At 53.9% G+C, this 69,787-nt stretch overlaps 2 protein-coding genes and 1 long non-coding RNA gene across 3 annotated transcripts in view; 1 reads left to right on the top strand and 2 right to left on the bottom strand.

Moving 5' to 3' along the window:
- The window catches only part of CCDC197 (coiled-coil domain containing 197), a 9,381-nt gene extending 6,011 nt beyond the window's left edge, over window positions 1-3,370 (bottom strand). The window contains 5 exon segments of the mRNA XM_059915830.1: window positions 72-104; window positions 107-238; window positions 562-570; window positions 1,844-1,934; window positions 3,220-3,370. Coding sequence (XP_059771813.1) covers window positions 72-104; window positions 107-238; window positions 562-570; window positions 1,844-1,934; window positions 3,220-3,326 — 372 coding nt within the window. The 5' untranslated portion in view covers window positions 3,327-3,370.
- A 10,621-nt stretch (window positions 3,371-13,991) lies between these two features.
- LOC132359947 (uncharacterized) lies at window positions 13,992-24,435 on the bottom strand. Its single transcript, XR_009500988.1, has 3 exons — window positions 24,258-24,435; window positions 15,517-15,753; window positions 13,992-14,971 (listed from the first exon to the last, which is right to left on the bottom strand). It is a non-coding gene; the product is annotated as an uncharacterized LOC132359947 (long non-coding RNA).
- Window positions 24,405-67,308, top strand: ASB2 (ankyrin repeat and SOCS box containing 2). The gene is made up of 10 exons (XM_059914880.1): window positions 24,405-24,689; window positions 37,939-38,215; window positions 45,199-45,297; window positions 48,403-48,569; window positions 49,400-49,555; window positions 51,598-51,843; window positions 54,888-55,059; window positions 62,185-62,749; window positions 63,743-63,896; window positions 66,602-67,308. Exons 2-10 carry the CDS (start codon window positions 38,010-38,012, stop codon window positions 66,736-66,738), a joined length of 1,902 nt encoding a protein of 633 aa, XP_059770863.1. The 5' UTR covers window positions 24,405-24,689; window positions 37,939-38,009; the 3' UTR covers window positions 66,739-67,308.
- Window positions 67,309-69,787: the final 2,479 nt, after the last annotated feature.

Raw genomic sequence — 69,787 nt, 5'->3', positions numbered from 1 at the left:
GAGGGAAGGGGGTCCCTACATCCCAGTTCTCTGGGCCAAGGGGGATGGGCCAGGCTTCAGGCAGCTGTTACCAGGATAAGAGCCCTATGGCCTCCCTCTAAGAGACTCCCTCCAGGCTTTGGTGGACGGCCTGGCTCATCTTGAAGAAGGCCTCCAGACGCTTCTGGTTGTCCTGCTTGACTGTGAAGAGCTTCCCATAGTGCTCCACCATGGCCTCCACCATGGCCTCCACCGTGGCCTCCACCGTGCCCTCCACCGGGGCCTCCACTATGGCCTCCACCGGGGCCTCCACCGGGGCCTCCACTATGGCCTCCACCGGGGCCTCCACCATGGCCTCCACCGGGGCCTCCACTATGGCCTCCACCGGGGCCTCCACCATGGCCTCCACCGGGGCCGCCTCCGGCTCCTCCCCTTGGTTGTAGCCTACAGAGACAGTGCATGGCAGGATGGGTGGGCACAGAATGCCCAGCCCTCACCTGCCCCCTGCAGTGATGCTAGTAAGGTAGGTGGGACTTCTGCTGTCCACTGGAGCCCCAAAGTTGAGAGCACCCCATCACTGACCTCCCACCTCTTCAAGAGAAGAATCAGCATTTGAAAGGCCACCGCGGGCTGAGAACAAGGATTCTGGATTAAGGCTGCCCAGTGAGGCAGAAGAACCCCCCCACCGCCACCCCAGGAGAAACTGCCGACTGGGGGAGCCTGCAGGAAGAGGACAGGGATTGTTGCTGTCCCGAGTGACGGGATCCCCAGCTTTGTTGGTTGCTCATTCTGGATGGGTTGAACAGGGTTGAATTGCTGAATTAGGAAGGTCCCAAACTAGGAGGCTTCTAGAAGCAGCACTGGGTGCTGGGTCTGCTTCAAACCCCGTGCCTGACCGGGAGGCCTGCGCCCCTCCTTGACTTGGTGCTCAAGGCTCTTTGGTGCTGTTCAACCTTCCAGTCACATCTCCCAGCGACCCCTGCCGGATCCCGGCGCTCCAGCACACTGGAACTCAACCCCAAACCCACTGCACAGGGCCGTGGCTCCAGCCTACATCTGTGCTGTTCTTCTGCCTGCGGCGCTGTTCCCCTTTGCTGAACACATTTGAGCCCCATGAATGGCCCCTCCTCCATGAAGCCTTCCCTGACCTCCAGGGCAGAGTCCTTGGGGCTCCTGCAGCTCCAGAGCACTTAGCACAGTGACTCTGAAATCAGATAGACCACAGTCTGAGACCCAGCCCCACCACTTCCTGTCTGGGCGACTTGGGCAAGTCCCTTGACCTCCCTGAGCCTGGGTAACACAGTTCTCAGAAGCTCCTAAAGCGGGTAAAAGGATTTAGTAAAGAGCTTAGCACAGAGTGAATATTTCATAAACAGTAATAGTTACTTTTATTATTGGTGATGTAAAGACAATGACGATAATAAAATTATGTATGTTTGGCTCCCCTCCTCTTTCCTATCAAGTTTTCAGCACTGATAACAGTGGATTCTGGTGCAAATCATGATAAAACAGAACACAAAACTCATTTCAGATGCCTGTGTAATTTTAGTTCCTAAGAGCAAAATCAAAGACAAATGAGATAATAATAACAGCTGACACTTACTGGGTGCTAGCTAAACCTCGGGCACCGGGCTACGTGCTCGGAAAGGATGAGCCAGTCCACAGAACCGTTGTTGTTCCCGCCAGAGACGTTGAGGACTTGCTGCAGGCCACATGGCTGGCGCCCTGGCTGGCTCGACCACGGTGGCACCGGCCTGTGGATCCCCGTTCTGCAGGCGAGCTCAAGGCTCAGCGAGCTCACACACGCCCAGCTTCCCAGGCTGGGAGGTGGCTGCAGAGAGGACAGGCCTGCTGAGGAAGCTACATACGTACCCTTGGGGATTTTCTCAAGGACCTTGATCAGATAGTCTTCAAAAACCTTATGCTTCTCCACCTCTCTCTTCAGCTTCCTCTGTCTGTAGAGACATTTCAGTGCCGGCGAGAGAGCCAGATGTGAGAACACGGTTTGGAGACTTCCAGGTCGTGACCCCTGGCAAAGGCCAGCCTCTGTGGATCTGCACGGATTCGGGCTGGGCTGGTCACTGACCCCATCAGTGGGCCACTGACTCGAGTCTCTCTACCCCCATTTCACTGCTGAGTAAACTGAGCCACAAACAGGTCAAATAGATGCCTGTGGTCAGGCCATGAGGAAGGGGCCTGGGGGCCAGCGAGGCCGGACCTTTGTGGCGTGGGGTCTACGGAGCCCCTCCTGCAGGCTGAGCTGGTGGCAGATGGCCTGAGCCCCCAGTAGCCGGTGATCCGGCCACAGGCTTTGCCTCTCTGTACCTGGCTGGCCCGTCCGTAACAGGGGTAAGCAGACCCCGCCCTCACAGGCCGGTGGGGACCGGGTCTGGGGCTCCCAGCACATCATAAGCACTCAGTCTGTGGTCGGGGCCCCGGCAGCCCCCACAGGGGCGACAGCCACGTGCTGCTGCCCAGCCGTCAGGGGGCATCACCAAGCAAGATGCGTCTCCAACAGGTTGCCCACCCTGGGCGCCTTCAAGGTCAGTGGTCAAGGGCAGAGGGCAGAGCAGGAAAGGGCTGTGGTGGGTATCTCTGAGTGACTGCAGATTTCCCCAGGGCAAGCCACTCTGCCTCTCAGGCCCCATTTTCTCATCCATACAGTCCTGGAAAATGCAGGAAAAATTGTCTTCTCCCGGCAAATACCACGTGGGGCCCTGTGAGCCACGGTGGGGAGGTTGGGAAGCCCTATGAGAATCCAATGGACCGGTTGGGACTTTTCTCCATAAAATCGCTCACAGATATCAATACATCCTTTTGCATCTAACTCAGGCTTTCGTGGGCAGCCTGAAATTGAAGAGTCACCCAGGGGCAAGGATTCAGGGCGTCTGCTTGGAGACACGGCAGCAACCCTGCAGGGTGATTTTAGAGGGGCCAAGCTGACAGATGTGTAGGGATGGTCACCCACAGCCCTGCCTTCGTGGAGGGAGACTCAGCTTGCACAGCGCCTGGGACTGGCCCAAGGTCTGAGGTCAAAGGGCGGGAGCCAAGCCCCCCACCTCCTCACCACTTGCAAATCAGCTGCCCCTCCTGACTTACTCCTGGGCCTCAGTCCCCTCCCGGTTCATTTCCTGGCCTGGACTCCTCAGGCATTTTTTGCTCAGTTCCAGCTGTTTAGCCCACTGCAGGTGGCCCTGGGGCTGAGGCAGGGGGCACGGCGGGGCTTGGGACAGCTCGTACTTTGCCTGGAGTTGGCAGAGTTCCTGGAACAGCACCTGCAGGTCCCTGTCCTTGTCACCGGTATTGCTCAGGCCAGCCTCCTGGCCTGTGTCCACGGCCGCCGGCATTGCCCCTCACCACCTCAGGCTACGCTGGAGGATGAGAGCCACGTGGGCCAGGCAGGAAGAAGATGGATGGCCACAGCAACAGTCAAGGCAGCAGCTTTCTCTTCTGATTCTCCTGACGGTCCTCAGAAGCCAGTTTACTTCCCACATCATAGAAAAGGAAACCGAGGTTCAGAGAGGCCCCTGTGACCAGCTTGAGGATGTACAACAGGGCTGGATTTCGACTCCGGTTTCACTAAGTTCAAAGTCTGAGTTCTTTGAGCTGTGCCCCCCAGCTCTGGAGGAGCCAAATGTGTCATTCTGCAGTGGCATTATTGCCTTTGTCACCCCATAACTGGGACAGCTCCATCACAATCAAGTTCCACGGGTGCCAAGATGCCTGGGACTTCCAACAGGTGCTAGCTTCCAAGAGCATTCAGGAAAGACTCCGAGGGTCAGAGCTGGGGATGGGTGAGAGAGTAGCCCACATAGGAAGGAGATACCTTTGTCATCTATCTCTACCCACCCGTCCCTCCAGCCATTTATGCATTTAACTGACATCATATACTCTGAGCTTTTACAGAGCTAGAATGGAGACCGGGATAGACACTTTGAATGAGCTCACGGTCAAGCTGGGAAGGTGGCCTAGTTGACAGATAGTTTCAACACAGCCTTGCAAAGAGTTCCTGGGCCGCTCACCTAAGTCTGGTTGCTAGTTATGGCCAAAAGAAGACAGTCTCCCTAAGCGTGCTGTTCATTGGCCATCTGCTGGGCCAGCCCCGGCACATGGGAGGAGCAGGGAGAGAAGGGGTGGGGCTACACGTCAACCTGTCCAGCCTTGAGCATCGGACACCGGTACACGAGCACCGGAAGGAGGAAGGGGCCCAGTTGACTCACTCGACAGCTCCAGGAGCACAAAGCCGCAGCTGAGCTGTGACATCGCAGCGCTGGCTTCTGTCCTCATGATGTGTCCATTGCAGGATCCACCTGTGGGTGGAGTGGAGGGCCTGATTCCCCGAGGTCCTGTGGCCCTCCCCACTCCTGCCGCCCTGGTTCAGTTCCCAAGGAGAAGGGGTGGAGAGACGGTGACCTCAGGGGAGACTTGGGCTGTTTTTGCTTTTCTTTCAAGGATGGTCATCTGTGGTGGTCTTTACTGATGCCCCAACCTTGCAAGCTTCCCCAATCCTACTGGCTTGTCCTGGGACTCCCCCTTTTGCCTCCTTTTACCTGATTTTGGGTAGCTATAGCTCGGGCACTTCCCCAGCTGGGGCACTCAGCAACCATGGAGGGTTCAGCCCTGTCCATGGCTCAGGACTAAGTCTGGCCCAGGGCAGGGGAGGCGGGGAACAGAAGGAACCTTCAGGACCTAAACCTGGTCCTGCCCCTGCCCCTGCCTAAGGCTCGGCTCTGTTACCTACTGTTGGAGCTGCAGGTCTTGTGCCACTGAGGGGAGTTGGGCGCAGCACCTACCTCTGGTATACCTGCTCCATTCACCGCCCAATTAACTGGCCAGTCCTTCCCCACCAAAAGCCCCATTCGATCAGAGGCAGGGCCTCTACAGAGGGCAGCCTGGGTGGGTCTCACTGGGAAGAATGCTGGGGGTCTGCAGTGAGGGCAGAGGTGGAGGGAAGGGCCTGTGCAGGGGCAGAGACAGGCCTGGGGCCGAGGGTGGGGTGTGAGGTCAGGTCTGTGGCTTGAGCTGGGGCAGGGGCTGGGGCTATGACAAAGGCTGGCACAGGCTCTGGATCAAAGGCTGGGGCTGGAGCAATGGCCAACCCGGAGGAGTTGGGCTCATTGTTATTCTGGGACAATTCCCCATCTCCCACTCCTCAGCAATTCCCCTCATGACCCCTCATCAGCAGGCAATGGATTTGGTCCTAGTTGCCTGAGGAATCCCTGAGCAGGTCCCAAGGGAGCTGCCTGTATGACCCCCCCATGGTTCTGGAGCCCCAAAAGCATTTGTTGTGGCCAACCGAGAAATGGAGGTGGGCGGGCCTGGATCTGGCCTTGGGTTCAGACGAGGGAATGCCGGTGCTGAGGGAGAGAAGCCCAGGGCCTAGGGCTGCCCAGAGGGTCAGAGCCAGCCTGGAGGCGGGGGTGTGGTACAGAGGAGGATTGGAGGAAGTCCCCCCAGAGCTGACAATGTCTGAGATGGTTCTTGGGATAAGAATGAATGAGGAGAATAAGGTGGGAAAGGCATTCCCGGCAGAAGAAACAGCAGGGACAAAGGTTCAGAGGCACGAAGTAGCATGCACGAACTGTGAGAAACGCAGGCAGATACTTGAAAGCAGAAGGTGAAGGTCAAAGTTGGGGTGTGTCTGGAGCCAGAGTGTATCCACCAGCATCTCTGGATGCCTGCAACAGAAACTGACAGGGCTACTCTGGACAAAGCATCAGTGGAAGGCTGTGAGAGATCGCACAGAATCGGAAGAAAGGCTAAAAACCCAGGCTCAGAGAGGACCGGGGCCCAGGGCAGCCCTGGAGATCCAGGCAGCAGGAACTCAGGGAGATAACCTCCCAAATGAACCCTCCCAACCCCTTTCCATAAGCTTCTCCATCCTTAAGAATCACAGTCCTGGGACTTCCCTGGTGACACAGTGGTTAAGAATCCGCCTGCCAATGCAGGGGACACAGGTTTGAGCCCTGGTCCAGGAAAATCCCACATGCCATGGAGCAACTAAGCCCATGCGCCACAACTACTGAAGCCCACACGCCTAGAGCCCGTGCTCCGAAACAAGAGAAGCCACAGCAATGAGAAGCCCGCGCACCGCAACGATGACCCAACGCAGCCAAAAATAAATAAATAAATAAATTTATTAAAAAAATAATAATAATAATCAAAGTCCTTACAGAAGGTGCCCAGCTGGCTGAGCCTGGGTCATGTGCCCGCCCCTTGGCTTGACTGACAGTCACATCATAGGCTCTGCCTTGGGGGCTGGAGGTTTCCCAGAGCAAATCCTGAGGCTGTGGACTCTAGAAGGGGAAATGGCCCCTGAACAGGGGCTCACCGCATGGAGGCTCAGAGAAGCCAGAACAAGGAGTTTGGTCTTTATCCTGAAGGCAACGAGTGGCTGCAGGAGAGGTGTGGTCAGACTGGCATTTCGGAGCTTGCTGTCGGGCTCGGCGCAGAGGGGAATCAGGCAGGCCAGCCGTTGCAGTGGCTAACGTTTGTCTGCACACTTGTAAGCACTTTTCATGCGGGGGTTGACTTAATACGACACGTCCACGAGGTCAAACCTGTCAGTGTTTCGCAGATGGGGAAACTGAGGCCTAGAGAGGTTGAGTAACTTGCCCAAGGTCTCACCGTTGGGAAATTGCTGAGCTATGAATCCAGGAAGTCGGGACTCTAGAAACATCTGGGAGGCTGAGGTGCTGGGACAACACCTTGGGGGTCCTACAAGCCAAGATATAGAGTGACGGAGGCGGCCCTTGGGGAGATGCCATCAGCGCCTCTGGGTGTCAGGCCTTCATTTGTGAAGGTCACGTAACTGACCCTCTCCCGGCTGAAAGCAGGTGCTGGAGCAGCCTCACCAGACCCTCATCTCTCCGCAGGCTCAAACCCCACAGCACCTGATCTCCCAGGAACTTAGGGCCCTAAACCACTTGACCCAGTATAGCCACAGGCAGGGGTTGCTGTGGGCATGGTGGCACCACTCGCTTCCCAGTGAGGATTTTATTTTTGGCCTGAAACGTGCCCCCCGCCCGTGGACAAGGCTGGGAGACAGACTGTGGCTCCGGAGATATTTCTCCCTGTCAGGCCCTACAGAGCCCTACAGAAAGATGGCCACAATAACCAGGGCTTGACGCTGGTTATGGACTTACTTCTGCCTGGCTCTTTACCAGGCATCTCTCTGTGAATTCTCAGAACAATCCTCCCAGCGGGTGTAAGCATCGCTCCGTTTTGCAGATAAGAAAACTCAGGATCGATGAGGTGAAATCACTTGCCAAGGGCACACGGCTCATAAGCGGTAGCAGGGCTGGCTGAGCAATTTGTGGGACCCAACGTAACAGGAAAACGCTGGGCTCCTTACTCAGAAAGTTAAGAATTTCAAGACAGCAATGACAGAATGTAAAACCAAGTAGGGAATCTTTTGAGCCTGGGCCTTGTACAACCGCATAGGTCCTGCCCTGGGATTTGGACCCAGGTCTAGGGATTCCAGAACCTGTTCTTAAACTCCCACTCCCTTCCAAACCCACTAAGCTGCCCCAGAGCCCTCCTCTCTGTTCTGGTTCGTCCTCTTCCTCCCCCTCCTCTCTCCGGCAAGCTGCAGTGACTAGGGGTGGAGTCATGGGCTTACCTTGGGGCTGAAAGGAACTTTGAAGAGAGGAGACCAAGGCGAGAGAGGCAGGAACTGCCGAGGTTCCACAGCTGGTGAGTGGCCCAGGTCGCAGACCTCCCAGTGCAGCCTCTATCCCCTGGGCTTTGGGAGAGAGAAATCCAAGGCCAAGCTGTCTGTTACAGACAGCTGGGAGTCTGCTTCAAGGGCAGAGCCACAATTAAATGGCAATAGAATCTCCTTTTAAAAAGCATTAACAAGGACTCAGTGGGGCTGGAATTTGACCCCAGGGCTTGAGTCTCACAGCACAGCAGAAGGGAAGGCCGGATCAGGCCTCTGCCCAGAATCCCAGCCCCACCTGCTCTGCAGCCCCAAATGCCTCCCAGCAGGAACAAGGCTGGCCTTCTGCACCCATAGCTGATGCCCAGGATGCAGAGAGTGAGGCTGTGGGGCCAGGCAGTTCTACCAGCTGTGTGACCTTAGGAAAAGTACATAACCTCTCTGAGCGTCAGTTTCCTGAAATGCAAAGTAGAGATAATAACAAGCTAGGATTAAATGAAATAATCCACATAGAACACGTAACATTATCTCATTATTTTAAAAAAATAGCCTGTGTGTGTGTGTGTACAAAGAAGAAAGTCTAGAAGGATAAGAATAAACTTTTTAGAGCCTTGTTTTAGGGACAGAGTATGAGGGGAAATCTTTCTGTAATTTTAACTCTTCGAGGAAAGCAAGCAGCTCTGCCTGACACCTGGTAGGTATTCGATTAGTTTTGTTTCCTGTTCCTCCCTTCTCGCTTCCTGCAGAAGGTCACAGTGACAGTCATCCCGCAGCACAGGACCCTTTTCTGAGAGTGAGTTTTGACAGAGGGAGGGGCTGGAGCAGATGAGCCCTGTTGCTGGGATTGGTGCCAACGGCGGCTTCAGGGAAGGGAATGGGAGCTTGTGAAGCCTGTGCGGGGCGAGGGGGTGGGGAGCAGGTGTGGGCAGACAAGCAGGGCCTAGTGATTCTGCCCGCATCTCGCTAAGACCTGGCGCTGCTTAGATCCCCCGCTCCCACTGAGCTAGACTCTCAGATCTATCCCCATCCCCTCCCTCCCACCCCAGCAAAAACCAGAGCAGCCCCGGGCCCGGGAAGCTGTGCTGTGGCAGCCCCTCCTCTGAGGTCCTAGACTGGTTCCAGCCCTGGTCCTTGCCCTGCCCCAGGGGAGGTCCCGCATCCCAGAGCTGGGAATCGCCCAAGCAGGTCGTGGGACCCTCCGAGGCCATCTCTGGGGCAGCCCTCCTGGGGCCGGGGCAGCCCTCCTGGGGCTGGGCCCTCCTGGGAGGGAGGACAGATGCCATGGTCCCAGCGTCCACCAGTGGGAGCTGGGCCTCCCAGTGTCTATGATGGTGACATCTTGGCTCCCTTCACGCCCCACCCCCAACCGCAGCTCAGAGGACCCGCCCTCCTGAGAAGAGGTGTGGGAAAGGGGTGCTCTGACCACAGGGAGCCAGGGCTGGGGGGCAGCCAGGGACATCATTAATGATTTCCTCTTCATCCTAGACCATAACCTTCCCCAGGAAGAATCTTCATGGCAACTTAGGGAAACACTCAAGTATAGGGAACAGAAAGGCTTTAGGGGCCTGGCAGGCCTGGGCTCGATCGTACCTCTTCCATATTCCAGCCGTGTAACGTTGGGCAGGTCACCTCCCTGCTCTGAGCTCCCGTAATGGGGTCGCCTCAGCAAGGCCCCCTGGTTCTGCCTTCAGAATCACTCAGATCCATCCACTGGCCCATCCTGGTCCAAACCCCCATCTCTCCAACATGGACCAAGGCAATGGCCTTCCCTGCGGGGGGGGCATCCTGCTTCTCTGTCCCCTGCAGGCCATTCTCCCCCCTGCAGCCAGAGGGCGCTCCTTCAGGCGCAGATCCACTCTCCCCACTTCCCTGTCTAAAACCAGTGTGAGGCAGATAAATGTTTACCCACCTGCTGCCCATCTCCATGGTGTAAATACTCCCACCATGGCTGATTTCAAGCTACAAATAGTTTAACAATGCGCAACAATCCTGAAGATTTAACAAGTGGTTCTCATGTGCAGACATGAGTTGGTTGCAGCACACCACTGCTTAAAAACCCTCCAATAACTACTAATGAAGTTTAAACCCTGGATGACCAGGCCCCCGGTGATCTGGCCCCCACCTTGGCCATTCTTCCCACATTGTTCTTCCCCTGCCCCACTCAGAGCCTTTGCACCCGTGGTTGCCTCTGCCTAGAGCACCGTTCTCCCAGTTCTTCATAATACTTTTTCTTCTTTCCTTTCCGATCTCAGCTCAGATGCACCACTCAGAGTGGCCTCCCCTGACCGTCTTGAACCCCCTTGACTCCTGCTTACCTTTGGTCTCACCTCATTCTCGTTGAGGTCTATTTTGGCTTCATTCCTCTGGGTTGTCTCTCTCCCTACTGGAATCTGATCTCCATCAGGGCAAGGATTGGGACTAAATTGTCCCTGCTGGGTCTTAGTGTCTAGAAGAATAGTACCAGACACACAGCAGGCGTTTGATACTTGTGTGGGTACAAGCACAGCTTTGGAGATACACAGCTTTGGGTTTGAGTCACGGCTCCCCCACCAACCATCTACATAACCATCACTGAGTCACTTAATCTCGTTGGGCTTCAGTTTCCTCCTCTGTAAATCGGCGACAGCAGTGCCTATGTGATGGAGCAGTGAGAACCTAAAGATGACATGTGTAGGATGTTCAGTACAGTATCTGTTGTTACCAGGGCCTCAGAAAATGGAAACAGCCTCTTCACTTGCATATATCCAGCAACAGGGACCTCATTCCCTCCCAAGGTAGCCGTGTCCACCTCTGGGCCACTCTGGCCGCCAGAACATCTGCCCTTCCTTACACTGAGTCCAAATATGTCTCCTCATAGTGTCCCTCGTTAAGTCCTAGTTCAACTGCTTCCCCACAGAACGTCTTGTGCCATTATAACCACGTTGTGAATGTTGAGCACAGATTTATGTCACATTTCGGCACGGCAGTGAAGGCAGATGTGACATCCCTCAGCAACTCTTCTCTAGTCATGAGCTGTCCGGTCTTGGCAAGTCTCCTGACCTTGCTGAGCCTCAGTTTCTTTCTCTGGGAAATGGGGGTTAACATAGTACCTACCTCATACGTAGTTGTGGGGATTAAATTAGCTGATATACACATACACTTAGCAGCTGGCACACAGTAAGTGCCCCCAACACAAAAAAAGCTGCTATCATTGCTATTACTCTGCCAGGTGTTAGTCCACTCCCGGATCCAGCATTTGTGCCATTTTCGGGTCCACAGCCATTTCTGGTTAAGGCCAGACCCTCTCTTGAAGCTCTGCAGCCAAGCTGGAAAAAGAGCCAGTTCTGTCTGGGTCACCCACCCCACGTGCACCCCCAGCTGCCAGAGCTGCCCCCTCACGGTGGACCCCTCACAGTGGAGTCTTAGCACTTCCCAAACTCTCCTGGGGGTTACCTGACCCTGGGAGGTCACTCCACCACTGAGCTTGGAGGCAAGGCCCCCAAACCCCAGGCCACGAGCTTCCCCAAGTAGGGGCTGAATCCCCAGCTGGGGTGGCTTCTGCCAGCTCCCTAGGTGCTCTGGGCATCCCGATGTTCCTAAAAACGCTGGTGCTGGTGGGTGAACGGGGCGAAGAAGACCAAGCAGGGGCAGCAGTGAGGAAGGAGGACCAGGGGAGTGTGGAGTTCTGAAGGCCAGGAGGAAGGGGGGCAGAGGTGAACCAAGTTCTAACCTGGTTCCATGGTTCCCCAGTCCCCGGGACGAGCCATCGCACTCATGATTGCATCACCTGTGCAGGTGTGATTAAGGTTCTGCATCAGTGGACTGAGAAGTGGGAGATCGCCAGGTGGGTCTGATGTAATCACAGGAGCCCTGAAAAGGCAGCGCGTCTTCTCCCGCTGGTGGCAGAGGAGCGAGTCTAAGAGATTCCAAGTCCATCTGACACCCTGCCCTCTCTCTCCAAATGTCCTTGTCCTGGATGCCAACCCCCTCGGGGTTCTGCTGTGAGCTCAAAGCTGAGGCTGAGAGTTCGGCCACGTCTCTGCCGATGGCCAGGACCTGCTCTTGGGAACAGGGACTGGGACCGTTTCTGCCCATGGCCCTGGGGGCATTTTAGGGGCTGATGCCACGCAACTGGGGAGATGTCTGGGCCAGTCTCCTCATCTTTAGACTATGCTCCTGCCCCCAGGGAAGCCTCCCACTGCACCAATAGGAGAAAGAAGCAGCCTGTATGCAGCTCCGTCTTGTCAGGGCAGAGTGTAAGAGCTTCAAACCCACCTATTCCTCTAGTCAGGGGTGGGTGAAAATGCCCATGATCTGAGGGATATGTTAGTGTATCAGTCAGGGACCCTGCAGGTGGAATCGCCAGGTTTAGAAAGAAAAATACAGGACACCCAGTTAAATTTGAATTCCAGATAAACAGCAAGGAATTGTTTAGCATAAGTATATCCCACGCAATTTTTGGGACATACTTCGACTGACGGACGATTTATTATGTGTCTGAAAGTCAAGTTTAACTGGATATCTTATATTTTATCTAATACAAGACACAGCAGGCACATGCAAAAGGTTAAATGAAGAGAAGTTGATGAAGTTGATGAGGGGACAGAGGGGTGGGCAGGGTCAAGGGCACCAAGGCAGACGGAGGCACCCGGAGTCCAGGAGCAATGGGAAGCTGTTACCATCCCAGGGAGGAAATGATGTTCTGGAGCCTGGAGAGAAGCCGCCTGAAGAGCTGCAGCCATGCAGGATGGAGTCCCTGGGACCCTAGGCCCGAAGCAGAGGAGGAGCTGGAGAAATAAACACCCCGACTTCTCTCTTGTCCCGCCCACCTGGCCTCCCATTGGCTGGACCCAGTCAAAAGCCAGAGGGCAGGGACCTTGGTGATGCTCTGGTCAGCCTGCCGGGCACAGAAGGGCAGAGCAGGGATCTGACAGCAAACGGGCAGCCAGCACAGTGTGGAAAAGGAAACCAGGGCTTCTTAATTCCCCTTGGGCTCTGTCCCCTTGACGAGACTTACAGAGGACTTTCCCAGAAGGCTGGGCGGGGATGGGGCAGAGTCACAGATGCTACACATAGGCCCCCAGTCCTCCAGGAAGAGGCTCCGAGTGCAGGCCAAGCACATGTGGCCAGATGTCCACAGGGGCCTTTCACCCCTCAAAGCGTGGCTCCAACTGGCTCCAAGCTCATTAGGGTCTCTGGCCCTTTGAGTCCAAAACCTCTCCCAAGACTTCCACCAGTTCCAGGGCTTCTGTTCTCCTGCCCCGCAAGGTCCCTGCTCCAGGCTGGCTATTTCCACCCAGACTGGACCCCTCCCCCCCGGAGGCTCACTGTCTACAGCACCCACCATTCAGGAGCCTGACTGACCTTCCTGGGAAATTCAGGCAGGTGGGAGGGTGCCACCCCTCCCCCCTCCGCCACCACCCCTGGGTGCAGGGCTGGTCCTCCACATCGCCCTCCCCCACTGCCCCCATCCCGGGTCCGCAATCTTCTCTCTCTGCTGTGCGGAGCTTCTCCCCCGCCTCTGAAGGCCCAGAATGAGGTGGGAGTCACATCCACCCCAAACTTATATCCGAGTATTTCTCAGCAAAGACCCTCTCTCTCTCTGTCTCTCTCCTTCCCTCACTCCCTCCATCCCTCCCCCCTTGCTCCTCCCTCCCCCCACTCGTGTACCTTGCACCAGGCTGTAGAAATGAAAGGACCCCCCCACCCCAGGCTGCTCTTTGCCACGTGAGGATACAACGAAAAGACAGCCAGCTACCTACGAGCCAGGGTCTGCCGGCACGTTGATCTTGGTCTTCCCAGCCTCCAGAATTCTGGAACCAGTGGCAACCCTGCCTCAAACATACAGATGATGCCAGGCCTTAAGGGATGTCAGTGCAACGTGAGAATTTGGGTCACCGACTGAGAAGCAAGCTACCCACCCACCTGGAACGCTGACCTTGGGCTGATCCGCGAGAGGAGTAAAGGTCTGCCTTTGGTAGCCCCAAAGGAAACCAGATCACCTCTCCATCATCTCCCCCACAGGCCAGGCCCTCAGTGTGGCCTGCAGAGCTCTCCTGGTCCAGCGCCTGCCGACTCCTCCAGCCCCACGTCTGCCCTTCCCCACACGCTGCGCTCTGCCCAGGCCCACCTCCTGTGGTTGCCCAGCTGGCCACGGGCTCCAAGGCCACGGGCCTTGGCTCATGCTGTGCCCTCTGCCTGCGATGCCCTGCCCCCACCTGTGCACTGAGACAACCTTCACCTGCTGAGACTCAGGGCGGCCTGTTCCTCCTTTGTTGGAAGGTCTCGCGCCCCCCCACCCGCTAACCCCTCCCCCTCCTCCCTTCCCCACCCCCCTCCCCTCCCCTTCCCTCCCCCTACTCCTCTTCCTGGCCCCTGCTCCCTGCCCCCCAGGCTGTGCCTCCCTGGGGCTGGGATGTAGGGTTTCTACATCCCAGCAGCCGACACTGCTTCTGGCTCTTAGTAGAGCTCATGGCATTTAGTTTGTGCCTCGAGGATAAAAATAGTGATAGTTGCAGTTATTGAGCCTCAAGCAGCCACTGCCCTAGACCTTCTCATTTAAACCCTGTATCGGCCCCATGAGGAAGGTGCTGGTTATGGCTCCTGACTTACAGGTGAGAACCTGGGGCCCCGAGAAGGCTGAGTAAGCCGTCCAGCAGCGGGAGAGGGGACATTCAGCAGACCACCCAAGCCGCATCTACTCTAATCCTGCACCAGCCACTGTGCAGAACCTGCCCAAAGGGTGGAGGGAAAGGGCATTGCCGATCCAATAGGGTCCAGTGCAGCCACGTGCAGACGGATGGAGCAAGGCTGGGGGCACTGAGAGAATGAGGCTGCAGAAGGCGGGGATGATCTCTGGGGGGTGACCGCAGAGGCCTCGGAGATCCCACCAAGACCGCCCGGGCAGCATGCGTCAGATGCAGCCTGTTTTGATTCTCTCAGCATCCATGTGCCCCCTGGGGACGCAGCAGCCCTCACCCCGACGGGCACCAGACTGCGTGGGTCAGAAACCAGGCCTCTGGGCACCGCAGCCTGGAGATTATCTTCAGGCCCCAATGGTCCTCATCCCAGGACTTGTGACACAGCAGACACCTGATCCCATTTGGTCAGGCTAAATAGAGACCTAGAGGCCTGGAGAGAAGGACAAGACTGAGGGGCCAGCTGGCCATCTGGGGCCACCCATAGGCCCTGCATCAACAAGAAGAGGAGCCCAGGGGCTGGCAGTCGTCCCCCACAGCACAGCCCTGACTGCTGGCAGAACCGGTGTGCACCCAGGTCACATGCTTCTCGGCGGCCCGGCCAGGAGCGATGACAGTGCAGTTTGGAGGGGATGCTGGCTGGCTTCAGTGGAATCTGGAAAATTGGGAAGTAAGAGAGGAAGGGAAAGAACAGAGAGAGAGAGAGAGAGAATTTTAAATCCAGCCCCTGTATTAACCGAGTGAACTTGGAAACGTATCTTAAAGCCTCCATCTCCTTATCCGTGAAATGGTGACCGCCACATCCGCCCCTCAGGACAGTGTGAGACTGACCACAAGTGCCCATGCTTTTCAAGCTCTCGGCCACCGCATTCCAGTGTCCGCTCACCCCAGGGGTCCCAGGGCCTCCTGGAGGGTCAACCTCGCTGGGGCGTGTACAAGCCCGTGTGTGCGTGGGTGTGGGAGAGAGTGACCTGTGCAAACACATGCATTGACTGAATTCTGCCCAACAGCCAGTTACTTTGCAATTATGTGTAATGGGAGGTTGAATCCCAGGACTCAGAGACTTGTCCAAAACCATTGTTGTCCCACTTTTTATTTCTGGTTTTGAAATATTTACATAGACTTGATTTGAATTCCAGCTGACTTACAATTAGAATTTTTATTCTCAGAGAGCAAAGAGGTGTGGGTACCCCAACTTACAGCTGCTCATTCTGGTTTCAGAGGCGCTCAGAGTCTGGAGGAGCCTGTGTTCTTAACAGCTCTCAGGACCGTGCCTTCCTTCTTTCCTCAGGGCTCCAGAGAGGGGAAAGACTTGCATAGGGTCACACAGAACTTTCCAGAAGGGCCAAGACCAGCACCCTAGAGGCCAGGCCTGAGCTCTCCCCAAGGTGCCAGGTGCCTCTCACCACACACATGCACCAAGAAAGAGAGACAGATCTATATTTTTAGGAAACAAGAGACATCAACAGTTACTTAATATATTTATAAGACTAGTTCATTTGCTAACTGCCCTGCCAACTGGTAGATTAAATTCACCTCTTTTCTTCACTGGAAGAAGGTAAGCTGTGTGTGTAGTGTGTGTGTGATCTAAGCATCAACAGCACGTGTGTGTGTGTGTGTGTGCCTGTGTCTGTTCTGTGTGTCTGTCTGTCTGTCTGAATGCACCAGCTACCAGCAGGGACACCTGGCACTAGCAGGGCTGAGTCCTCCCCCACTTTCCTGCTTAACGGAGAACCCTAAGCTTCATGGTGATCCCTGAAGCTCTTGCTTCTGCTTTGCTTGAACTACGGCTGCATTTCCCTCTGCTGGTGACCTTCAGGGCTGTTTATGAGCCCGTTTCAGTGAGCCATCCCTATAACAATCACAAGGTATTTGAAATCCAAACACCTGGCCCTCCTGACGGCAGCTATTCCTGAAATCCAAAGCCATCCTTGGGGAGCCTCTCTCACTCCTAGCAGACCCTCTTCCCATTGCACCACCTCACCGTGCACATTTTGACCATTAATTCTATGTTGGGGAAGCTGTCCTGTGCACTGTAGGATGTTTAGCAGCGTCCCTGACCTCGACCCACTAGATGCAGTAACATCTAGTAGGAAACCCACCTCCCTCTGTTGTGGCTACCAAAAATGTTTCCAGGAATTGTCAAATGTCCCCTGGGGGGAAACTGTCCCCAGCTAAGAACCACTGTTTTCAACCAACCACCATCCCCTCTGTCTCTATTAGGAAGTTTAAACTAATAACAACATCTAACATTCATTGACGTAAGTTTTTATTCTAAGGAATGTATATATACAGAAGTTCTCCCTTATCCATGGAGGATACGTTCCAAGGCCCTCAGTGGATGCCTGAAATGATGGATAGCACCAAACCCTATATATACTGTTTTTTCCTATACATACATACCTATGATAAAATTTAATTTATAAATTAGGAACAGTAAGAGATTACCAACAGTAACTAATAATAAAATTGAACAATTATAAAAGATATGTGAGTGTGGTCCCTCTCTCTTTCTCTCTCAAAATACCTATTGTACAAATTCAATGCCTTATCCATCTTAACTAAGTGCTCATCACACGCTGTGGCTGTAACTTTTGCAGTTTGAAGTTCAACAGCAAAACTAGCACAAATTTCTTTATCCTTCTTCACAATTTCACAGATAGAAGGTTTATTCTCACGCTAGATCTTATCAACCTCAGCATACGATTTTTTTCTTTTCTTATTAATTTGTGAGCGCTCACCTTTTCACTTAAAAGAAGCACTTCACGGCTTCCCTTTGGCACATCCAAATTGCCAGCATCAGTGCTCTTACGCTTTAGACCCATTATTAAGTAAAATGGTTACTTGAACACAACTACTGTGGTACCGCAACAGTCGATCTGATAACTGAGAGGGCCACTAGGTGACTAACGCCAGGATATGCTGGACAAAGGGATGATTCATGTCCCAGGCAGGACGGAGCAGGATGGTGTGAGATTTCGTCATGCTACTCAGAACCGCTTGCAATTTAAAACTTATGAATTGTTTATTTCTGGAATTTTCCATTTAATATTTTCAGACTGCGGTTGACCAAGGGTAACTGAAACCATGGAAAGTGAAACCGAGGGTAAGGTGGGGACGACTACTATATATAAAATTTAGTGCTTCCCTGGTGGCGCAGCGGTTGAGAGTCTGCCTGCCAACGCAGGGGATGCGGGTTCGGGCCCTGGTCTGGGAGGATCCCGCATGCCGCGGAGCGACTGGGCCCGTGCGCCACGGCTGCTGAGCCTGCGCGTCTGGAGCCTGTGCTCCACAGCAGGGGGGGCCGCGATGGTGAGGGGCCCGCGCACCGCGATGAGGAGTGGCCCCCGCTTGCCGTAACTGGGGAGAGCCCTCGCACAGAAACGAAGACCCAACACAGCAAAAATAAATAAATAAATAAAATTAAGAAGTGTTGTAAGAAAGGTTTAAAAAAAAAAAAAATTTAATCCTTGCAACCTTCCTATGAGGAATAGGTACTATCATTTTTTCCCCACTTTACAGATCAGAAAGCCAAAGCTCAGAGAGGTTAAGTAAGTTGTCCAAGGTCACACAGCTAGCAAGTAGCGGAGCTGGCAGATGACGCGAGTCTTGGTTCTTAGCCACTTGGCTCTGCAAGGGAGATCTGGGGCAGTCAACTTACAAGCAATTCTGTGCTGGGAGTGGCCCCTGCCTGACCCATTGGAGTGGGAACAAGGAAGCACAATGACATTGACACCCAAATAGCCTGTGCTTAAGCCTCCAGCTGGTCACTGGGGCTTGTGGTCTATTGCAAACCACAACCTCCCTGCCTCGAAGCATTTCTGGGAGTCTCCAGGGGGTAATAGGCATTGTAAATGTGCCCATGAGGAGGTCTGGCCTACTTTCTGGGCCCATCCCCCTCTGATGTGGTGGGATTCCTGCCAATTTGCCCAGCAACTTGGGTTTTAGGGTCCAGGGCATGATGTGATTATCAGCCACTATGATCACACCGTCAGCTTGGGAGGGAGCTGCGGAAAAGCAGAATGAATTTCTGGGAGCGGTGGCTTCTGCCTTGTTGAGCCCCTCTCACTCTCCAGCCTCAAATTCCCTTTCCGCAGAAAAAAGACAATGGAGCAGGTGAACCACAGGACCTTCTGGTTCTGACATTTCTTGATCTTCTGACCTCTCAGTTCTCTGTGGGACAGAGGCTATGTGGGCAGAGGTGTCACCAACACCAAGTGCAGGCGAGCCCCAGGAGGGCCTTGGTTCCTCCATCAGGATGATAACACCTCCCTCCCGGGATGGCCATGCAGGTGCCTGGACCCCTGCAGGGGCTGCTAAACGGGGGCATCTGCATCCCTTCCCACCCCCAGGATGTCGGGGCGCCTGGTCCACTGCCTGCCTCCTCCTCAGCCCCGCCTCCCACCCAGAACCCAGGCCCTCCTCATCGCAGCAAGCCCAGGCCCTTCCTCGGAGTGCCAGATCTGGCTGACATCTCTGCAGTGTCACATGGCCACTTTGGACTCCCCGAGAAGCAAGGCCAAGGTGAAGCCGTCAGCCGCCTTTCAGCTGACTGCCCTGCAGAGATGCCAAACGGGTGAGAACTGCATTTCTGGAGCTGTCACTTTGCTCCCCGCAAGCTCTGCCTCCAGAGCGGCTGGCCAGGGGCTGAATACGAGAGGCTCCTGCCCTCACTGCTCCACTGCAGTAATGGAGGGGTGGCACTGGGCCGGCAAGGAGCTGCTGGATCCAGCAGGAAATGCAGCGCCTGACACAGCCTGGCTCACCCCGGGGCAGGAGGGAGGGCCTGCTGCATGCTTGTCTTGGTTGGGAGATGAGATGCCTTTCCCTCTTGCCCAAGGGCAATAGAGAGCTCCCAGATCTGCTTGGAACATGTTTATGTTCGTGGCTAATCTGTTCCCAGCAGCTAACAGTGCTAACTTGAGTTCCCAACAGTGACTCAGGCATGGTGACTCAGGTTGGCCCACAGGGTCAGCAGCCTGCAGGATGGCTCAGTCCAAGGCCCACTCACTGGTCACCTGAGCCTGCCTGACCCATGGGGGATGCCCTCCCCTCCTGCACACACCCTCCCCCTGCAGGTGGCAGGTGGGAAGGAAGAAGTACCGTGGATGAGCGTCTCCTGAGTGCTGGGCCCTGGGTGGGCTGTTTGAGCCCTGGGACCTCATTTAACCCCTTAAGAGCCATGGGAGAGAAGACTCATCCCTCTCCTATTCTCAGACGATGAAACTGAGATTCAGAGAGGTGCAGGGCTGTAGCGAGGGTTGGGCTGGGATTAGCCGGCACCAATGCCCATGCTGGAGACAGGACAGGGCGGTGCTAACTGGGATTGCATGTCGGTGGTGACTCCGCAAGGAAGATGTTGTCTGCACAGGGCTGACCAAGCGCGTCCCCACCAGGCCCAGGACCACCCCCTACTGGGACCTCCTCCAAGGGCAAGACACTTCGCGGAGAAAGAGCTTACAGACAGTTGGCCCTGGGGCTACAGTGCTTCTGCGGCAGATGCTTCCATATCCGAGGGCTGAAGCCCAGGAGCCGAGGTAGAGGGCCTCACTCTGCGTCTCTGGGCAGGGATAACTCGGGGCTGCCAGCCGAGGATGGCTGGTGATTTGTGTGACGGGGGATGAGGTGTAGAGCAGGGAAGTGTGAGGCTGGCTGAGGCCGTGGCTCTGCCATTCCTTTCTGTCCTGCTGGTCTGTCCTGGCCGCTCTTGTCTGAAGGGTCAGTCGTGGATGGTCATGGCTCGGGAAGGCCCCAGCCGGCTGCAAAGAGCTCGTGTCCCACAATGGAGTCTGTGCCTCACATCTGCTAACGGTGATGCAAACCCTTACAAGACCCCATTGTTCCTCCCTTGACATGCATGGGGGCTGCTGGAGGGAGCATGGCCGGGATCAGGCTGCCCTTCGCCAGGCCCCAGGGGCCCCCCCTCATCCTTGAGGGTGTCACCTCCACATCTAGGGTGTTGATGAGCTGTGAGGCTGACCTGCCCTTCTCTCCCATCTGAGGGGCAGGGTTACACCCTCCCTCTGCTTTCTATGAATAGGCAGACTGTCTTCTCTCCCAGGAGTCTGCCTTGGCCCCCAGAGCTGGGAGGTTGATGGGGGTCCGGACTGCTCCAGAAGAAATATACTGTCAGTTGGCCGCACTCCAGAGGGCACAGTGCTCACGGTAAAGAAAGGAAGGGGGTGGGGGACTTCTCTCTGCCTTCTCCTCGCCCCCTCCTTCCTTTCCACAGATGCACCTCCCTCCCTTCCAGGACTTGGGGCCTTCGTCTGCCCTCCCTACCCCTGCAGGCTGCCCTCTGTCCTCTCCAACCCAGAACTCTGCCCAGGGTGTGGATCTCTTTCCTGTCCCTCTTCATCTCTTGAAACCAAAATAAACTGATATTAAGCGGCAGCCAGGGCTGGGGGCCAGGACGCCAAGGCTGCAGAGGTGCTTATTTTAGCGGATGATGTTCCATCACTGGGTCAGAACTGTCCCAGGCACTGAAACACATCCCAGCTCCCACCCCCTTTTCACCCTTCTCTGGCTCTTCCTCTCCTTCCTGAAAGAGGTATCGCTGTCATATGGAAAACATGCTGGGCTTGGCTCCCTCTCTGGTCCCTACTAGGTTTGGGGCTCTATGAACTGCCTCCATCCCCAAAACTTTACTCATTGAATTCAGATTAAAATAAACATGGAGGGAAGCCTGAAAGGGAGAGGTCTGGTGTGTGTGTGTGTGTGTGTGTCTGTGTCTTTGTGTGAGACTGTGTGCAGCCAAGAACCAGGATGATGCTGGTGGACGTGCCACAGCCCTTCCCAGTTTAGATCCAGGAGCTGTGTGGCTTGCATGTAAGCACATATAGCAACAGCCATTTAATGAGCACCTACTATGTGCCAGGAACTGTTGTAGGTACTGATACTCAGCAGTGAACAGAAAGACTATCCAGATGGGACAGACAGGCAATAAACAAGTGACAAATAAATGTATAATAGTTAAGGGGGGGTGATAAGTGCTATGGAGAAAAATGAAGCAGGGTAAGGAGATGGAGAGGGAGGGAGGGGAGGCTCTGTGTAGGATCGGGAGAGTAGAACCCTCCTGGTGCCATGTGTGAGCCCTGGGGGCTTTCTCTTGGTGGCCCAGCCTTCTTTCTGCTGCCCTGCAGGTCGACCAGTTGTTTGGTTTCTGCCTCTGCATCTATGCCCCATTTAGCCCTTTCTGTCCCCATAAAAACCTTCCCTGGAGGACTGTTCCACAGGACCACCTCTGGGGCCTTGCACAAAGGCTCCAAAGATCACTGGGGCCAGGACTTCTCAGATGCTTGTGTAATTTGTAATCAGGGACACATAAATTAAAACTGCAGTGAGCTACCACTATTGATCATCAGAATGGATAATGTGAGAAAAGATGGAAAATGCCAAGTGTTGGTGAGGATGTGGAGGAACTGGAACTCTTACACATGGCAGATGGGACGGTAAGTTGGCACAACAACTTTGGAAAACTGGTAGTGTTCCTGAAACTTAGCCTATGCTGATTTTCTGATCCAGCGATTCCTGTTTTAGGTGTTGACCCGACGGAAATGGATATGGATATTCACCAAAAGATAGTCTAGAAAGTTCACAGCTATGCTATTCATGATAGCCGAAAACTAAGTACCACCCAAAGGTCCATCAGCAGTAGAGTGAATTAACTGTGATATATTCATAGCATGGAAAACTACCCAGCAACAAGGAGGAACAATCCATAACTACATGAAACAATATAGACAGACTTCACACTATACAGTTCAGTGGAGGAAGACACAGACATGACTCCATTCATATGAAGTTCAAACAACTTGACCACTAGCTGTTAGGAGAGTGGTCACCCTTGGCAGGAGGTGGTGGGTGGTGGTATTGAGATGGGTGCAGGGAGCAAAAGGGGTCTTCTGGGGTGCTGGTAATATTCTCTCTTTGACGTAGATGCTGGGGTGTCTGTGAGTTGATTGAGCTGTATGCTTATGATAGGTGTGCTTTTCTGTGGGTATATTATTCTTTAATGAAACGTTTTAAAAAATTGGTGCTGTTCAGGCCTTGCCTCGGATGAATGAAATCAGAATCTCTGGGGGAGAGGCAGGCGTGGCTAAGTTTAATAGGATTCTAACGTACAGCTAAGGTTGGGAATCCCCCGGTTAACCCAACCTGTTCATTTTGGAGTTGAGTGACCTGTGATGTCCACAGACAGGCCAACCCGTGTTTATCTCAGGGTCTGTGGACCTTTATCTGCAGCTTCAAGCCTCCCAAGTGGGATGAGTGAAGGACCAGCGGAACAGCAAATATTCACCAATTTATAGTCGTAGCCTTGCAGGGCTCCTTGTTCTGCCCCAACATTTGGATTCCCATTACCTGGGGGATAGAGCTGCGACTAAAAGCATTGGCTTTTGCATCAGGCAGATGTGGTTCAAACTGCTAAACCGTCACTTATAGATTCTGGGATTATTGACAAACTCCCCAGCCTCTCTGAGCCTCAGTTTTCTCATCAGTGAAATGGGGTGACAGTAGCACTTGCTGGAAAAGTTGTGTGAGTACAGCCAGAAGACATTATCATATATGAGTCAAAGTGTATCTGGCCAGTCCCCTCCCCCTGCTGTCCACCCCCAATGCACTTTCTGTTCCCTGTGATGCTTCACCCACCATTTGGGCTCTTAATTTTCAAAAGATGAGTGCAGGCACAGGCAACAGGATTTGGAGACTGAGTTTCTCCAGCTTTCTTGACTCTAAGTGGTTTGTCTGGACTGGCAGGGAGAGGCAAGGCAGAGGGTCACCTGAGAAGGGGCCCTGTGTCTGCCCATGGCCCGGCCCTCCCAGGCCAAATCTGAGGTCTGTGACACATTGACAGCAGAGGAATCTGTGCCCCATGTCTGGCAGGGATCCCAAGGAAGCAGCAGGACCCCAGGGATGCATTCCATGGAGTCCACTAGAACTCCTTCCTACTGAGAAAAATTCCCAGACATTAAAGAGCCCTAGACAGCCGCCACCTTCTCCTGCACCCCGCCACCATGGCACACAGTCTGGGAGGGGCTGAGTGTGAGCTGTCCTTGAAGGGTCACCAGCCACAGTGGCCTGGGGGGACTGTCCCAGCGGGAGTGATGTGAGTAGCTGGGAGACAGCCTGAGACTAATCATGTCCTCCCGTCCTCAGCCCCGGGTCAGCCCTCCAGAACACTGACCCTACCACAGGGCACCCTGAACTCACTGAGATTTATTTCCAGATGAACTATGCAAAGTGAGCCACGCCAGGGGGTCATAAATCCAATATCTTGAAAGGGGGAAGGGGTCTTTGAAATTGAAATTATTTTCCATTTAGAGGAATAACACCAAGTGGCACTTGCAGCCCCCTGACTCTGACGCCTGAGATCTGAACGCAGATGCAGGCATGTGGGTGCCTGGCATCCTGTGTGCTCAGTGCGTGTGCCTCCATGGGTGTTGTTTTTTTTGCCACCCGAGGCTGACATTTTGTGGCACTCCATCAATTCCAGAAACGGGGTATTCTTCCCTGGCCCTGGAGGAAGGGCTCCCTTCTGCCGTGTGCCTCCGCTCAAGGCTTGCCCACATGCTTATTTGCCCTTTGTAGCTCCAGCCCCACCCCATGGCCTCCAGCAGCTGGATCCTGGTACCTCCAAATATCAGGCTCTGCCACCTGCTACGCACGCAGTGATTTCTGCAAAGGCCCTTACACTGGACCCTCTCATCTTCCCTTCCCTCTCGTTCAGCCCATCTTCCTCCCTGCCTTCCTGCCTGCTCTCAATCTCCCTCCTTCCTCTCCTCTTTCCCAGCCTCCCTGTCTCCTCTCCTTCCTCTTACTTCTCTTCCCTCCATCCTCTCTTCCCACTTTTCCTCTTTTCTCCCCGTTCTCTTCCCTTCTCATCTCGCCTACAATTCCTTCCTTGCTCTTGTGTCTTTATCTCCCAGCTCCGTGTCTCTTACCCTCTGCATCTCTCTCCTCTCTCGCTCCCTCCTGGGGAGTTCCAGAAACATATCCATATATGGCCTCCATGTCAGGGATCACAAGTGATGACATCACGGGAGGGCCAAAGCTCCGAGATGCTCTCCGAAGTGCAGTCCGTAATTGACGCGCCCTGGAGGAACCAGGATCGCGGCTTCCCCAGTGCAATCTTTAAACAGGAAATCTGAGATTCATAACATCTTATAGCTTGGCTTGCCATCATTGGTCATGCGGTGGGCCCGAAATAAACTCCCTGCTTCAAAGGAGAGTGTTTCAGAACTGCCTGGCACAGCAACCAGGAGCCCAGGGCCAGGGCAGAAGGCAAGCTCAGGGAGCATGTTCTGAATTAAGACACTCTCAAGAAAATCTTTTTTATTACCCCTGAATTGTACCCTTGTTTCAGAGCCTAACAGGTAATGCATGCTTTCAACTTTCTTTTACAGAAAGATTGCTTGTCTGGCTGGGGCTTACCGCTGCAGTGCCTATTTGTAACCTCTTAAAGTCAAAGTATGTTCTTGCGTCTCCCTCTTTCTCTTATTCTCTTGAGTTATAAAGCGAGCTGGTGACTTTCATTTTGGATTTGGGGGACAAGAATCGGCTGTTTGCACGTACTTGTCCGATCTTCTGGAGGATTCTTGCTCAGAATATCACTCTGCTGTGCACTTCTAAAAATGGAAATGTAAAAGGAGTTATCAATGATGCTATTGTTGGTTCCATAGGCCTTGGGCAATGTCTGTGTCAGACAAATGAATTTCAGACATGCTTTCAGGTTGAATGAAAGATATTGTCATGCATGGGGGCGTCAATTTCATGTGCCATTTATGGAACATCCATGTGTGTGCAGTATTGTGTGTGGCGGGAGCAGGCGATAGCAACCTTGGATGCCATGGGCTATACCTACAATGACGTGGGGTTTAGGAGAGGGAATAGAATCTGCAAACAAGAACTATGACACCACGTAAAGAATGAGAAGCGTTGTGTGTGTGTAAACATGAGGACATATTCAAGGAGGTGATGGCCTTTGAAAGGATGGGTGGATGTCTTCAGGTGGGTGGAGGGTGGGTGGGAGAGGGGCCTCCAGGTGGAGGGGTGGCTCGGGCAAAGGCAGACAAGCCGGGGTGGGTCTGGGCGGATGGTGGGAAGCGCAGTGTGGCTATAGCAAAGGGTCAGGAGGTGAGAAGCGGGGGTGATGCTGGGAGGGGGAGCCGGGGGTGGGGATGGGGGACGCAGGTCCCACCAGGCGAGGCAGGAAGATGGAACATTTTCTGATCATTTTTGAGCAGAGGAGGCGTGGGCGGAATCTGACTTCAGGCATCTCCTCAGGAAGCCGGGGGGATGGCCCGGAATGAGGAGGCAGGGAGGCAGTGACCCTTAGGTAAGTGACGAAGACCTGAGTCGGGGCAGAGGCCAAGCCCCCTGCCCAGGATGGAAGAGCTTATGTGTGAGATAGGGGCTGAGGGAGTTCACAGGGGCCCAGGCAGATCCTGAGGGGCCAGCCCACCAGCCGTAGGCCCTGATCTCTGCTGTCGGAGGCCTGGGGCAGAGCGCAGTGCGGCAGCCAGGGGCAGATGCTCCAGTCACTTCTGGAACAGTTGGACGGGTCCCGACAGCTGGTGGCAGGTCTGTTTACAGCACAGCCTCCTCCAGGGGCTGGCAGCTGCCTCCACCTGGCACCCTTCTTGTTTGCATCATCCATTCTTGCACAAACAGGCCAGCCCATGATGCCCTCCTCCTCCTCCTCGGGGTGGGGACCCCGTGTGATCCACCCCTGGTGACCTTACAATTAATAAGAGTAATCAATATCTGTGAGTGTTCATTGAGCGTTTACCGTGAGCCAGGCACTGAGTCCAGGGCTTGCGGTGGTTGCTCTCAATGACTCTTCTCATGGGCATAAGTTAAAGGTGATGGTTACTCCCATTTCCCGGATGTGGAAACTGAAGTCCCGAGAGGTTAAGGGTCTCGCCTAAAGCCGGACAGCTAGGAGGAGTTGGAGCTGGAACTCAAATCCTGGCCTCTTGGCCGATGGGCCTCCAGCGCCCACAGTCTAAGCCGTGGTCTCTGCGGCCTCCCAGGGGACTGGCACTGTGGTAAACAGACACGTCCTGGCACCTTCGAAGCATCATAAGGTGCCGTATATTGTGGACAGGCTGGATCCAAGAGAGTCTTCCCAAAGGAGGCGCAAAAATATCTCTGGACCCACCCACTGTCCTTCCACTGCTGAGCTGTGGAGGGTCAGGCTGCCCCAAGTGGGCGGCTGTCGCAGGACTTGTTTACATCTTTACTTCTCATCCTCAGCACCTTCTTCTGGACTCATCAATGCCTGGGAGTATCAGTGAAGTCGCTAAGAGCTTTGCGGTCGAGGGAAACGTTTTGGGGAGATGGTGGTAAGGTAAAAGTCAGGTGATTCCTAACCCGCCTGAATTTTTTAAAGAAAAGCACACAGAAGAGAGGGGTGGAAAAAGAGAGGAGAAGTAGAGAGAGAGAAGAAAAAGATTTAAATAAAGGCAGGAGAGCAAAAAGCAGACCAACAAAAACAGAAAGGAGAACAATCCTAGCTGATTTTGGTGTGATCTCAAATAAAACAATTTCCAGCCAGTCCTGCGTGTGGTTAGGTTGGGTGAGGAGGGGGGCTCTGGGAGGGCACCCCTGCCCCTCCTGAGACTTCCCCCTCTGAAGCCTGGAGTGAGAGCTTCCAGAACCTTCTGCCACCCAGGGGCCAAGATGAGGGAGAGTCCCTGTCCTCCAGGTACCCAGAATAGGGCTAGGCAAGGCCATACGTGGGCTGCAGAGGGGTGGCGCTGCAGCTGTCAGAGGCTCAGCCCCACACCGGTGAGCCGGCCCCTCCTCACCCCAGCCCAGGGTGCTGGCACAGATGGCAAAACAAGGCATTCGCTGAGCCCTGGACAGAGACTGGGGCAGGGCCCTAGAGTCCTGCATCCAGACCTGTATGTGCCAAGCCAGCCAGGCTGGCTGCAGCAGGAAAAGGCAGGGAGATGGACCAGGAGGAGCTTGGGAAGGCGCCTAGCTGTGCCAGGGTCAGCATAGCTAGGGGTCACCTCCAGCCCCTGCAGGGCCCGGGGGTGAGAGACGTGTCCTCCACTTGGGAGGCTGAACTGACGGTAACCCACGAGCCTGGGGACTCAATAGCATGGGGCCCACAGAGATAAAACTTGGCATTCACTGATGCTTTTCTTAGCTGGTGCTCATGGCACCGCTTCAGATTGTGGGCCTTTGGGGCTGTGTGGAGTTTATGCTTCTCCTCGGAAAATGGAATATTTTCTACCAAAAACAGGAAAGAGGATTTTTTCCTCTTGTTCGTTCTTCTTCCCTCTCTCCCTCTCACCCTCCTTCTCTCTTCCTGTTTTGGGGTAGCTTCCTCAATGTACAACAATAAGTAAATAATCTTCTAAAACTTGTCATCAGGGTCCTCGACCACTTGTGAGTGATTCATCCTGATTCAGGTTAGCAAGGGGCACTCAGCTCATTTCAGATGGAGTTTTGGTCTCCAAAACCTACAGTGGGCACAGAGGGTCTGGGGGTGTGATGACGTGGGAGCGGAAGCAGCTTTGGACAGGTTCAAATCCCTGGCCGTCACCTCCTACCTGGGTAATTTGGGCCTGTCATGCCCCGTCCCTGGGGCTCAGCTTTCCCTCCTGGGCTATGGGGTCAGCTGTGGTCAGATCCCCTTGGTAACCTCCAACAACCCTGGCCCAGCTTCGGAAACCTCAAGTCCTAACTCCCGAGAGAAGCCGGCAGTGTGTAACCAGCATCAAAGTTTCTTGGATTAGCAGAGCTTGGAGGGGCTTTGGAGCCTTAGAGTCTGGACAAAAGGCTCAAATCTCATTAGCTGCCAGGCCCTGGACACCAGTAGCCAAAGGCTTGTCAGCACTGCCTGTTACAAAGGCCCACCCTGGGGCTTTGACCTGGGCCCCTCTGGGGGCCAATGAAGGTGGCCTGGATTCCACTCTACCTCCCCGCAAGGCCGGCTCACCCCTTAGCCAGAGCAGAGACTTCCAGAGTAACTAACCCCTGGCCACTGCCCTAAATATTCGGTGTCAGGAGGTCCGATGAAAAGAGGGGCAGGCAGACTCTCTGCCACTTACAATCTGGGCCTCAGTCTCCTCATCTGGGCAATGGGAAGAATCCTCCCCTGCCTCCGGAGGTTTTGAGAAGTCAAATGGTGCAATACATGAAATTGGCCAGGAAACAGTGCAGGGACCCACAGCACCAGCCTTTTTATTTTTATTTTTCAAAATTTTATTGAAGTATAGTTGATATACTGGAGCCAGCGTTTGGGGCCCCGCAAAGGAGGCAAAAGAGGAGCTCCTGGAAGCCTCAGGGGTGGAGCCAGTCTCCCCTGTTCCAAGCGGGCCTTGAATCTCGACCACCGCTCCCTCCACAGGCCCCTGGCTTGACTGGCCGGGCACACTACACTCTCGCTTTCCCTGGGAAAGGGCTATTTTTTTCAGGTGTACAGCAAAGTGATTCAGTCATATATATATATGTTCTTTTTCAGATTCTTTTCCATCATAGGTTATTACAAGATATTGAATATAGTTCCCTGTGCTATACAGAAGATCCTTGTTGTTTATCTATTTTATATATAGTAGTGTGAGCACCAGCGTTTTCTACGGTTTAGGTTTTAAAGCCATAGGACCCAGGAAGGGGAGAGAATGTTTTAATGTTTTACAATCACGAGCTCTCCAGCTGGAAGTGTTTCCCCAGATTTCCTAGGACCCCTCTGGATCCTGGGGGAACAGCAGATCAGAAAGATAAGCTTTGCCGTAAACATACTGGGCATTGCAAGGAGTGGGGTTGAGGACCCTGGGGGCCAAGGAACAGCCCAGGTCAATTCCTCACTTCCTCATATGGCCCCAGGCTCGCCAAGCAGCAGGTGTTTAGGACTGCCTTGGGCTAAGGTCATGTGATGTGAGGCCCTGAAATGGATAGATAGATAGATAGATAGATAATTAATTTAGTTTAACCCAGGCCTATACTCAAAACTTAAAAAAAAACTGGAGGCTGTGGGTTACATAGGATGAGGACTAGGTGTGAAGTCAGAAGATGTAGCCTCTGGTCTCTTCCTCATCAGTTTCTTCCTGCTGTGCCTCAGTTTCCTCATCTGTAGAATGGGAACAGTACCCTCATCACAAATCTATCATGCAGCTCAAGCTAACAACATACGTGAGAGTGTAAATGAGCTGCAAAGGGAGGCATTAGGGCTGTGGTTCTCCCAGTGCTTGTTGCAGTGTCTGAACCATAGTGCTTTGCATAAGAGCTGAATTGCACAGTCCACACTCACACCTAAAACATCCAAGTGGACCCTGCCTGATATACTCATCCCGCCCTTACTACGTGTGGCCCTGATCCAGGAACTAAGTGCTCACCAGAAACCCACTATTGTCATTTGTAGGTGGTCACCTCATACATGACTTCAAACCCAGGATGGGGAGGAGTGGGTTGGGCTGTGGGTCCTTCTGAAGTTCCTAGGACAGCAGGTCATGTCAGCAGGAAGGGAGGCGGCAGAGGGAGGGGCCCTGGGGAGCAGTGGATTTGGAAGTGGTGGGGAGAAGCCATCCTGCACCCAGGCTGGGTTTAGGGAGAGCGTGGCGATCTCCCTCCTTCCCAAGCTCTGACCCCATTACTGACCCCTGGGGCCACCCAGCGGGTCTCTGCAGCGTCCCTCGGGGCTGCCCGGGACAGCCTGGGGGCCGACAGCCACAGCCGACCCTCCTGACCACAGCTGTCGGGGGAAAACAGTTTGCATGGAAACTGCCAGCTGGGAATGAGTTCCAGGTGACAGCATCTCAGCAGGAATGGGTCAGAGCAGAGAACTGCAGCATCCTGGGAGCCATGGACTAATGTTAGCAGATTTTACTGGGCCACCGGGCACATGCCGAGTGCCCTGTCCCACATTTCTATATGTTACCTCGTTTTGTCTGACAGCACCTCTGTAGGCCAGATGCTATTATTATCTCCATTTTACAGAGGGGCAAAACGAGGCGGGGGGGTGGAGTAACCTGCTCCCTGTCACACGGCCAGCTGGTGGCAGAGCGGGGTTTGAACTCAGGCAGTCAGACACCTGTGGTCACGCCCTCTACCACGCACAGTGTCTTCTCATAATAGCTGTGCTTCCAAGGTTTGACCTAATCATTCATTCACCTGCCCATCCAACATTTATTAAGTACCTACTGTGTACCTGGCCTTGGGTATGTCCTGGGGTTATGGCACAAATGTGATACAGGCTTGCTCTGTGGAAGTTTCCAGACTCTCTAGCAAGCCAGGCCCACAGTGGGCAGTCAGAGCACTAGAACGTCAGGGGTGCCCTTGGAGGCAGCTCTGGATGCCTCAGCCGTCAGATCAGGGAGACTTCCTGGTGGAGGAGCTGCATGAACTGCGTCTGGAAGGATGACTAGCCAGGGGATGAGGCCGGGAAGGGAAGGGAAGGCAGATGAATGGAGGACAGGAAGCCGCTTGTCTGGGCTCTCACTCCTGACTCAAGTCCCCGGCTGAGGGGGAGCTTGATGCCCTGGAGGATGACCACCAGTCCCTTTCCTGCCCCCAACCCTGCCAGCCACACTTCCCACCCCCAGTTTCTGATAAAACATCCAGGAAGCCACTCTTCCCTCCACAGGCCCCCAAATGACTACAGAGACCCCACCGCAGCTCCCAGGCACACCCTAGCTGTCAGGGAGCCTGGATTTGCAGAGAGGGGAAGGAACTGGGGAGAAGAAGGACCACTTTTCAAATGTTATTATTTAGTCCTCACTCCAGTCCTGCAGGGGGGGGTGTCCATGTTTCTATGCCCATTTCACAGATGTAAAAACTGAGGCCCAACTTAGAAGAGCACTGGCTGTGGATGGACCAGGCACTGTTCTGAGTGCTTTACTGTGTTAACTCAAGGAGCCCCGTCACAGCCACTGTTATCCCCATTTTATAGCTGCCCTGGGAGAGGTGGGGGCTCCCCTGGAGCCAGCATTTGGGGCCCCACAAAGGAAGCAAAAGAGGAGCCCCTGGGAGCCTCAGGGGTGGCTCCAGTCTCCCCTGTTCCAAGCTGGCCTTGGATCGGCCACTCTCGACCACCGCTCCCTCTTCAGGCCCCTGGCTCGACTGGCAGGGCCCACTACACTCTCGCTTTCCCTGGGAAAGGGCTATTTTTTAATCCCAATCAGCCTTCCAGAGGGTCCCTTGAGACCGCTGGCCTCTCTCCAGGACTCAGGCCCAGAAGGTAGCCTAGCCCCCAGGCTGAGGCCTCAGAAATCATGCTGGACAGCACGAAGATGAGGAGAAACTGAGGGCAAGAGAGGGGCAGGGCATCACCCAGGATCTCACCTCCTCACCCCTACCCTCACTCTGCCATGACATAGATACTCTTTTAGGTCCATTTTACAGGTGGAGAAATTGAGCTTCTAAGAGGTCACAGAGCTAATAACCAGCAAAGCTGTGATTTGACCCTGGCCAAGCTGACCCCATCTGCTGCTTCTTTTCTTTTCTTTTTTTTCATTTTTTGGCCGTGCAGCGTGGCCTGCAGGAACTTAGTTCCCCGACCAGGGGTCAAACCTGTGCCCCCTGCAGTGGACACGTGGAGTCTCAACCACTGGACCGCCAGGGAAGTCCCCTATAGGCTGCTTCCTAACTGCCCCCTCATGCTAAGGCTGAGCAGTTCCACCTGCCAGTGTCCCTGGCAGCAGCCCTAGCCTGTAATCGCACAGGCCCAATGATGGGGAAGTAGCCTGGTATCACACACTTCCTTCCCAACGGCCAGGCCCAGCGCTAGGCCTGTCCATGCTTGAATCTCTTAATTCTACTACCACCTCCTTAACAACAGTACTTACCAGGGTCTCTGTTTTGAACGTGAGGATTCTAAAGATGGGGACTTACTCAAAGCCCCTCAAAGGCTAAGGATCTCAGTGAGAAAATCAAGAGATGTCCGGCCCCACAGTGAGGGTAGGGAAGTTCTTCTCCCTCAAGGTCCCTTCAAGGTCAACCCCCATCTGTGGGAACCCACCATGGTCCCCACCGCACAGGTGCCGGGTTGGGTGAGGATGGCTATATTACCCCTGCCTGCTCAGAACCCTTGTGAGTGTCACTTACTTGGATGGGTGTCCCTGGAATTCCCAGAATGAGCACTGGATTTGAGGTAGGAAGCTGGGGCTCCAAATCCATACTTTCCAGCTGCCTGTCCTCATGCAAACCTTTCCCTTCCCCTTTCTGAACCTTAATTGCCTCGTCTATCAAATGGGATCAATCACGTAGGGGCATCAAGTCCTTTTGAAAAGAGTGAGGATGCAGAAGAATTAATAAGTTAATTCAACAAAAAATGTTCTTACTTTCTAGGGCTCTTGTCAGGGCAATGCCATGGAATAAGTGACAAAAGGGAAAGTCTCTGGACACTGTCTGATCCATGGGGGAGGGCCTGGGGAGTCTGGAATTAGCTGCGGGAGATGGCAGTTCCAGGTAACCATCACCTGGCTGCCCTTGCCTCCCTAGGAATCTGGTCAAGGAAGGGGTGCTTGCTGGAGCCGGGTGCTGTCCATGTACCTCTGAGCTACCCATACCAGGCTGCAGGGCCAATGCTGCCTCAGGGTGAGGGGCTGGAGGGGTCCCCTCCCAGCTGCCTGCACTTGACCAGCACATGTATATGGCTCCTTCAACACGGTGAAGTGGGTTGTCTCATTCCCATTTTTACTGATAAAGAAACGGAGGCCCAGAGGGGAAGTGACTTGACCAAGGTCACATAGCTAGTAAGTTGCAGAATTGAAACTAGACCTAGGGTTCCTGACATTCAGATCTGAGATCCTTCCATTCCTGCTTGGTTAGCTATTCCCCCATGAACAATGCTAAGCGCCATACATATGGTGGACCTGTTGAAGTGACCATAAGGGACCCCCAGGGACAGAGAGTTTGGTGTTCACTAGCACAGAGCTAACCAAACATCTCAATGAGTTGTAGAAGCTTTAGAACTGGAAGAACCCTTGGACACTTTCTAGCCAAAACCCTCTTTTTGCCATGAGAAAACTGAGGCCCAGAGAGGGACAGGGATGTGGCCGAGGTCACACAGCACTTTAGCATCAACTTGGAAACCATAACCCAGGTCTCTGACTCTTAGTCCAGTGCTCTTCCCCCTCTCCCCTGGCCTGGAGCAGATGCCCTCAGGCGAGGGCACCACGACGCTGGGCAGGCACTGGGCATCGGCACTTCCGGTCAAGGTAGCACCACATGAACTGAGCCTCTGCCTTGTGCCAGGTGGGGGTAGAGCCAAACTCCAGCCCTGGAAAAGTCAAGGCAGGGACCTCAGGCACAGGGAAGCAAAGAAGGGGTGGGAAGCAGGGCCTGGGTCAGCTGGGGGTGGAGACCACCTGGCTGCACAGTGCCCCCTTCCAGGATGGAAGAGATGGAGGGCAGGTTCTAGTCTATCCCGCCATTTAACAGATGGAAAAACTGAGAGCCTGAGAGAGAAAGAGAAATGCTCATGGCTGAGCTGGGACGTAAACCCCCAAGTCTCTTGATTGCCGGTCTTGGGCTCTTTACACAATAAACAAAACTGAGGTTGTCGGTGCTGCAAAATAATAATAATGGTAACAATAATAATAATAATAGTACCCCAAACATTAGGCACAAAGTGATTTTGAGGTCAGAATGCCCCTTTTCCCTCCCCTAGTGTGGAGCACAGAGCAGCTACGTGACAGTTGATGTGGAGCTGCATTGGCTACCTACTAAAATTGGCAAGGAAGCCTTGAACATTGCAGTGTTTGGCCGCCAGCCATGGAGGCTTTGAGCCCTTGGTCTCGGGTGGGACTAGAGCCTTGGCATGTTTTCAAGACACTCAGTCAGGGCTAAGAACCATGCTTTAAGATGATTTTTGACTGCATATAGCAAAAACTCCACCTACCATTGGCTTAAACCATAAGGATCTTCAGTCTTTACCTAATAAGCAGGCCAGGATGGGCAGACCCAGCACAGGTTCAGCAGCTCAACAATATAATGAAGGACTCAGAAGACCTGTCATTCACTCCGTCAAACTCACTGTTGTGACACTGTCCCTCTCATGGTTACAAGATAGCTGCCACCACTCCAAGCAGCAAGTCCTCCAGCACAAAGCAGGGGTGTGGGCGAGGAGTCTTTTCTTCACTGCTTTCTCTTTTATTAGGAAAAGGAAAGTCCTTCCTGGGAGACCCCAGCAGAATTTCCTTTATGTCTCTTTGGACAAAACCAGGCTACATGCCTACCCCTAAATTAGTCACTGGCCAAGGGAGTGAGATTGTCCCAATTGTCTTGGAACAGTCATGCTTCATCCATGGAAGAGGGCACACTGCTGCCTGAACAGAGCCAGGTTCTGCTATCAGAGAAATTGGGGGAAATGGCTGTTGGGTGGGCAATCAAGAGGGTCTGCCGTGCCCTACGATAGTGGAGACAGACAGCCACCTGCACAGTAAACTTGAACCAGGCATTCTCCCCTCGTAAGGCACTGGCCTTGGGAAGACGACCCAGGGTCAAGTCCACACATGAACTACTGACCACAGCCCGGAGGGAGAAGTTCTAGCAGCAGAATGCTCCTTGGAAGAAACTGGGTAGGCTTCCTGGAAGAGGAGGCACTTGCTCTGGGCCTTGAGGAATGAGAAGGAGTTCTTAAAATGCAGGAAGGAGGGAGATGTGTCCAGCACAGCTCAAGTAAGGGCACTGGGGTAGGAGCCACGGTTGGGTTGGGGGAGAGGTGTGCCCTCGCCTTACTTGGAAAGTCAGGGATGCAGAGGAAGAGGGTGAAGGGAGAGTGGGGACTGGATTTTGAAGAGGTGGAAGGGCAAGGCAAGGCCTGCAGGCTTTATTCTGTTAGGCAAAGGAGGGACTTGGTGAGGTCTGGGGTGTGGGGCTGGGAGACCAGCATGAAGGCCACTGCTGAGGCCGAGCAGGAGGAAGTCAAGGCCTGAACCAGGCAGAATCGGTGGGGAGAAGCAGGTGGAGGGGAGTGACACCAGGAAGGCTGAGGCAGGGCACAGAACCGTCGTCCCCAGATGCCCCTGTGCTGCTAATCTGCTGCCTTCGGAGCTGCAGCCTCTTCTAGCTGTGTTTGGAAAACCCAGATTTGTTTGATAATAACAACTCTCATTTGCTAGTGCCTTACAGAGCAGTAGGTGTTACTCTTAGGGCTGTGACAGGAATTAGACAGAAGAATATCTACCAAGGGTTCAGCCCATGTCAGATCCCACCCCTCGCCCCGCTCCCACCCCAGATGGGTGCCCCCCCTCTGCTTGTGCTTTACGGCTGGTCCTCCTGCCAAGTGGTGGTTCCCAGTCACCCGTGGAGCCCTTCGAAGAAGTGTGATGCTCAGGCCACACTCCCAGAGATTCTGACTTAATGGGTCCGAGACGGGGCCCAAACACCAATCCTTGTTAGAATCGGTTTTATATTCTTTTAAGTAGATGTGTTACTGTGGTATAATGTACAGAAATGTACAGATCATACCTGAATGGCTCCAGGGATTCTTACAAAGGGAACCAACCAACCATGTAACCACTTAGATCAAGAAATACAGCGTGACTGGCCCCCCTCATGTTCCCTCCCACCTAGTAACCCCCAAAGGTAACCACTCTCCCGACTTCTATCACCAGAAGTTAGTTTTGCCTGTTCTTGAACTTCGTACAGATTGAATCGTGTATGTATGTTCTTCATTATCTGACTTGTTTTGCTCACTCAGGTTTGTGAGATGCCTCCTGTTATTGTGTGTAGTGGCAGTTTGACTATTTCAATGGTGCATATTATCCATCACATGAATATACCACAGTGCAGTAATCCATTCAAATGCTGATAGACATGTGGGGAGTTTCCACTGGGGGTTATTTTGAATAACGCTGCTATGAATTATTCTCAAACTTGTCTTCTGGTGAACATATGTACACCTGTCTTGGGCATAGAGACTGGAGTGGGATTTGGGGGTCACATGACATGTATATGTTCAGCATTAGCAAATGCCATCCCATTTTGACACTTCTGCCACGAGTGGGGGACATTCCGGTTGCTCCACTTCCTCTCCAACACTTGCCATTTCCCATCTTTTTCACTTGAGCCATTCTGGTGGGTGTATAGTGGTATTGCATTGGGGTCTTAATCTGAATTCTTCCCAAACACTTAGGAAGTTAAGCACCCTTACGTTTGGTGGTTGGCCTTTTAGATGTCCTCTCTGTGAAGTGCCTGGCCTAGTCTTTTGAGCATTGGTTAACTAGAGCCACAAGAATTCTATATGACAAAGCACCCCCAACAAGCATTTATTCTCGTGCTCTGGCTCTGCAGGTCGATGGGCTGATCTAGGCCAGGCCAGGCTGGGCTCCTCAGCTTCAGGCTGCAGGCCCACTGGACAGAGATCCTCGGTGCAGGTTGGGTTATGGCTGCCCCAGGTGGGTTCACTCTGGGGCCCGGCTAAAGGGCAATGGCTCCAAGGGGGAGTCCTGGCGATGGCAGAAGAGCAAGTGCCACTGCCCACGCGCATGTCAAGTGGCTGCTTTATCATGTCCACTAACATTCATTGACCAGAGCAAGTTACATGGCCAAGCCCAATCTCAGTGGGGAAGGAAGGGGCAACATTCTGCCTCCAGGGGAAAGGGGAGGGTGAATATTTGCTGAGCAAACCGAATTACAGCACTGGTATTTTGGATATTTTTTTAAAAGATCTCATGTGACTCTAATCTTCAGTCAGGGCTCAGAATCACTGACCTACAGTCACACTGCATGTCAGCCAGTCAAAACAAAAATCAGGCTCAGCTGATTTTACTTCTTTTCCTAAAAGCAGTTGACTCAACCAAAGTCCATTTCTCCTTAAGGCAATTTTTTTAAGAGAAGACAGTCCCTGGAATTACATGGCAAATGATTTTAACAGTTGGTTTTAACTAGATCAGGTGATTCATCTCTAATAATCTCAACTCTAGCACAAGGCAGAGAAATGAGTGGATAGGGTGTTGCTGGATGATTGGAAGGAAGGAATGTGGGCACGGTTGTGTAATCTCCTTGAGGGCAGGGGTTCTGTCTCTCGGGATCGTTGTTGTTGTATCACCAGTGCTTAGAAGGGTGTCAGACCTAGAAGAGGTGCTCAGTAAATAATCTCTCAGTTGATGATGCATGCACACGTGTATAGATAGGCTGTCTGGAATGGAAAAATGAATGGTGGATGAGTGGATGGTTGGTTGAATATATAGATGTATAGATGGATGGATGGATAAATGGATGGATGGTGGATAGAGAGATACATCTGAGGGTGAATAATGGAGAGATGGGTGGATGGTTGGATGATTGGCTAGACAGATGAGTGGATGGATAGGAGCATGGATGTTGGATGGATGATTAGATGGTTGGACAGATGGATGGCTAAGTGAACAGATGGGAGGGTGAATGGATAAATGAGTGGGTGGGTGGACAGCTGAATGTGTGGGACGATGAATAATTGGACAGATGGGTGGCTGGTTGGATGGATAGATAGGCTGGTGGAGTGATGAATAGATGAGCGGGTGGATGGATGTGTAGATGAATGAGTGGATGGGTGGATCGTATGACAAAATGAATGGATGAAAAATGATTGTGTGATTGCCACAAGAAAGCACAGACTTCCCTGTGTGTAAACATAGCTACCTCGCAAAACTCTTAGTGACCAGGGTGGCTTTGATCTCCGCACAGACTTTTCTGATTTGATGCTTGCTCCTCCTCGCTGAGTGTCTTCTGGAGGCCAAGGTGAGAGGTGGAAGAGGATGGCCACGGAGATCAGTGCTCGGGGCAGACAGCGTGCCATTGGGCAAGAGGAGTACAACCTGTACAGCAGCCTGAGCGAGGATGAGCTGGTCCAGATGGCCATTGAGCAGAGCCTGGCTGACAAGACTCGGGGCCCAACCACCAGTGAGGCCGCTGTGTCCACACGTGTCAACCGCGAACCTGCGCATTTCTACCCGTGGACCAGGTGAGCGAGGGGAGGCCAGATGGGGCGTCCATCAGGCATAGATCCCAAACACTGTTAATCCAAGACCAAATTATCCTGGTGTCTAAGATGCATTTTCACACTGTAATGACTTACATTTGTTATCTAAACTTACTGAGCTCTGAAGGTGCCAAGTACCACCTTGGGTGCTGTACACACTTTGCCTCATTTTACCCTCTAAGGACCTTCTAGGAGGCTGTATGCTATATTCCCATTTTACAGATGAGGAAACTGAAGCTCAGGGCTGAGTAACTAGTCCAAGGTCACACAGCTAGCAGACAGTGGTGCAGAGATTGGAGCTATCTGATTCCAGAGCCCATGGCTTGGCCTTGTACCACTGGCTTTATGTTCGGATGCAAAGGAACTGATGTTCTGAATCTGGCCAGGGCTTCCAACCCTTTCTATGCCATCTCCCTGGCAAAACATGTCTGAGAAGCAATGACATCTGCCCAGCAAAACCATCCTGCCTCCTGTTCTGGCTCCCCCATCTCAGCACGACCTCATCATCCCATTAGCAGGACCATCTACAGCAGTACCATGTCGCACCAGTAGAAATATGACATGGGCCACAACTGCAGTTCCACACATGCAATTTTGAATTGTGTGACCTTGGGCAAGTCACTTAACCTCTCTGAACCTCAAACAATAATAGTAATAACAGCAGCAACAATAAACAGACTTTTTCTGATGTCCAGAGCCAGTCGACACGGGTGAAGGTGGGTGACGGTACATCTTGGCCCTGTGCCCTGATGAAACCTACCAGGGTGTTCCCCAAGTGACTTTGGCCCTTCCGAGGCTGGACCACTTCTGCCAGGAAGGCTGGGCAAAGGCCTGGGATGCCCATCACTCAGGAGCCCCCTCCCTAAAGGGGAAGGCAGGCAACCTCCTTGGGCAGCTGGAAGGAATATGAAGGCTCCAGGTTACTGAGCTGATCACAAGGACATCCCATCCTGGGACCCAATCTGAAAAACAGAAGCCCAGAGCCAAGGACTCATGGTGGCTGATGCTCTAGAGACCCTGGTTCCTGTTTTGGCCAGTTCAGCCCAAGTCAGACCACAGGTTCCTCTTTCTCAGAGGGATCAGATAGAGAGAAGAGCAAGTTCCCTCCAACGTGGTCTGCAGCACAAGCCGTACATCCTGGGGCCTCTGCAGCCTTCTCCCCAGCGTGGGAACCCCCTCCAGGAGTCCTGTAGACACTTGAAAACATTAGAACTGGGCCCTGACCTCCTCCTTCCTCTAGTGGTAAGGAAGTGGAGGCCCAATGTGGGGTGTAAACATTTATCCTGAGAAAGAAAGTGCTCACGCAGCAGGGAAAGGACTTATCCAAGGCCATGCGGCCCTCACCTAAGATCCAGGCGCAGTCATGCAGGGCAGGAGGATTCAACCTGCATCTCCTCACTCTTGATGTGACCTGAAACCTCCTAGGCTCTGTTCTGCCCTTTCATCTCTGAAAGGAGGCTGGGTTGGGCCCTGCTAGGGAAGCAAATCCCTTTCGTGTGATTGTTAATCAAATTCTCCTCCTCCTCCACATGCCCAGCCCACAGGCATTCACTTGATCCTGACAAAAGCCACGCAAGGTGGATGTTTCTGTGCCCATTTTACGTATGACAAAACACGCGCCCAGCAGGGCCAGGAACTGAACCAAGGTCTGTCCCACCCTGAAGTTCAGACACTTGACCAGCTCTGTTGATTCTGCAAAAGCCTCTCTCTATTTCCTGTCCCTCCTCCACCTTGAAGAGACTTCTCCCCACAGAGATTCAGGGTCCCCCAAACAAGAGACACACGGATTTGTGCTCACACTCAGACATGATGTTACAGTAAGTATGGAGCCCGATAGAGTCCTTGGCCACTTTTATCCCCAAATATCATAGTGTTCATCTAAGTAGACCCACAGCAGGTTTAGAAAGCGGACATCACATATGTCCCCAGAGGCTCCACTTGGCCAGCTCCGCCTCATCTTTGACCAGCCTCCCAGGTCAAGCAACTTGCTCTCTTACTTTCCTGGCTGTTTCTTTCACTGCCCTGACTACAACAGTTTCTATGTATTTATTTCTGCCATTAACCTGTGAACTCCTTGAAGGCAGGGGCCTCAGCTGTCTTCCTTCCTGTGAGGCCTTGTGTCTAGCACACAGGGTCTGACCCGTGGCAACACCTCACAGCTCTTTGTGAATGGATGAATGGGTGAATGAGTGAGGAAGCAGCAGACTAGAGTGGAAACAGAAGTGGGTTGGGAGGTTCGGCTCCTTCTTCTGTCACCTACTGGCTGTGTGTCCTTAGGCAAGTTACTTGACTTTTCTGAGCCCCAGCAGCCTTATGCCTAAAATGGCAATACCAAAAACTTGCCCAGGCCTACCTTGCAGTATTCTTATGAAAAGCTAATCAGATGAGGTGGGTGCTGTCCCACATCCTGCAGCCTGAACAACTTCGCCCCACTTCCTCCCTGAGTGCCCGTCTCAAGGCTGCCTCTGTATCGTGGACAAGCTTTTGTGTCACCCTAGAAGGCATTACCCGGCCTCCTGAGAGTATCCCCAATGACACTGTGTGACCTCCTTGGGGACAGGGAACAGATATTACTCACTTTGGTATCCTCAGTACCTGGCAAAGAGCCTGGATCATTGTAGATGCTCAATGAATGTTTTTAGGCAAATCAATGCATTTTTAAAAAATATTTATTTATTTGGCTTTGCCAGGCCTTAGTTGCAGCATGCAGGATCTAGTTCCCTGACCAGGGATCGAACCCGGGCCCCCTGCATTGGGAGCGCGGAGTCTTAACTGCTGGACCACCAGGGAAGTCCCTGCATTTTGAATCCAATAAAATTCTCTAGAAATATAATTTATTGTTATCAGCTTGTGACCAAATGTGGACGTAAAGGTCAAGCGGGTCTTTGGGACCTAGAAATGAAAGCCAGCTCAGCATCCCAGAGAAAACATAATATTGCCTTTTAAAGTCATTTTCCAATTTGTTCCTCTCCCACCACAAGGTAAGGGGTGAAGTTTGAACATGTATGAGGATCATTTTCCAAGCCTTGGCCCGCTGAGGGCCCCCTGAGAGGAAGACCAACGTCCCATCCAATGGAGAAGTAGGGTTTATGCACTCATGAAACAGAGAGCCCAAGGGTACTAAAATAGCAGTCCGAGTGGGTCCAGGAAGCTGAGTCTTCCAGTCTTTAAACTTCTGCATTTTATTTAAGGTTAAATTTCTAAGAAGAAAAAGGAAGAAAACATGAAGCAGGAACTTGCTTGGGCTGATGTGTGCACAGCTGCAAACAATTCAAATAAGCCACCTACACTTACTGTACACTTACAATGTGACAGGTGCCTTCCCTGCACCTGGATGTGTATCAGGCCTTGTTCCTGTTCTCCCTAAGCTTTCAGTCAAATGAAGGCAAAGGCCCAGAGGTACATAATGATCCAACAGTATGGATGCAGCAAAGAGCCTTGCTTCAGTGTCAAAGGGACACAGGAAGGGTTGATTTACTTCTTAGTCAAGGAGTTGGGCTTTGCAGGATTAATAGGAGTTTACCGAACAGTCTAGAGGAAGCAAACCTCTTTGAGCCTCAGTTTCCTCATCTGCAAAAGGGAGCCAATTTCATCTCCTTCACAAAGTGGACTAGAGAATGAAATGAGATGACTTGTGCTATGTGCCTATCATAAGACTTGGTACATAGCAAGCTCTCAATGAATTTTAGCCATGGGTGGGAAGGCAGAAGTTGCTGCAGCTTGGAATCCATGTTCTCTACATGTGAGTCCTCTCTGGCCAGCCCAGAAAGGATGGATTGGCCAGTGGGTGAGAGAGAAACAGAACTCTCATAGGAGGAATGGGCGTGGAGGTAGCAATCCTGTGTGAGCTCTTCCTCTCTCCAGCCAAGAGGGCAGTGGGCTGGTTCTCCAGGTATTTGAGGTCTTGGCATACAACCACACAGCACCAAGATTACCATACGGGACACTATCCCTACAAAGGCTTTTGTTTGCTTGTTTTGTTTCGTTCATTTAAATTTATCAAGCGCCTACGGTGCCAGGCCCTGTACTCATGACACCTGTGCTTGACACAGGGTTCGTGTGAGGACCAGATGGGAGAACAGGTATAGGATGCTGTTAGGTGGCAGGCATGGGAAGACTCTTGTATTTGTCAGCTCCCTCTGCTATTAAGATGCCTGCTTGCCACCCGCGTTCAGCCAGGTCCAGGCCAGTTTAACACCCTTCCTGGGGCTGGCCTGGGCTTCTCATTAACTCAGACAGGGCCCACTGAGAAGTCAGGGGGCCTTGTCACCACAGCCCTGGTCCCGACTCTCACCGAGCCTGAACTGTGTCTGAAGCCGGGACCAGCTGGACTCCAGGACAGGGCTGTTGGGAGCTGGTGATGGTGACATACTACCGACCCCCACCTACCCACCCACACAAAGGACGTGGGGCCCTACCTGGGCCCCTTCCAGGGCATGACCTGTGCCCACATCCTGCCAGGTTGCTCTCACCTCTGATGACTCAGCCCTTGTGGTTTCCTCTGCTGGGAATTTCCCTGCTCTGGACCTGAGGTGAAATGGGGCCTGTAGCCTTGATCAGAAAGAGCACGGAGGCCGGCCCGCGGCCTGGCCCCCCTTCCGGCTCTGAGCACTCGTGCTGCCTGCCCCTAAAGCCTAGTTAACACGCTCAATTTCAGAGCGCCCAGAGCGAGTCCCCCTGCCTCTCTCCCGGCCCCTCCCTTGCAGCTCTGTGGTGGTATGTGTACTCCCCCACCTCGACCCCGATGCCATTGATCTGCACCCCCAGGCCCTAGCACAGAAGGTGCAACCAGCAAGAGCTGGGAGATTCTTGCTGAATGTTCCTCCTCTGCACGTGGGACCAATGCACCGTCCAGGTGGCAGGGAGGATAGAAAGGAGGCGAAGCCATGCCCCATCGTGAGGGAATGTCACCGTCGCCATCTCGCTGCCATCCCCGCCAGCCTCACTTTCCATTGTTGCTGTTATTATCATACCGTCAGAGATATGTCCTAATTTTAGGGTGGTGGGTAGGTTTTCATCAATGAGTTTTACCTGGCTGAAAACATTCTAACAACAAAAAGTGATGGGAGGCCACACATGGATCAGTGATGAGAGTGACTGGGTCCCCAGGGCCATGTAGAGATAGAAGCCCAGGGCTTTGTCATGACCACAGGGCTGGGGACTGCTCAGGTGGGCCTGGCCTCAGGCTGCTTCCATCTTGCCCAGCATCCTCCGCTTTTCAGGGCCGGGAGCAAGTGCAGATAATGACACTGAAACAGCAGCTCTCAGGGCTGGGGAAAAGGGGCCCTGGCAGGGCCAGTCTCTGCACCCCCGTCCCCAGGATGTGGTCTGAGATCTGTATGGCGTCCTGAGTTTCACGTGAGTTCACTGCAGTGAAGCCTCGACGGCAACCACAGCAGCGAGGAAACCCCTGGTCTGGTCCCGCCTCCTCATTTTGCAAAGGAGGAAACTGAGGCACAGAGAGGGGTGGGGGCTTGTTCCCAGTTTCAGGGCCTGTCCGCGCGGCGGCCTGAGAGCCAGAGAAGGGACAAAGGGGCGGGAGACACCAAGCCTCTGGAGGAGGGAGCACGTGTCGGAGCTCCGCGGCAGACAGGAGTCGACTCTGCAGCCGCGTGTGGCCCTGAGGCCGTTTCCCGCCTCTCGGAGCCTCAGTCTCTGAGTCTAGGAAAGGCAGTGGCATTGGCACCTGCTCTAGCATTCATGGCATCATGCTCGGCCTCGCTGCTCAGGAGCAGGTGGGGGAGAAGGAAGGGGGAAGGTGATGACCGTGGTGCCGCAGGTGAAGGGGGCTGCTGGCATCCTTCCCCTCTCTCTCTCTCGGCTCCCTCCCTTTCCCTGTGCCCCGGCCTGGCTGAGGGTGTCCACAAAATCTGCAGGGCCTCAGGGTCACAGTTCCAGCATCTCCGTGGCCCACGGGATGCTGGTCACCTGTAGCAACATCCTTCCCAATCCCGCAGGGGACCCCGCAGAGGGGCGCAGGAGACCAGGCCGGGTCCGCTGGGGTGTCTGTTGCCCCAGGGTCCCCAACCCGCTGGAAGAAGGGCCAGCATGTCCTGTTCCCATTCCAGCTCCAACCAATCCAGATCTGTGCAGTGGCCACCTCTCCTCCTTTCACCCCTCCTGTCCTCACAACAGCCCAGTGGGGTGGGAAAACTGAGACTCAGAGTGACGAAATAATGATGCAACAAATGGTGGACACGTGTGGAGCCCTGTGCCTGGCCCTCTGATAAGCACTTTACACCATTCACGCACTCAGGCCTCACCAGACTAAGTCCCAGAGAAGATGCACCTGTTCGAGGTCACACAGCCAGGGAGTGCCAGAGCCTGGATTTGAACCCGTGTCACTCTGACTCCAAGCCCTGACTCCGATGAACTTCTTCATGCATCCTTTTCCTCTACCCTTTGTACTGCTTGTTCCTGACCCTGGGACAGCAGGACCCTCTAATGAGGGTGTGAGCCAGTGAGGTGAGGGTGGGAGCACAGACCTGGCTTGGCGCCCCAGCTTTGCACCCCTAGCCCCCCACCCCGGTGAATCTCTTGCCCATCCCTGTGGGGACCCAGCCTGGCCGCCCTGGGACTGAGCCCCTTTCATCCTGGAACCTGCTGCTGACTACTCTCACATCCTCCTGGGTGAAGAATGTCACCTTGCTTCATATCTGCCTCCCGCGTGGTTGGCTGGGGAAGGGGACCTTCGGGGGTGGGGTGAGGTTAACCTCATTGTTGTCTTATATGGTCATTTAAATCTCCCAGGGCTTCCTCCAAGGGCCAAAAATAATCTGGAGACACAGCAGCTGTGTCCAGCGCACAGGGAGGACCCGGCCATCTGCTTTGGTTCAGAGCCCTGTGTCTGTCTGTCAGTCTCTCCCCCTCGCTCTCCCTCCGTCCTCGTTCCTGCCTCCGGCCATGACCCGCCTCTCATATGCAGAGTATTTTTCCCTCTTTCACTCCTGCCCTGCACCCTCCAGGTCCGCTGTGTCTCCTGAGAGCGCCCCGACCTCAGCCCCCAAGGGCCTGTTCCAGGAGGTTATGCAGAAATACAACCGCAGCAAGTCCTCACAGCTGGCGTAAGTGCCCCCCGTCCCCACACCGCGCGGCCCCCAGAGCATCCAAGCTCATTCACCTCCAAACTGGGGTTGGGGTGTGGGGACGGGAAGCAGTCCCACAGCCCCCAGGAAGAGGGGTACTCTGGAGGGACTCCCAGGAACAACCCTCCCAGGTGTGTCCCCCTGAGACTCAGCAGCTCCTGCCGAGCTGGGCTTGGTGGTCGCAGGCTCCATCCTCTAGGATCTGCCAGCCAGGCTGAGCTTGTGATTAACCCCTCACTTCCCCCAGAATGGGCCCTGCGTGCTGGAGTAGCCCCGTAGGGCTCTGAACCTGGGGACCCAGCGAGAGGGAGACGGCCCTAGTACTCCAGGGGCTCAGAGCTGAGGCCGATGAGCCAGCCCCCCATTCTGTCTCACTTTCCCGCATGCCATCACCGCGGGTCTATCTGAGCACACCCACGACGCCCACACCCACAAGTTTTGGTTTGCTCTGTTGTTTTTATTTATTAAGTGCCAGGTGCTAAAACCAAAAGATAATCCGAGCTGCAGGAAGGGCTCTGTTTGCCTGGCACCAGGGTGCTGGGCTAGGTGAGTCCTTGGAAAATAGCTCTGTGCTGTTTCCTTCTCTGCTCGACCCTAGAAGCAGCTAAAAACAAAAAAGGGGTCCCATCGCTGGAGCCCCTATTTCCTTGATTGGTTACATTGTGGGGAGGAGACAGTTGGCCCATGTTTTGTTCCTTCTTCGCAACCCTTTTCAAGCCCTGCCACCCCTCTCTTCCTTGGCGCTGCAGGTAGGATTTTGACAGTCTGGAAAAGCGAGACCCAGGTTCTGGTCTCAGTGCTGCTGCCACTTCCTGTGAGGCTGCCCGTGAGCCGCTGGCCCTCTCTGGGTCTCCCTTCTCCGTAGAGGAGGTTGGAGAGGACAGAGTGGCCTCCAGGGTCCTGGCCAGCTCCTCAGTCTCTGATGGTCTGATACCCCCAGCAGTTCCCCCCAGCCCTGGGGCGGGCACTTTGGCCGAGCTCATACAGAAGCTGGCGGTGTGTGTGTCTGAGCACTCTAGGGTCCTTGCACCACAGCTGGACGAGGCCCAAGCTGAGTGGTGGGTCCTGAGAATGTTCTCATGACACCGCACACCCGCCAAGGCCACAAGGGCAGCTAGCCCTCCTCCCTTCCGCTTCAGCCGGTCCCACAGGAGACCTTCCAGGAGAGACAGGACACCTACCCCACTGGGGCTTTTCCAGACACCAACAGGGGCTGCTCTGGCCGCTCGTAAGAGGAACTCACCAAGGTGGCAGTGATGGTGTTGATGGGGACTTCAGGGCTTATCTGGTCAGTTACCCATCGTCCTTGCTGGGTCTGTCCTTAACCAGCATCTGTGCTGTGACACTATTAATAACCAGAGAGGCTGAGAGTCAGGAGGAAGTGCCGCTCATGCTGGAGCGGGGAGCAGCTGGGAGGGTAAAGGGGCTGGCCCTGGAGACACTCTGGGCCGATCGTGGCCGCTGACAGGGATGACGGCCCTGGGACAAGGCCTGCCTCCGGTCTCACCTCCTCCATCAGGGAAATGGGACCACTTACGCAGCTCATTCCCCAAGAGTGGACCCACAGCAGTCTGTCGTCCTCACTGACTCTCCAAGGATGGGGGAAGCCAGCTCAATGCATGAATGAATGAATGAATGAATGAACGAACGAACGAAATGGCTTGGATGAGCCAAGCTAAGATGTTATCTTTCACATTAGCCCTGAAATCTTTTTGACATTCAGAAGTTTTAAATTGTGAAGGTGTCAAACGTATTAATCCTTCAGGTACTTAAATCTTTCAGCAGCTGAAAGTTCTAGAGGTGAGGAGAAGGGTCCGGAGAAAGGAAAGGGGTTGGGAAGACCCCAGAGAGATGTTTACTGTACGGAGTCCCCCCCTGAAGGGTCTGTGCCTTTGTCTCAGTGCAAACAGGCCCCGAAGGTGGAGGTGCTTGGTAAACTCTGGTGCGCTATGCTCAGGGAAGGAGTTTAATTATCACTAAAACCTCCTGTGGGGTCAGTGCTCCATCCCTTTGGGGGGGCCGACACTGGAAGCCCGAATCCTCCTCGTAGAAATGGTCTTGGTATAGCAGATGCAGCCACTGAAAGCTGCAGGGACAGAGGGGTCTCCTATTTCTCTTTTGGCCACCAAGGAGCTCTGTTTAAAAGGGACCCTTGGTTTCCATCTGTGGAAGTGAATGAGCTGGCCATGTTTCTAGTAGAGTGTCCCAATGTGGTGCCCAACTTGGAGATAAAGACATGGAAACACTCCAGGCCCAGGGGTGCGCACAGGGGGATGGAACACTGGCGAAGCCTGGTCCAGAGCCCTCGCATTTATCTTCATAGGCCAGTGTGTCCTCCAAACGCTCAAAGGAGGCCATTGCAAAGATTGTTTTGAAAGAGATATAAATACAATCCCCAAAGAAACAAGCAAAACTCTAACAGGGAAGAGGCTGTCTTTTTGGAAATAGAAGGGATGAAGGAGTGAAATAATTGTTGGGGTTCTTAAATTCTGTATCCTTTCTTCCTCTCTCCCTCCCTTCCTTTCATATTCTCTCTCTCTCTCTCTTTCTTTCGAGCAGCAAATATTTATTAAGTACCTATTATGGACCAGCCACTGAGCTGGGCCGTGGGAACCAAATCATAAGGGATAAAAGAAGGACACGGGCCCTGTGGTCTTGGAGCTCATAGTCTCATAGTCCAGTGGGGGAGACAGACAGTGGGCAAACTATCAAAGACACGTAAAAGCCAGTGGTTAGCTGAGGGCTTAGGACCGGAGGCAGGGAGAGGCTGACCCGGGCAGGCAGGCTGAGGAAGCCGTGATGGGGCTGAGAGTCGGAGAGGCCAAGGTCAGGGCCGAGGTCGGGGCAGAGTTCCCAGGGCACGCCCATGTGGGTTAGGAAAAATTATTCTCCTTATTGAGAGGACACGGCTGCAGGGGCTGAGCACCTGTCCCAGAGCAGCAGGGACAAGCAGGCTGTGCAATCCCACAGCCAGCCCCACTCCTGGTCACCAGCACGCCCTGCTTTCCTTCTGGGAGAAAGGCCACCCGGCCCTGCCTCTGCCTGCCCCAGTCCTGAGGAATGACCTGCCCCTTGCTCTCACAGGCCCGTGGACCCTGTGCTAAAGGCCATCAAGGAAGGCGATGAAGCGGCCTTGAAGGCGATGATCAAGGCGGGGAAGAACCTCGCGGAGCCCAACAAGGAGGGCTGGCTGCCGCTGCACGAGGCGGCCTACTACGGCCAGCTGAGCTGCCTGAAGGTGCTGCATCAAGGTGAGGCGGTGGGCTCTGTGCGCAGCCACAGGTGGGAATGGGACGCACGGGCAAGGGCACTTTCCTTGCGGAGCTTTGCCTCACCACAACCATGGTGAAGGGGGCAAGGCAAAGTTACCACCCCCCTTGCAGAGTTAAAGTCATCAAGTTGGAAGCAAGGAAGTGCTTCCCCGCCCATCCCGCCACCTCTCCAGGCCTCCCAGGACGGGAGGGCCTAATTCCTAGAAAAGGAATAAGGGAGGGCTGACTTGTGGGAGAGCCACTGCCAGCTTGTTCGAGAATGTTCCAGGGGCTGATTTGGTGTGGAAAATACCGCAGCTGTGCCTGTGCCCTGCCAAGGCGGTCTCCAACAGCTGTGAGACCCTGGGCAAATCATGCCTCCTCTCTGAGCCTCGGCTCTCCCCCAGGCCAGATGTGGTTGGGTAACACCTGCAGGCAGGAGTTACCTCTGCCCTCAAGAAGCACGGACCCCAGGCAGCCCACCACATTCCAGGGCAGAAGTGACTACATGAGACTGACTTCTGGCAGTGGCTGGTGGGAGTGTAAGGGAAGGAAGGACAGGGTCATTCGGAGAAGGAGGGGGTTCAACCAGGGAAGGCTTCCCAGAGGAGGTGGCATCTGAGCTGGATTAATATGACCGGGAAGCTGAAACAGCCCTGTGAAAGTGACTGAATCCAAGGCCAAGGGCATGAAGGCAGTGTGGATGGTAAATTCAGGTGGAGGCCACTCACATCTGTCCCTGGAACGGGGAGGAAATTGGGACCACCCCTGTGTTGGCGGGGGCGGTGGGTATCTTCCTCCTCTTGAGTTTCCTGGTCTGTCCTCCGCAGCATACCCGGCGGTCACGGACCAGCGCACCCTGCAGGAGGAAACGGCCCTTTACCTGGCGACATGCAGGGGACACCTGGACTGCCTCCAATCCCTGCTCCAGGCTGGGGCTGAGCCCGACATCTCCAACAAGGCCCGAGAGACACCACTCTACAAAGGTGAGCCCACTGGGGTGGGCTTCCCCGAGGGAGGGTCCAGAAACTAGGTGGGCCATGGGGAGGATTGCTTGCAAAGTGTACAACTCCCCAAGGGGGTCTACTTTGATGGTGCAGCCTCATTCAGATGTATAACTTACATAGTTGAACCATTCATTCGTGCACATATTCAGTCCACATTTCCCAAGTCCTCCCATGGGCCAGGCACGCTGAGAGCCCTGAGATGAAAAGATACGGCCCGTGCCCATGTGCTCTCCCCATCCGGTGGGCGTCGATTCGCAGATGATGTAATAGTCAGCTACTGGCATTGAAGAGCTTGGCACAAGGCACCTGGGAACATTGGGGAGGGGCCCTGATGTGGAAGAGGGCATCCGCAGGAGGGCGTCCCAGAACTGAGCCTGAATGGGAGGGATTTACCAGCTGGACAAGCAAGGGGAACAGCATAGGCAAAAGCAAAGAGGCGTGAGAGGGAATTTGTACCTCCAGGATGTTCGAGAAAAGGAAACATTCCTGGCTTACTCAATACATCATCCAAGGACATTCACTGGCTTCCCTGGCAGTACCCAGGGTCAAAATCCGAATACTCATGACAGTTGGTATTTATTGAGTGCTTACTACCTACCAGGCTCTGTTCTTTTTTCTAACCCTCATATCCATCCACGTACGAGGTAGGCAATGCTAGTATCCCATTTTACAGATGAGGCCCTAAGGCACAGAGAACTGACATGAGGTAGCCAGGATCACACAGCCAGCAAGGGCAGATCTGGGATCTAAACTCCGCGAGCTGGATGCCAGCACCACACTCTGAACTACTCCACGGTCAAGTGTTTAGTTCATGCCTATACACTTAAGCAATCAGCTTTGGGTCTTGCAAAAATGATAGGACCTTTACACTTTGAAAAACTACAGAAATCTCCAATTTCCCCTGTGTCTGGTATCCAGCACCTGGAATATTCCATAGGCAGCAGGAACCAGGTCCACTGCAGACCTGTGGTGGAAGTGTCTTCCCTAGAACTCATGTCCCCCGGGCACTGAAGCCATCACCTGGAGCCTCAGCTGTCCCAGAGAGAGCGCCCAACATGCTGGGTGACTCACAGCTGAAGCCTGGGCCCTGGTCCTGCATGAGCTCCACTATGTGCCAAGCTCCACCCTAGAGCCTTCGTATGCTACCTCACTCCATCCTCCCACGGCATCCTCTCGGGAAGGTTCCATTATCTGTGCTTTACAGGTGAGGAAACCAAGCCTGGGGTCCTGTTTGAAACACTACACAGGCAGCCCTCCTTCCTTCTCACCACCCCCTCTGACTGACTCAGAGAACCTTCCAGGGATGGTTAATTTGGACAAGTGCTCAGCCTCTCTGGTAATAGCTCTGCCAGCGCTAAGGCTGCATTTAGGGCCTGGAGCAAGATGAGGCTTATAAGGGAGGTTCGAGCAGACTCAGAAGGTAAATTTTAACCCAAATTAAGTGAGTAGCCTTTGAGGAAGAGTTTTGAGCAGGACTATGGCACTGTCCTCCTCCTCCCCTTCTGGCCTCGTGGAGGACTGAAGCAGGTTAACACTGGAAAGGGAGATGAGGTGGGGCCGTCCGGAACCTTCCAGGGGACAGAGACTCCAGAACTGACTACCTGGATTTGAATCCCAATTCTGCCACTTACTATCTGTGTGACCTTGGGCAAGTCACTTAACTTCTCTGTGCCTCACTTTTCCCATCTGTGAAAGGGAATAACACTACATCCTTTAAGGGTGGTTGGGAGAACTAAATCAGTTAATTACATGAAGTGCTTAGAATAGAGTGCCTGGCACATAACCAGTGCCAGATACATATCAGCAAATATTAATTCTGATTAGTATTACTATTACTTTTAGTTGTATACCCTAGGTTTATGCAGAGACTGAAACTTAGTACAGATCCAGTAGATATTTGTTGAGTGAATCCACTTATGGCTGATGAGTGAATGGGTAGATGCACAAATGAATGAATGAAGTCTTGGCTGGCCAGGTCCTGCCGGGGCCCTGCTGACCATCTTGCTTCTCCCTGGGCACAGCCTGTGAGCGCAAGAACGTGGAGGCGGTGAGGATGCTGGTGCAGTACAACGCGGACACGAACCACCGCTGTAACCGAGGCTGGACGGCTCTGCACGAGTCTGTAGCTCACAATGACCTGGAGGTCATGGAGATCCTGGTGAGCAGAGGTGCTAAGGTGGAAGCCAAGAATGTCTATGGCATCACCCCCTTGTTCGTGGCCGCCCAGAGCGGGCAGCTGGAGGCACTGAGGTTCCTGGCCAAACACGGTGAGTGCTAGGGTCCCTGGGTCATGGAGTTCCCAAGGGGCACAGCTGGGAAGGACCTCCGAGATCAACTCTAAGGGAAGGCAAGTTTAGGGGTCCTCTATGGATATACTCTGACTGAGTGATGCTATCTTCCGGGAGTACCGTGTTGAGAAGGATTCTGAGGCTGTTTCTAGGCTCAGCCGGAAATGTGTTGAGCTCCACCAGTGATCCCTGCAATTAGGCACAAACTTGGAGTGGAGTGGCACACGTGCCGTATATTAGCCATCTCTAACCTAGCCCAACAACCTCATTTTACAAATGAGGAATCTGAGGCCCAGAAAGAGGAAGGGACTTATCTATCTATAGTCACGTAGCAAATTAGTGATAGAACTAGCCAGAATCTTAGTCTCCTGACACCCTAACCACTTCTCTTTCTATCATGGCCAGAAGGAACTTCAGACAACATGTAGGTCACCTCCTCGCTTTATAGGTGATGAAACCGAGGACCAGAATAGGAAAATGATTTGTCCAAGGTCTCACAGAAAATTAGTGGCAGAACTGGGATTTGAACCCTGGTCTTTGCACTCTTTGCCTCTGAAAAATCTTTGTTCACTTAATGGCACAAAATAAAATAATACTGCCTGAAATATCATGTCCCAGTAACAGAAGACTCCAAGACTTTGGCAGACATTCTTTTGGTTAAAGAGTATTATATTCTGATCTACCCCAAGAACACTTTTGATTTCCTTTCTCCCTCCATGGGAAGTGACCCTTCCACTTGAGCAACAGAGAACACAGAGGTAAGCCAGACGCTGGGGCTGAGTTGGAATAATTTGGAATAATTTGTTGAGGACCCTGCTGTGTGCCAAGCACTGCACTAAGCATGAACACAGAAGAGGCCAGTGGGGTTTCCTCCACAGCCCTAGGAGGTAGGGAGTGTCCTCATGCCATTTTGTAGATGAGGAGACCGAGGCTCACAGAGGTTAAATGATTGGTCACAGTCAGAGCCTGGATTCCGACTGCGTCCATCTGACTCCAAACTGCATGCTCTTCGCACCCCGCCCCCCCACCCCAGGCCTTGAGAATTTCCATCCTGGGACTTGGCCTGGATAAGCGTCCACCTACTCAGCACGTGCCCGAGCAGTTGGGAAAACAGACCCAGGGCACTTCCTTGCCGCTGGGGACATATCTGGGCTGACCAGCCTGAGGACAAAGGGGCACAGGCAGGGTCCTGGGAGCCAGGAAAGGAGGCTGGGCAAAGGGCAGGGTGTTCAGCGGGCAGGCGAGGGGAACCGGCTAACGCTAAACATCTGCCCAGCTCTCCTGCTGACGCCCTGAGTCAGGGTCTGTTCCCGTTGTGGGCTGAGTCCATTTGCAAATGCAAATATTTTTCTTGTGTGAGCAGGCGGCTTTGCCGGAGGCCGGCGGGGTTCAGGTTTCCAGGGAGCCTGACTTTGAGAGCTTGGCAGTGTCAGAGCCGCTGGCCAACTCTCCCTTGGGGTGGAGGCAGACCCAGCCTCTGCGACCCGGCCCCTCCATCCTGGAGAACTCGCATTTGCTGAGCAGCCCCGCTGTGCCAGCCACCTCGTGGGGAGGTTGTCTTAGTTCACTCGGGCAGCTATCACAGAATACCACAGACTGGGTGGCTTACAGACAACCAAGGTTTATTTCTCACAGTTTTGGAGTCTGGGAAGTCCAAGATCAAGGTGCCGGTGGATTCAGTGTCCCATGAGAGCCTGTCCCAACTTCCTAGGCAGCCAACTTCTCGCTGTGTCCTCACATGGTGGAGGGGCGAGGGAGTTCTCTGTGGTCTATTTTATTATGGCACCAATCCCATTCATGAGGGCTCCACCCTTATAACCTAATCACCTCCCAAAGGCTCCCCTTTCTAACAGCATCACACTGGGGATTACATTTCATATGAGTTTTCAGGGGACATGAGTGTTTCAGTCTATAGCAGATATTTGCTTACATTGCCTTATTTACTCCTTGCAGTTGAGTAGGTACTATTATTCCTGGTCAACAGATGAGAAAACTGAGGCTCCTAAAGGCTGCCCAAGGCCACAGAGCTTGTACAGCATGAAACAGAAACTTCAACTGGTTCTCGTCTGGCATGAAAGCCTGTGCTCTTTCCGCTAGACCAGAAATCAGTCATCAAAAATTTTAAATTACAAGAAAGCTTGTGATAAGCTGAACGCCCAGAGAGAGGGGATCTGTGGTTAACAGATGCTCTTGATTTCAGCCCTTACTGACATTTCACTGCCATCTGAGTTCTGTTTCCTTCCAGAATAGGGAGGGGCTGGGAACAGGCTGCACTCCTCTTTGCAGAGAAACCTCTGCATTCTCTCTGTCACCACCAGGAGATGGAGAAGACGTAGGGGACGGGGCTCACGGGAGACTGTCCCCAGGCTGGATTCCTCCCTCCTGCAGCACGGTGTAGTGTTTCCTTCAGAGGAGACAAGAAGTAATTCCTCTCGTATTCCTCGAAATGGAAGGCAGAGAAGAGCAAATCCCAATGAATAAAATTATTAGGGGTTTTCTTTACGAGGAGGCTCTGTGCCCTCCTAGAGCTGTGAGGGCCTTCCTCAGGGCAGGATCTGGATCCTTTTAGGTGGAATGAGTGTTGAGAGCATGGTCTCTGCCATCTGACCATCTGCCAAGGCTTCTGCCATCAGATCATCTGGGTTCAAGTTTTGGTCTTCCCTTATGAGCTGGGGGTTCTGGGGCCAGTTGCAGAGGTTCTCTATGCTTCATCGTCCTTGTCTGTGACATGGAGATAAAGTTGTTACTGATTGCATGGGGTTACAATATGTTGTGGACTCAGAGAGATAGTATAGGTAAAGCACAGTGTCCGGCACAGAGCAAGCGCTCAGTAAATCCCAGCATTGTCGTGGCAGCTCAGGATGGCAGACAGTGGGTCTCAATGCAGCAGAAAGGAGCTGGAGGTCCTCCGGGTGATCCAATGTATCACAGTGGTTAGGGCAGCAGCGCCCAGCCCGAGGTGGGCATTACTTCAAGGACAGTGACCGCCCTGATCACTCACCCATCCGCCTCTCCTTCGCCAGGTGCTGAGATCAACACACAGGCCAGCGACCACGCGTCTGCCCTCTACGAGGCCTGCAAGAACGAGCACGAGAAGGTAGTGGAGTTCCTGCTGTCGCAGGGCGCCGACGCCAACAAGGCCAACAAGGATGGCATACTCCCGCTGCACATCGCTTCCAAGAAGGGCAACTACAGGTCAGCCCAGGCCCCGCCTCTGGGCACCCAGACTCCTCCCCTGCCCCGCCCATTCCTCTGAATGCCCCGCCCACGGGGGTAGGGAGGCCCAGGAGAGGTCAGAGCCCAGGCCACGTTTTAGGTGGAAAAGAGGAAGACCCCTCAGCAGTCAGCAAGCTAGAGTGAATGCTTACAACACCAGGAACAATAATAATAGCCAACACCTATGTGGCACTTTCCAGCACTTTACATTAGAAATGTGTTTAATCCTTTTAACAACTGTACTTTTCATAATTCTTTTAACAGATCTACTGAGGTAGATACGATTATCTTCATTTTTTCTCAAATGAGGAAGCTAAGACAGAGAGGTTGAGTGACTTGCCCAAGGTCACTCAGCTTGCAAATGACAGTTACTCACCTGTTCCAAACGTCACATCTACTGGATTCCACACAGGAAGCCAGATATGAGTCTGGACTAGTGGATATTTCTGTTGGGGATGCAAAGATAACCTCTTAGGCAGTTAGCAGGCATACAGGGGATACCTACAATAATACAAATAGTACCAGTGATACTAGCTAGTTTTTCTTAAGCACTTACTATGTGCTAGGTACTTTGAGCGAGATGAGAGAAGCTGAAGTTTTCAGGGAGCAGCCTGGTGGGACGGAAGATGAGTGCACACACACACACACACACACACACACACACACACACACATTCATGACAAATGAAAGAGCATGAAGAGCTGAGCTCCGTGGTGGTCCTAGAGGCTAGCATGGGCTGGAAGCAGAGGTGTGCTAGAGCTGGCTTGTACGGCTCCTGTGAGCTGACTGATCACATCGGTAGTCTGAAATTGGCCATGGTTGAGGGTATTTACGCCATGGAAATTAATGATCTTAGAAATCAGAGGCCCCTCCTCCCCCCAGAGAGCAAGTTGTTAAACCTCCACCTGCACCACCACTAGCTGGAGGGTCAGGGAAGACTCGCCTAGGAGGTGGAACTCTAGCTGCCCGTGGAGATGCACAGGGCCCAGTAATTTCCATTCAGCCAGTGTTCCCCAAACTTTGAGCATTCACAGACATTCTTCCTGATTTTGGATATCTGTACCCTCACTTCTTAGTATTTTCCTTTCAAGACATTATTATTTTAAATGAATTTGTTTTCAAAAGGGAACGTTTATCACACTATTAAATTGTTAAAATGATCAATTTACAATTAATAAAAAAAACTTCTCACCTAAAATCCCATCTCGTGTACCCCAGACGACACACTTTGGGAAATGCAGCCCTGTCCTCAGCAGGGAGGAGATCGTGTGTGCTGGAGAGTGTGGGTGGTCTTCGCTAAGGCAGAGGGAAATGGGGGTGAGAGTGACAGCCTGGAGAATGGAGTGGAGACACAAGGAGACAGAGCTGAGCCTCAGGGCCCCAGGCCCTGCTCTGTAGGTACCCGCACAAATGACCAACCAAGGATGCCCTCCCCACTCCATGCCCCATACATGCACAGAGGAGACCCCGCCTTGTCTGGACCAAGTAGCAGGCCGTGAGGCAGACATATCTGGGTTTGAATGCCTGCTGAGGCCTTGGGGAGCTTGCTTAACCTTTCTGAGCCTCAATTCCCTCTTGTGTAAAATGGGAGGTAGGTTGCACTGCCTCGGGGTCTGTTGCGGGGACTAGTGAATTGGATGTACGTGGCTACAGAATGGAAATAAAGCCCTCAGCAGAGCGCCTGGCACACAGTAGGTGCTCACTGGGTCTGCGTTCTCTCTTACGTAGGGAGGGTACATTCCATCATTTTTCAGTGAAGCCAGTGAAGGGATGAAAGCAATGCAAGTCAGGCAGAGGTGGTGGGCAAGATAGCATCTTGCTCTTCAGCTCCAGAAAGATCCAGCATCAGTCAACAAACATGGATTATCTTAACCTGACTCCAGAGAGATCCCGAGGGAAAGAGACAGAAGGGTTGACCCTTGAAATCTCCTGGTACACTGGCTCCCCATACTTGCCTGTACAGCACAGTCACTCTGGGCTATTTTTTAAATGACACGTCCCAGACACACGGAAGCAGAATCTCCAGGAGAGAAGGAGCCCAAGTCTCTATCATTGAAAAGCTCTGAGTCAACCAGAGACAGCCCAGCCAGACCTTTGGTGGGGACCATTGATCTAATCCAAGCCTGATTTTGCAGAGGAGAGACCCGAGGACAGAGATGGGTAGTGGCTTGCCAGAGAGTGGCAGAGCTGGGACTGTCACTTGGCATCCTCCAGTCACGCCCAGTGCCTTCAGGTGGAACTGGATGTCAGCAGTCTGGCCCCAGCTGGTGGGGAGTTTGAAGGAGCACTGCGTGTGGCTAAGGATGGCCAGGGAGAAAGGTTGGGCCTCTCTGGAGCCACCAATGTGAATGGTTTATGCTCTCCCAGAGTCTCCTGCTTTGGACTCGTGCTGACTCCCAAAGCCATTTCCCTGGTTATTCACCCTCCATCCTCAGACCCCAGTTCCCTCTGGACCCCAAGACTGAGAGGGGCCAGGCCACCTTTTGAGGGCTGCCCTACAAAGGGGTAAAGCCGATTCCCAGCAGCTCCTGCCACCTGGCAGGGCCCACGGCCAGGCAAGCCCCCAGAGCTGCACTCACTCCCTGGGCATGTGGCATGCGGCCCTCTCCACGCTGTCCTCCCTTGGCTGCTTGGGGATTTGATGTGAATTTCCCTAGGCCTTCCGCACCCAGCCACCTGCCAGGACGCCCTGCCTGTCCGTAGCATGGAAAGTGGCTCCAGCATCTGGGCTCGGTGTTCGCCAGATGGTGCCTTCAGCAATTTTAACTGGAGGGCGTGACATTTGGGCATGGCTGAGAAAGGAGTCCCCAAGACCCCAAAGTCTTAGGCACCTCTAAGACATACTTTTTCTTTCTTTTTTTATAAATTTATTTATTTATCTTTTTTTATTTTTGGCTGCGTTGGGTCTTCATTGCTGTGCACGGGCTTTCTCTAGTTGTGGCGAGCAGGGGCTACTCTTTGTTGTGGTGGCTTCTCTTGTTGCGGAGCACGGGCTCTAGGTGCACAGGGTCAGTAGTTGTGGCACACGGGCTTCGTTGCTCCACGGCATGTAGGATCTTCCCGGACCAGGCCTCGAACCTGTGTCCCCTGCATTGGCCGGCGGATTCTTAACCACTGCGCCACCAGGGAAGCCCCAAGACACACTTTTTCTTATTTTTCATTTCCAGTTTAGCAAAGACACCTTATGAGATTAAAACTCAGCACCAAAGATAGACTTGTTAAGAAGTTGTATTAGACAAGAGCAGATGGCACAAGATCCCTTTAAACTGAATGTAGAACAGCACTGAAAGCCCTGGTTCTCAACCTTGGCTACACACTGGAACCCTGGGGAACTCTTAAAACCCTGAGGCTTGGGTGCCACCCTCAGAGATACCGCTGTAAGCAATCTGGGTTGGGGCTAGGGCTGCAGGATTTCTAAAAGCCCTCAGGTGATTTTACCAGGCATCCCAGGGGAGAACCAATATGTAGTTTGTGGCTGACATATAATACTGACTTGTATTTTGGACCTTCCCTAATTTTTAAATATTCTTTCTCTTTTACTTCTAATTTATATTACCTTTGCAAGCCACTTAAAACTCTTTCTGGGAAAGGCAGAATAGAGAACATTTAATACATTAAATTAAAATGCATTTTTCAACACACTCATAAGCAAGTTAGCATGCCCGTTAATTAAAAGGGAAACTGAGGCTCAGAGCTCAAGGCCTCCCAGAAAATAAGAGGACAGGCCCCTTTATCTAACCCCATCCACTCCAGGAAACTGCTTTACTGCTTGTGTCTTCTGGAGGAAAATGAAGGTTTGCAGCAAAGTTTCTCAAGGCGTGATGCATAGATCATCCACCTCAGATTCCGGGGCCCCTCGCCAGACCTGCTGAATTGGGCCCTGAATGACAGGGCCCAGGAATCTGCATTTTCAGGATTCCCTCAGGGATTCTGAGTTGCACAGGGATTGAGAGCACGCAGTCCGCATCCTCAGCAAGCTCCATTCTCTCTCTGAGGACCCGGAGACCCCTAGGCTTGCTTGTTCATCCAGCAGGTGGCACAGAGTGGCAGTGGGCCTGTTCTTCCTCCTTCGTGGAAGACCTGCTCCCCTGCTCCAGCTCCCAGGGGAAAAGCTGCAGACTTTCCCCCAGAGGGATTCCCTCGTGGGCAGGAGTCCCACTGTGCCCTTGGGAACACCCTCAGGCAGATTCTCCACTGGCGGAGCCTTTTCTGGCTCCATAAGGGCTCAGAAAAGAGGTGATCCTCCCTCAACACACACACACACACACACACACACACACACACACACGCACACACACACACTGCCAGGTTGACACAGTGCTACCAGTGGTATCGGGAGCAGAGCCATTTGTGGGCGGCTGGTTCCCTAGTGAAAGTCAAGTCCATGGTCAAATTTACACTGAATGCTGGCAGAGGTCACACCACCGTGACCCAGTAACCCAGGAGGCTGAGCTGGTGGGTCCAGCCCCCGTGCTGGGGAAAGGAGAAGAGAGGGACAGGAAACTGGGCCTCCCAGACACCAAAGTTTCTGCCAGGCAATGGGTACCTTTGTTCTCTTCTTAAGGTGAATTTTGAGCACCTGTGGTCCCAGGACCTGCCCATGGGAGAAGTGGGAATGTCCCAGTCTATCTTGTGGGGTGTCCCCCTCATCCTCCTGCCCTCCTCCCACCAACTGGGCTGTGGGAGAGAAGTGACATGCAGTGGGGCCACCAACACTCCCCAGGCCTAGGGGGACTGGGGCAACATGGAAAGGCCTGGCCTTGGGCATTCTGACACCTGCATTCTGCCCTGGCTTTGCCATCCACCTCCAGTCCAACCTCCACCTCCCACCCCACACCCGGGTCTCAGTTTCACCCTCTGTAAAATGGGAGGCTGGACACACTGATCTCCAGACCGCCCCCCACCCCCGCCAGCATTACATTTACTCTCAGCTTGGCCAAGTCCTCCAGAAGCGTACAACAATTAGATAATTTCACTGTGTTATTTTCTGGGACTCTAGGCAACGTCCAGTCACGTTCCCACATTTCTGCCACTTTCCCTTGGTTCAGCAGGGGACCAGTGGAGACCAGCTGTGACCATACCAGCCCATCTGGCCAGTGGCCCCAGGCAGCCCCTTTCGCTGTTTTTCCCGTGCCTGGGCATGTTACGGCTGTTAGGGAGCATTTGTTGGCGATGGCTGTGGTCCAGGGTGAGGCCCCGGCCCCGCCTTTGACCAGCACCTCAACAGAGCAAGGTCAGGCCTCCTGAGCCTGCACAAATAGAAATTAGGAGGCAATTAGCCCCCCTGGGTGTGTGAATTTCCTTTTGAGGTTTGAGAGGCAGATTTTAAGCAAACACAGCGTCACTAACCATAATAATACTTTCCACTGAGATCCTAATGGGAGGTCCCTGGCATCACATTTCTAAGAAGCCAGAAGCCCCAGGAGCCCAAGTGCCAGGAAGCAAAGAGGTGTGGGAATGGGCCTGGTGGCACCTGCTTGCCCTGCCATGGCCACTTCCTTGGAGCCCACACAAGGTCACCTGTCAGCAGGGATTGTGTGGATTAGGGTCTGTAATCACATCAGTGGCAAGAGCTTGGCAGGTGGCAGGGGTCTAGGGGAAGACAGCAAATACAAGGGGTCAGGATTCCTGGGGTCAAGCCCCAGAACTGCTTTATGGCCCTTGATCAGTCACTTCATCCCTCTGAGCCCCGTCTGTTACAAAGAAGGCCACAGACCCACTCTGGCTACCTCCACAGCCTGCAGTGAAGGTAAAATGGGGCAGGCAAGTAATGTGTTGTGAAGAATGTAGAACCCTGTGACATAGCAGCTGTCTCCTGACTGCCACACAAGAAGCAGAGGAGTGGTTAAGAGTGTGGCCCTCACTCTAGGGGGAATCAGACTACCTGGGTTCAAATACTGGCTCCATCACCTACTGGCTGTGTATCCCTGGGCTTCTCTTTCCTCATCTGTAAATGAGGTTAATGCTAGTACACATCTCACAGGGCTGCTGGGAGGATATAACAGATTAGCGTAGGTTAAGTGCTGAGAATAGCGCCTGATTCAGCAGAAGAGAGCAGAGTCAGGGCTGGCAGCAATCTCCAACCTCAGCCGCAGCTGATCAACCCTCTCCAAGCCACAGGCAGGGCAGAGAGCCTGGGAGAGGCTAGAGTCAGCCTTCAGGGGAAGAGGCTTTGAGACTCACAGAACCGGGGAGGTGACCTCATGGTCACTGAGGGCTAACTGGGGTCTGGGGCAGGAGTGGCTGGGGCCAGACAGATTTGTCCCCTCCTGTCCCCCAGGACCTGGTGGCTCCACCGAGGCCTCAGAGCAGCAAGACAGAGATGCAGGACAGCTCAGCCCTGGAGTCAGAGGAGGGTACAAATCCTGGTTTGTGTTTCCCGATGTATGGCCTGGGCCAGTCCCCTAACCGCTCTGAGCATTGAGTTTTGTCATCCGGAAAAATGGGAATGACGAGACCTACTTTATGGGGTGTTGTAAAGATTAAACTGAATAGTGTTTGTAAGGCCTTTGGATGTCTCCTGGCACATAGTAAGCCCTTGGATATGGCTGTCCCTGCCCGCCCACGCCTACCCACATCCCCAGCCTACCTAGGCAGGGCAGGGTCTAGCTCCACGCTTCACGATGCGGCTCTACTGCCTCCTGAAGATAGTAGCTCGGACAGTCATTAGGTTTGGGGGCCTTCCAATCAATTCCCTCAGATAATTGAGCTGGGAATGGGCAACACTCCTTAGCCTGAAATAAGTCGGCAAGAGAGTCTTGAAACCACAGGCCAGTCTGGCTGAGGTTTTTAAGGACTCAGACTTTGGAGGCTAAGGGTTGTGGGTTTGAAGCCCAGCTCCACTCATTACTGGCTCTGTGATTTTGAGAAGGTGGTGGAAGCTCTCTGAGCCTCAAGTTTCCTTATCTGTAAAGCAGACCCAGTCTCCCCCAAGTGGTAATTGTTAGAACGGCTGTCTCCGCGGCGCCCCCTGCTGGTGGGCCCGTGCCTCCTCACTCAGTGGTTGTGAGTGGCAGAGCCTGGCCCCTCCGCTCCCCCCGGGGTCGGGTCCGGCCCAGACGTGCGGGCAGCCCCGTGACCCGCGCGTGCCCGCCCCGCCCGCAGGATCGTGCAGATGTTGCTGCCGGTGACCAGCCGCACGCGCGTGCGCCGTAGCGGCATCAGCCCGCTGCACCTGGCCGCCGAGCGCAACAACGACGAGGTGCTCGAGGCTCTGCTGAGCGCGCGCTTCGACGTGAACGCGCCCCTGGCGCCCGAACGCGCGCGCCTATACGAGGACCGGCGCAGCTCGGCGCTGTACTTCGCGGTGGTCAACAACAACGTGTACGCCACCGAGCTGCTGCTGCTCGCGGGCGCCGACCCCAACCGCGACGTCATCAACCCCCTGCTCGTGGCCATCCGCCACGGCTGCCTGCGCACCATGCAGCTGCTGCTGGACCACGGCGCCAACATCGACGCCTACATCGCCACGCACCCCACCGCCTTCCCCGCCACCATCATGTTCTCCATGAAGTGCCTGTCGCTGCTCAAGTTCATCATGGACCTCGGCTGCAACGGCGAGCCCTGCTTCTCGTGCCTGTACGGCAACGGCCCGCACCCCCCCGCCCCGTCGCCCTCCAACAGGTTCAACGACGCGCCCGCCTCGAACAAGGCGCCAGGCGTGGTGCAGGTAGGAAGGCGCGTCTGGGGGAGGGCGGCCAGGGGCAGTGCGCTCCGGAGGCTGGGGGGACTAGTGGTTCACTCGCTCCCGAGGCTGTGTGCACCGGAGGCGGGGTGGAATACACTAGGGAGGCAGCAGAAGATGGTGATTAGCAGGATTTGGAGGCAGTGTGGACTCGTGGTCAGTGCACTTTGGAGGGAGTGTAAGCTAGTATTTAGCGCTCTTTGGAGGCAGCGGAACCCGGTGTTAGCATGCTTTAGAGGCAGCAGAACTTAGTGGTTCACGTGAGCGATTAGCATGCTTTAGAGGCAGCAGAACTTAGTGGTTCACGTGAGAAATTAAGTCCTTTCTTTGGTCTGCTGTTTTTGGGGAAGGAACAGTGGAGCAGGGGATTGGTGAGGAACTCTGCAAAACTGAGGGGTTCATCGCCCCCAGCAAACCTACACCTGGATATGAGGTTGATTGACCAGGATCGGGGTGGAGGTGAGAGCAGGCTGGTACAAGGTCAGGTGAGGTGCAGAAGGTCAGTGACCCCCAGCGGCAAGACCTGTCCATGGTGATGACTTAAATAAGCCAGAACGTAAAATGAAAAGGAAATTAGAAACAACCTCCTCTTGGAGATATTAACAATGGCTAATGGCCATCACTTATGGGCTAACCTCTGTGTGCAGAGAAGTTTATGTTTATATTACCTTAATTCTCATTAAAAAACCTTTGATGTTGGTGTCATATACCCATTTTCTAGACAAGGAAGTTGAGGCTTAGGGAGGTGATGTGACTTGCCCAAGTTGCCCACCTCCCGCTTTTGGCAGCAGTAGGCCTGTGTTGATGAGAGAGGGGTGTGGATGCGGAGAACTGGATTCTCCCCTGGGCGTGCCCAGTGTCTGTCCTCAGACACGTCCCCTGCCCTCACTGGCCGCAGGTTCCCACCTGTAGGATGAGCTTGCTGAGGCGGTGCCCTTGGTCCTGGGTGTCCCAGCACTGGCGTGTGTTCCTTTTCAGTTCTGCGAGATCCTGTCTGCCCCGGAGGTGAGCCGCTGGGCAGGGCCCATCATCGACGTCCTCCTGGACTACGTGGGCAACGTGCAGCTCTGCTCCCGGCTGAAGGAGCACATTGACAGCTTCGAGGACTGGGCTGTCATCAAGGAGAAAGCAGGTAGGGGCCGTCACTGCTGCGGCTGGCAGGTCACCCTGCCTGACTCAGGCCCGGGACTCGGGGCCTGTGACTGTTACTGACATTTGATGAGCACCTTCTCGTACCAGGCTCTGTGCTGCGTGTCATGTCCAGTGTCTCCGTGGTTCCTCGTTTTGTAAGTGAGGAGCCTGGCCCTCACACTGTCACTTGGCGAGTGTCTCACCACTAGTTAGTGGCAGAGCTGGGCTTCAAACCCAGGTTTGATCGACCCCAACATCCCGCCACTAAATCTCTCTAGGATGCTTTAAACAAAAGCTCCAGCTCCCCGCGGGGTATCAGGACCTTTAGAGTAAGTCGCCCAGGATTATGGGCCACTGGGAAGCAGTGTGGCGGGGTGGAGGAGGGAGTGATGGGCTAGGGCATCTCAAACTGCACAGTGCACACGAAGCACCTGAGCGTCTTGTTTAAAAATGCAGAGTCTGACTCAGCAGGTCTGGGGCGGGGCCTAAAAGGCTGCATTTCAGCATGCTCCCAGGTGGTGCCAGTGCTGTCAGTTCATTGGCCACCCCTGGAGCCGCACTGGTCTAGGGGACAGGCCCCCGGAGCTCTGGAACCAGGGGCTTGCTGGGTGACCGTGGGCAGGACTCCCCTCTGGACCTCAGTATCCCTGTGTGAGCAGAGCAGGTTGGGCAGGCTCAATGTCCAGCCCCATCCAGCTCTGCCAGCTTGGGGTGTTTGCAGGGGCGGGTGTGTGCCTGGCACAGTGAGGTGGGCTTTGGCCACGGTCCAGCAGCTGTGTGCAGTGTAGATGGAGCAATCCCTATAAGAAATTATGGGCGGGTGAGGCGTCAGAGCCAGCTGAGCTGGGTGCTGCAGCTGATACTGAGGAGATGCCTGCCCCGAGGCAATCCAGCTGCCCCAGGGCTTTCTCTGGCTCTAGGGGGCACAGTCCTGTCTCTGACCAAGTGCTTGTCAATCACGTAGCACAGAGGCTGACCCACAGAAAGTTATTATTATCCCACCATTGCTGCTGCTGTCCCCAGGTGAAAACGCTGCCTCATTACCTGTCCAGTTGTCCCACAGCCCAGTTGCCCAACTCTGACTTGCCAAGTTCCTCCTTGATCCCTGTGCCCCTTTGAACCCAAACTTGGCCGTAGGATTTTCCATTTGCACAAATGCCTGGGAGCTCTTGAATTGAGGCCCTTAATAAAGTTACTGGGCTGGCGATAGCGAGGAGGAGGAGGGGGCGGAGGACGGGGGGAGGGTGGGATGGACTTGCCCACTCACTGGGAACTCTAGATGCTCAATAAACAAACGTTCCTTGAATTAATGAATAATTGGTTGCCATCATGGTGACCGGCCACTAGAGGCCACTAGAGAATAGAGCGGTCCTTGCTTAGATGTCGTCCCATCTCTCACTGTCCCCTCCTCAAGCCCTGCCTGGGAAGGGTAATTTACAACTAAACTGTGTCCCTGGGAAAAAATATGCTGAACCCTTTAGTGTGCTACAAACATTTATTAACAGGAAAAACAAATAGTTCTTAACCAATACCTCTTTTGGTTACTTTAAAGCCCACCCTCCATCTGCGAAACACTTTCCCACGTGTGTTTTCATTTAATGCTGTGACGTTGACATCAGAGACTCCAAAGCCAGCCAGGATACCAGCCCTGGTGGCCCTGTGTCCTTTGCCTACCAGTGGCCTTTTGCCTTCCCACAAGCTCAGACTTCATTCAGCCGAGAACGGGGCTGAGCATCCCAGAGGGCAGCGGAAGTGTCAGCAATGCCGTGATGGGGCAGCTAGTGAGACAGCCCTGCAGCTGGCTGGCCTCCCCCCTCCCCCCACATTCCTGCTGCACCCTGATCTTCCCTGGGTGGCGGTGGCCTCTTTGGCTTGGCACTGCTACTTCCCCTGCCTGGAATGCCCTCCCTCCCTCCCTCACCTGGCAAATTCCTACCCACCCATCAGGACCCTGCTCAGACGCGCCATCTGGTGGGGAAGCCTTTCGCCAAAGCTCCTGAGTGGGTACCCCTGCATCTCTGGCCCGAGCACGGGGCCAGCCACAGTGAAGGGGTCAGCACGTGTTTGTTGAATGAATGAATGGCATTCTTTGAGTCAGCAAATACCTACCCTGTTCCCAGGGCTGAAATTAATTACTAGATGCATCAGGCCCTGCTCTTACCTCTCTCTCCCGCTTCCCCGGCCCCCCAGCTGAGAAAACTCCACTGAATGAGGTATCCCGGGGGCCTCCTGGAGGAGGCAGCCCAGTGGGATTCTGGGACCTGCTGGAAGCTGCCCAGTCCCTGCCCCTTGACCCTGACTTCTCTGCACCCCCCAGAGCCCAGAGCTGAATTCCATGCATGGGGGCACTTAAGAGGTCGTATTTGCTAAGGCTGTGGGGAGGGGCGGGGTCTGGGCTGATGTGTAGAGGAAGGGGCACAGGACAAAGGAAGTGCCAGTTCTAGCCCCAGGTGTGATCCTCGCTAAGCCCTCACCTGTAAAATGGGTTTGGTACCTGCCCTGCTACTTCCCTGGGCTGTGCAGATGAATGAGGGGTGACGTCTTTTCAGTTGGCGGGGGCCGGGGTTACGGAGCATGGGGTAGTCCAGGCGCCCGCTCTCTTCGCCAGCCACGTGGGTTGGGTACTTCCCACAAGCCAGGGGTCACAGATGCAAACCCTCTGCCGGTTGCAAACGGCGAATCAGCATCTCTCTCTCCTTTTTCCAGAACCTCCAAGACCCCTGGTTCACCTTTGCCGGCTGCAAGTTCGAAAAGCCATTGGGAAATACCGTATAAAACTCTTGGACACGTTGCCACTCCCAGGCAGGCTGATTAGATACCTGAAATATGAGAACACCCAGTAACCGGAGCACGTGGAGAAGGAGTGGCTCCTCAGACTGTTTCACTGAGTGTCAGGCCAGCAGTGTCCCCAAATCCAAGGGGACCTGGTGACAGACGAGGCTGTGGGCTGCCTCCGTCTCAGCTGGGGTAGCGCCGTGATCTCACCGGTCTCTGGGCCAGAGCTTTGCCCAGAGCAGAGGACGGAATGTGTCAAGTAGGAGAAGAACCATGTTTGTTTTCAAATGGACGAGGAGATCCCCGACCTTCTCTGCCATCAGGGATGGCAGAAAGCTCCATTCCTGGGGCCAGGAGATGGGACCAGGGCAGAACTTGGGGTGGTCTGGGGAAGGCAGGGGCCAGCAGGGAAGCCCTGGCGCCACCTCTGGGCTGTGGCTGGAGAGCTTTCGGGGGTGAGTCTGTCTTTCCCAGACAGCCTCGCTGCAGAGTGTCCCTGTGCCCCTCCCCCTTTGCTCCGTGAAACTCTCCACTTGACTCTGAGCTCTCTCCCCAAAGGTGTGGCCCAGGGGAGTGGGGTGGGGAGACCTCGGTCCCAAAGGGCTTCCTTAGGTACAATAAATGTTGCACAGATGGTGCCCTGCCCGGTGAAGTCCCTTTCGCCAGACCCTTCCGGGGCCTCAGGTCCTTAGCCTAGCTCCTGGCGGGAGTGGGGGAGAAGCAGGTGCTGGGACAAGGCACGTGGACCCCTGATAGTGTCACTTTGGTTTGGGCTTCTGAAAGGCCCAAGAGAATGTGTCCTTCATTCACCAGAAGAGACCTGACAGCCCCAGGAGAGGGGGGCAGCTTCCTGCCCTGTGGTTGGAGCAGCCAAGGTTGGTTTTTCTCTCCCAGTTCAGTTGTCATGGAAACTGGAGCTTCATCACAAACAGGGTCTCAGATCCTACAAGTCTCCTGACACCTGGGCTTGTCCTATACACGTGTTCCCTGGCACTGTCTTCACGTCTTACCCGTTTTGCTACAAAAGCTGAGATACTGGGGAAAACCATTCAAATACCGGCTCCTGTGAGCTAACGCCAGAGGGATGGACGTCGTCAGCCCTTGCAAAGGCACCACACTTGAGAGACGGGAAGCCTTGTGCCCCCCATTGCATCCTTCCGTCCTCACGTGGGTGCGGGAGGAGCCCGGCAGGAGCTGCAAGCCCATTTTGGGTGGTGCAGGTGAGAGAGCTGAGGTCTGGCACGGCTGTAGTGCTTTCTTGCCGTCTGAGTCCCGCTCGCCGAGATTGCCTTGTTTCCATGGAAGTCCCAGTGACTCATAGATGCTGCCTTCCCTGACTGCTTAAAGCCACTCAGGTGACACCAGAGCAGGTGACCTACCTCAGAGTCTGCTCCGGCCCCGCCCCAGGAGAGGCTTAAGCGAGGTCAGACGTAGTTTCTGGCTTTTGGCAAACAAGCAGCTGGGCAGGTTGGGGGAGCACGGGTTCCAGGCCTGGCTCTGCTGTTGGCTCACTCCTCTGGGGCCTCAGGTTGCCATCCTTGTGGCCCCTGGTGGCCTTGCTGGCTCTGACACGCTGGCTTGCCGTGGAACCAGTAAGTCCCAGTGTCTTCCTGAAGAGGACGAGTCTGCCAAATGACACCTTCCAGCCAGGGGTCAGAGGGGACTAGGCCACATCTTGCCCACTCCCTCCTGGTACAGGAAGGAAAACAGGCCCAGAGAAGGGAAGGGACTTGCCTGGGTACACACAGCAAATCCCCGGGATTCCAGCCCAGCAGTGCTTGGCTAGAGTCCCACGCTGTCTTGCTGCAGAGATCCTGAGGAAATATCGAAGGAAACCTGCGTCCTCCCAGACTGGGGATGTTCAACCCCAGGGTCCCAGGGGAAGGGGCCAAGGAGGGCTCAGTGCATAGCCAGAGGAAAGCCCTGACTGAAGAATGCCTTTGCTGACCTGGGAGCCAGAGGGGGTGGTAGTCAATGATGGGACAGAGCAGAAAGATGTTGTTTGGGGGCATTTGGGGTGGGGCTGGGTATCAGGCAAAACTCTTAAAACTACACTTCTCAGGTCACCTTATGTCCTAGAGGGTCCTAACAGGCAGGGGCCACAGGCATTGGGCAGGATGGGGACGCTGGTCTGAGGGAGGTCTGCCCTGGAGGAGGTGAGGCTTGAGGAGGTGGTGGGAGATGTGGGAAGGGAGAGCTCAGCCCCCGGATTCCGCATCAGCACCGTTTATTTGTAGGATGTGGGGCCCGGCTTGGGAGGCACAGGAGTCGCCTTGGGTTCTTAGAATATTGATGTACGTCCACACCAGTCAGTCACAGCCACTGGTCAGGGCCCCTCCCCTCCAGTGCCTTGCCCAGCCCCCCGCCTCCGAATCACCCAGCAGCTAAAGCGTAAATGCCCTGCTTCCCCCGGGGGGGTCGGTTCTGAGTGGTCAGTGCTCACACCGTGCCAGCGGTTCCATTTTTTGAGCATCTCTGCTGTCAAGAGGACTGTACAGACGCCACTCCCGCGCTTACCCAGCCCCTGGGAAGATTTCAGCCTCAGAGGTGTCTAGACAGCATCACCAAACAGTAAACGTCCTGAAAGTGTCTTCATTTCGTGAGGCGGAGCACATTTGACCCAGTGCTGGAGATCTGAGCCTGTGAGCAGGAGATGAGTTCCTGGGTTTCATGTGGAACCAACACCATTCACTTCTTGGTTAGGGAAGCAGCTGCTGCTGCTACTGCGGCTGTTTTTTGTTTGTTTGTTTTTAATACTGAAGTTTTCCAAGTTGTGTTTTTCCCCAACTTGCTTCAACGTGGAAAATCATGGTGTCGGGTGCTTCTGTTGAGTGGCTCCTTAGTAAAGGTTTCTGCTTCCAGACAAGGCTCCCAGAATTTGAATTAAGGCACTGCCAGGTATCCCCTGGGAAAGGTTGAGCCCCAGAGGAGCTGTGGGGACCCAGGCCCAGTGTACTCGAGCAGCACCCCAAGAAAACATGCCTCCCAGAGCTGGACTCCTTCTCTGAAGGAATGCGGGTGGCTGGATGACCCAGGCACCCGTTCCCGTGGGTTGCCCACTCTATAAACAACACTGAAATGTCAGTGTGGAAGGACCTACAGACACCATCGGATAAC

Source organism: Balaenoptera ricei, chromosome 2, assembly GCF_028023285.1.
Source record: "Balaenoptera ricei isolate mBalRic1 chromosome 2, mBalRic1.hap2, whole genome shotgun sequence".
In the NCBI taxonomy this organism is placed as follows: Eukaryota; Metazoa; Chordata; class Mammalia; order Artiodactyla; family Balaenopteridae; genus Balaenoptera; species Balaenoptera ricei.
The sequence above is the reverse complement of the archived record's forward strand: the minus strand, read 5'-3'. Positions and strand labels throughout refer to the sequence as shown.

What these genes read in the sequence shown, in the direction of transcription:
- ASB2 (XM_059914880.1), top strand. Translation starts at nt 38,010, where the DNA reads ATGGCCACGGAGATCAGTGCTCGGGGCAGACAGCGTGCCATTGGGCAA. An exon ending in TCCAAGAAGGGCAACTACAG is followed by an intron (nt 55,060 to 62,184) that starts GTCAGCCCAGGC and finishes CCCCGCCCGCAG; the next exon opens with GATCGTGCAGATGTTGCTGC. An exon ending in TGTCATCAAGGAGAAAGCAG is followed by an intron (nt 63,897 to 66,601) that starts GTAGGGGCCGTC and finishes TCCTTTTTCCAG; the next exon opens with AACCTCCAAGACCCCTGGTT.